Source organism: Staurois parvus, unplaced genomic scaffold (assembly GCF_062004578.1).
Source record: "Staurois parvus isolate SC_StPar_1 unplaced genomic scaffold, SC_StPar_1.0 ptg000205l, whole genome shotgun sequence".
Taxonomy (NCBI): Eukaryota; Metazoa; Chordata; class Amphibia; order Anura; family Ranidae; genus Staurois; species Staurois parvus.
In genome coordinates, this window is record NW_028318001.1 from 7,244,575 (window position 1) to 7,316,663 (window position 72,089).

The following is a 72,089-nucleotide window of genomic DNA, read 5'->3' on the forward strand; positions in this document are numbered from 1 at the left end:
TATTCCCGAGTGTATCTCAGGGTAAAATTTCAGTACCAAGAATGGTAACCCCGAGCTACACTCGGGCTTACCATACGGCGTTGCTCAGGGAGTCCCTGCAGCACTTACCTTGTCCTTCACTCCCGCGATGTGTCCCCTGCAGCGTCCCCGGCCATCTCCTCCGGCCGATGCCGGCATCCGGCTTCCGTGTTCTGGTCCCTGTGACGTCGGGACGTACGGGCGCCGGAACCGGCTGCAAATTTGAAATTTTTAAAAAATGTCATTTTTTAAGAAATGATTATTATATAGTAAAACATTGCTGTTTCAATGCATTTCACATATATTTTGTCCCTACTGCTTTGTCCTGTGCCCTGCCTGCATTTTGACTGTTCTTTCTGCCTGGAAACTTAGAGAATTTCATGACGTCCAAAAAGCATCCCTTTATGTCAAAAGCGGTTTTAGACCAGCTAGAGAACAGCGATAGTAAATCAGAACTACTTGCAGAATTGAGTGATAATGATTTGTGGGGAAATTCGTCATCAGACACTGAAAACGATTTTGCGACTTTGCTCAGCGATGTGCGAATTTGCCTCTGTATTTCAAATTTCAGTGTTTTTGGTTTGATTATATTATTGAATTAAATATATTATTATTATATTATTATTTTTTATGATTATTTATTAAATTATAATTTATGATTTCGTGTTTCAAGTTTTATCATATCCGGAATGTTTACTAGACTCTTGTTCGGACAGATTTCAGTGAGTTATTCCTAATAATTACAGCCTACAATAAAAAACTACATATTTCCATGCAAAAAAATGGTACCGCTTTCAGCACAAAAAATCGGAAATAATCATACCGCCAAGGAGGTTAATAGTTGATAACATGAGAATTATGCTGACTGTTATTTACATCAATTATTTAGGTAAATGAGAAAAATATCATTTGCATAATAATTTGGAACACGGTGTATGGATTAACCCTTTAATTTAACATGGATTTGGGTGTCTTCATATGACTCACAAATCAAAAGCATTACAATACTCAAATAATTATATGAACGCTCTCAGAGAGTTGTTCATTGAACTGGCTGCTTGACCTACAGTCCCTATTCCATCACATAAAATAATCAAAATGATGCTTCGTAGGGTAGAAAAACTCATCATAAAGGAAACCTGGAGACTGTTATATATAATGTCTCCCTCTGAAAATGTTATTTACCTGGGTGTCACGCTAGTTATTTTCCACAATATCTTAACCATATGCTTGCAATCAGCATGCAAATAATACTTTTTTCTGAATTTTTTCTATTTTACGGTCAGTGGGGTCAAAATTACAGTCGGCAACCAGCATTTTTAGAAAGAGGTAAGCAGTTGCAGCCCCTGTATTTCACTGCTATTTCCTTTATTATACCCTTTATCATATCATATAGACCACTATAGTTAAAAAAGATGAATTCTTGCAACTACAATACATGTAAGGACACTATACAATATACAGTATAAATCCAGTTTTATTTCCCATGTTTTTATTTATTTTTCTCAGTGTTTATATGCTGACAAAGCTATCCAGCAAAAATAACTGTTTCAGGGGTTGTGAAAACTATAAAACACTGCTGGGGTGTTTACCATGGTCAGCTTTTATTCATACGATTTAAATCTTTTTTTCAAAAGAAAATAAGAAAATAAAAAGTAATGATATGACTGCCTAAAGCATAGCAACTAGAGTTAGGCTTTAATTTTTTGTGCTGCTTATTTAAAGACCATTTAAAATTATATGTCTGTTTAGGTCTACTGTGTTCACAGTGTGACAACACAGCTGTAATTTCATTGCAGAACAAACATTGTTGTCATCCTGTTAAAGGAAGTTGAAAAATAATGGAACTACTGGCAGGATCAACAGGTAATAAAACTATATTATAGGAGGACAGGAAAACAAATATTTCCATGTTAATAAAAAAAACAGACTGCATTCATTTGGGGTTATGTACTATTTATTTCTTTCAGGTACTTATATAGTGCCGTCAATTTACGCAACGCTTTACATATATATATTGTACATTCACATCAGTCCCTAACCCTCAAGGGGCGTACAAACCTGGAGAATGCAAATCACCCCCCATATGTCATATTTATTTTACCCATAGGTCAAGTTGCAACAGTTTATTTATAAAATGGTAAAAAAAGGTTGCAGGATCTTTGTTGTCAGATGAAGAGAAGGGTTTCAGTAAGGTGAGTCAGTAGAATTTACAATATTATTGTACACAGCAATATTAATAGAGATACAAGCTTCTTAATACCTGTTATCATGTAAAGAATGTATTGTGTGAAAGGTCTGTCATGTTTGTCACATTATGCCTTATTTAAACATTGTTTCTTACTAAACTGACAAAAAGTGATTCTAAAGGCTTAAAAAAAAACAACCCAAAAATATGTTTATACTTACCTGCTGTGTGCAGTGGTTTTGCACAGTGCAGCCCAGATCCTCCCCCGACGGTGCTCCTGGCTCCTTCTTCTTGTTAGGTGCCCCCACAGCAAGCAGCTTGCTATGGGGGTACCCGCTGCTCCATGTGTTCATTCACACATGGAGCGGTGGCTGGACCTCGCCCCATCTCTCTTCTCATTGGCTCACTGGCTGAGATTGACAGCAGTGGGAGCCAATGGCTCCCACTTCTGTCTAAGCCAGTGAGGAGAGAGAGTCCTTGGATAGCCAAGACTCCTGAGCACATCGCTGAATCGAGAAGGGACTTAGGTGAGTTTTAGGGGGGCTGGGGGGCGATGCTGCACAGAGACGTGTTTTCACCTTCATACATAGAATGCAGAAAGGTAAAAAAACATTGAGCCTTTAGAACCACTTTATCTATCTAAGAAGGAAACAGCATGCTGATACTAACACAACTTATTGTTTTTATAGTGGCTGCAGAACATCAATAGGCTGCATCCATACAATGTTCAGAAAATATTAAATAATATGTACTGAAGCCTCTAAAGGGTTTTATTGGAATCCACCTATCAAACCTGTATAGAAATGTAGCAGGGTCTACCCCACCTGCTTTATGAGGATCCAAAAAAATCTGTTTCTACTGTTTTGAAGTAGCGTAAACTTTTTTTTTAAGCATTTGTCGCAAACACTTGATCAGTTTGGTTCCTGTTAAATCTAAAACAGTTTGGTCAGTCCCTAAAACTGTTAATGGGAATGAACTGAGATTTTGCAATTACTTTCTTTATTGATTTATTATGATCAGGACTAAAGAAATAAAATATTAGCAATATTATGTAGTCTTCTATCCAGTCAATAGGTGGTGCTCTAGTCTACTTTTCACATGTTGGTAAAATCACTTATACTTTATTCTGACATCGTTCTGTTAAAAGATCATTATACAATGTACCCGCAGACAATGTCCCACAGCCCACCATATTGAAAGGAGCAAAGCCAGTGATGAAGCATAATGTAACCACCAGGAAGATCCTATGGGGGGTGAGAGACATTCAGCCGCTGGAAGAATGGCCCAACATGTTTCGCGACAACAATTGCTTCTTCAGGGGCTTTGTAGTATTGTCTAAAAAAGATATGTGTATTTGAATATACACAGAAACACATCATGCAAATATGAAAAAGGTTCCTATAGCAATATACTAAGATTTACATACAATGGTATCATGCTCCATGCAGCGGTAGACCCCCTAGTCACAGAGGGCAGGCCTCCTCTATGTTCTAATGGGGCAAGGGGCTGTCCAGGGGGCCAGATATGGGGGCGCAGTAGTAGCCAATGATCCAGAACCCTTAGAGGCCTAAAACAGCTATCAAAAAAGGGAAGGAAAAGGAAACTACTGAAAGACTCAAACACAAAAACATATATAAAGTTATATAGACTACAGATGTCCTCCTCCGTTATGCCATACCAGTGATATAAATACTGGTTAGCTATGTGTTACCTTAAAGAGATGTTATTGTAGCAAGACTCATTGCTGATAAACGGCCAGATGGGAGCGCTGCCAATGGGGGTGGATGTTTCTAAACGTCCCCTCGCATCCATTGTCTGTGCACGCTCCCTGGGAGCGCGTGGCACCGCAATCAGTGCCCGCTGTGTCATATCACTGTAGGGACCTCTGTGTGAGGTCCTGATTCCTGATTCATGTAATCACTGATTGGCCAATCAGTGATCACATGAATAGTAGTAAACAAGATGTCACTTCCTGACATGATTGCTTACTACTTGTGAATTCTGTAAATGATAACAGAGGTCACATGGTACACGGCTATTCAAAACAGCCTTGTACCATGTGACAAGCTATGACCAATCACAGCTCACACAGTTTTTCTCAATGGCTGCAGGAATGCAGCCAGAGAGGAGAAATGATTGCTTTTACAGCCTTTATGGGTGTAAAAGCAATCTGTATAAAAAAAGAAAAAAAAATCTTCATCACCCCACACAAGTAGTACAGTGTCACTATGGGTGAGAGTATGTAAAAAAACAAAACATAAATAATAATATAAGAATGTAAAAAAAATTTTTGAAAAATTATAATTTTTGGTTATAAACTAATTTGTTTTTTTTTTCTAAAAAGATAGATGAATACATTTTGGCCAAGATTTATAAAGAAAGATTATTTATTTGCAAAATTCTATAAGAAAAACACTTTTTTTCAAAATGTTTGAACTTTTTTATTTATATAGCAAAAAATAAAAATCCCAGTGGTGAATAAATACCACCAAAAGAAAGCTCTATCTGTCTAAAAAAAAATGCTAAAAAATTCATATGGGTACAGTGTTGCATGACCGCACAATTGTCATTCAAAGTGTGATAGCGCTGAAAGCTGAAAATTGGCCTGGACAGGAAGGGGTTAAAAGTGTCCAGACCTGAAGTGGTTAAACACAAAAATGACTGGAGCTCCACTTTAACACAAAAATGGTTAGTGCACTGCAAAATAAACAATCGATGTTTGAAAGGTCTGGAAACCCTGGTTTTCATATTTACAACTTCCGTCTTCAAACAGTAGATGTTTGAGGATAGCAGAAGTGGCCCTGAGGACAGGCTCTTGTCCTCCCTCTCTCTCTTTTTCATTTCTTTGACTCCTCTTTTTCATATACCGTCTTCTCTTCCTCATCTTATTAACCTTGTTATCCTTTTGCAGATGAGTCTTGACTTACACTCATATCTTAATGGGCGGCAGATATGCTATTTCTGCTTAAATAGCCATTTATGTCCATTATGTCCCTTTCAAAAGTGAATTTTCTCATGGTTTGCACAGTGATATTTGGGTATAATATTGATTATAATTAAATGAGTTTACCTCTTTTTTGGAGGATACCTTGTGATAACTATTGCAAAAAATGCTGCCTAGAATCCATTAACGTCCATTGACTGCTGCTCTTCCATTTAATACATGTATACTAATGTATTTATGAGCACATTCTCAGGTACCTTTTCCTCTTTTGTATTTTGAACCACTAGTGCAATTTTTTTGTGACATCAATAAACATTATTGAAATTGAAATGTTAAATATAGTTTTAAAATCCATGAAAACTTAAATAGATTCTGTCACATGAAATGCTTCTAAGAAAATGCAAACCTGAAAGAATACATACAGGTACATCTCTTGTAGGTTTTCACTGGTCTAGTGGCCTGTGTATTTCTATTGAGTTTTCTAACAACAATATAATAATTAAGTCTTAAGTGGATCTATGGGGAAAAAATGTCATCCAGTAATTGACACCGTCTGTTACTAGCATTAACACAGCAGTAACTTCTGTAACATAGTTTTTATCTATTGAATTATTATCTATTGATCCTGCCTGTAAGTCTGTTATTTTTCAACTTCCTTTATTGGAACAAGCTGTTCAGGAAAAGAGGCAGTTATAGCATTGAAGCAAATTATTTAAGCAGCTCCCGCCCGCCATATAGTAATATGACGGACGTAAGCTGGTTCTCTTGTTCTGGGAGGACGTCATATGATGTCCTCCCATTCTAACTGCAAATGCTGGGCTCCCGGAGTGCGCAGCGCGGCGATTGGCGGTGCGCGGTGTCCCTCGGACACAGCGTATCACCGATCCACGGAAAGAGCCGAAGATGTCGGTTCAGTTCAATCACAGCTGATCACATGTAAACAGGGAAATGCCGGTTATCGGCATTTCTCTCCTCTCGAGCTGTCACGCTGACAGCTCGAGAGGAGAGGAGAGCCGGTAATCGGCATTCCGCGGAGTGGACATCTACACTGATCATCAGAGCACTGATGATCAGTGTGCCCTGATGATCAGTGTAGCCCCAGCAGTGCCACCTGGCAGTGTACATCAGTGCCAGCTGTCAGTGCTCATCAGTGCCACGTGCCAGTGCCCATCTGTGCCACATCAATGCCACATATCAGTGCCTACCAGTGCACATCAATGCCACATATTAGTGCCCATCTGAGCTTCCTTTCAGTGTCACCCATCAGTGCCATTCAGTGCCACCTATCAGTGCCAGTCAGTGCTGCCTAACAGTGCCAGTCAGTTTGATTAAATACCACCAAAATAAAGCTCTTTCTGTCACAAAACAAAGATAAAAATGTCATATCGGTACAGTGTTGCATGACCGCGCAATTGTCATTCAAAGTGCAACAGCGCTGAAAGCTGGAAATTAGCCTGGGCAGGAAGGGGTATAAGTGCCCTGTAGGCTTGTGGTTAAAGTATATGTGAACTTTGTAAAATAACCCATTTAGTTTAAAATGGAAATGAAAGGCAAAAAGTTTGTGTATGTATATAAAACAGTATAAATCCCTTTTATTCCCTTTTCTTTATATAAGTGATCACATACTCTCTGTTCTCAGCTGTATAAGAGGCTTTGAGAAGTGGGAGTGGAGAAACAGAAGAACACTGATCTTCCCAGTGAATGCCTGTGCAGAGGGGAAGGCTGTAAGCAGAAGTCTAACCATTGGAGGACAGGAAACTGACCAGGCTGAGATGGATGAGCTCTAGTGTGGTCAGCTTGAAGTAGGAAAGCAGAGGGACTAGCAGGATCACCAGATATTTTACATAAAGGAAGCAATACAAAGAGATACAAAGAGAACAGAGTGCTTTTTAACACAAGTGCATGGTACAACAAATACATATCAGGAATATGAAATGTTGCTTTTAAAACCATTACCCCAAAAGGAAATAACATGTTTCTGTAGTTACCCTAAGACTGGAAGTGAGTTACTGACTGGATCAACAGGTGAAAATAAATGACAAAAATCTTAAAATATATATATAAATTAATGTAACCTTCACATCTAAGGATCAGTAATTTGCAATATATTACATTATTATTTGGGTTTAGATAGGCTATAAGAACTATCATCATGTTCTGTAACAGCAACACCTTTGTTATATAAACATCCTGACTGGAGATTCGATGTGATGTGACCTTAAAGATTTTAATCATTAATTTTGTCCACAGCCTTCTATTGATTGCACACATATGAAGTGTAACACTATGAAAGCCATTGCAAAAATACAGGTAGCTTTGATTCTGAGTGGATCAATAAATTTACATTTCCAGTCCAGGTTTTTAGAGGTATGTTGCCACTAGTTAGTGGGACGAGTTTACATATTTCTTTAAAAAAAAAAAAAAAAAAAATATATATATATATATAACATTTTAAGAAATATTTAAGATCATTTACAATAAAATACTGCCATAAAACTGTTCCTTATTCCTTCCAATGCCCCATCTATGAAGTCAGCAGGAAAGGCTTTCCCATGTACGATCCAAATGGTTGCTGTTGTGAATTTAATTGCCTTATTTTCTCTGCTAAACCTAGGCTTTGGCCAACCAATATACAGTAGGTATATTGGCAGCTGTGCAGGCTCAGTTTGCATTGTATGTAGTTTCTCTCAGGATATTTTAAGCTATTAAGGAAAAAAGCTTTATTAGGAGTTCTTAAAGCAGTTCTTCTATAAATGTTAGTAAACTCAAATCAAGTATCTTCAAAGCCCTTCTAGAGTCCTCCAAAGTATAATTTCTTCAAGGGAATATAGAGTGTGATAAATCCTCCATGCATCCTCAAAAACATTGCTTTGTGTTCAAGCAACCAATTGCCAAGCTTAAACAGTTTCAGAATTGAAGGAAAGGGGGAAGAAGAGACAAATCTATGCAAATGTCACTTTTAGAAGTCTGTATTAGTATAGGATCTTCTAGAGCAGTGTTTCTTAAACTGTGTATAGGGACTCAAGTTGGGTCACCATTGTGTTTGTGACGATTTGACACTGAACTATGTTGTCTAGTGTGTCCAAGTGCAATTTCAATGGATCAGTGGCGAATGATATGGCATACTGATTATGACCAACTGAACAGACACATATGGGGCACTAGTGCATGTTCAAAGCTTACTATACAGATTTGCAGAGATCCACTTAAATACATTTAACTTTTGTTTGCTAAAAAGATTTGTAATCACTTTGTTATTAACGTCTGCAAGTTCATTGTAAATCCTACAATTTTTCTGTTGTTCCCAGGTCCTAGGTGGGCTGTTCACAAACTGTAGCCCATCCCTGCTTGGGCAAAAGCATTGTGCCATTCAATAAACCAATACTAGAACTTCAGCTGCATATAGAATCTGTGGTATAGGATTATTTAAAATTAACAATTCAAACAAAAGATTAACCCAAAACCACTCTAATTTGCAGGTGAAATGTTCACGTTATATATAATATATATATAAATATATTTGATCACCAAATTAATTAAAATGATCAGGGTACTGCAAGGAAATCTGTTGTAACACTAGAATGGCTTTCACATTTTTTTTATTTGAAGACATTGATTAGTTTAACAGACTTTGATGACTTAAAATGATTTAAAACTCCACCGAAAACTAGCATAATGGAGCGTTAGAGCCTCCTACAGCTAGAGCAGGAAAACGTGGAGGGTGGTAAAAAAATCTAGAAAATCTAGTGAGAAGAATTTTACAGTTGCCACTAAAAGAGATGTCCTCAGAGAGATTTTCTTTCTTCCCCTGTAACAAAATAAAGATTTATTCTTATTTTCTGCCCCAGTGACACTGGTTACCGGGACTATAAACGTGAGTGAGTCTCCCTAGTGGGGACAAAAAGAACAGACAGAGGTTGTAATCCTTCCTCACTGTGTCCAAACCTAGAAAATCCATTTTAGCTGGAGTAATGCTTTTATTCACCCTACATCTATAATTAATAATTCAGAATTAAACAACAGATTATAATTCAAAAAGGTGACCAACTACTTGAGCTACAGTAGGGCTTAACTTGATATCCCTGATTAATTGTTCATTTTATTATATTATGGAGGAATTTAACATGAAGAACTGATACATGCAAAGGTGGAATGATACATCTAAAATTTCCAGGGCAACAGATCTCAATGTTGCAAATACAGTACCAACCTTATAAGAAGCCAGGGACCAGCTTTGCCAACCAGGTTTCACAGATAAGTAAAATATTATATTTTGGTGAATCAAACTTTAGATGTTTGTTGATCTTAAATTACCTTGATTATAGAAACCAGGTAATGTACTCTCATATTTAGTTTTACAAGACAAATTCAGCGTAAACCACTTTATTTAGTATCTCTATACCAGGGCTTAAAATTTCAAGTCCTGAGCTACTAGCCAGGCCTTAAGAGTTACTCGCCACCAACAAACACACAAATAGAGACACCTGTACACACACACAGACATGTACATACACACATAGAAACATGTACACACATGCACAGTGACACATGTACACACACACACATACAGACACATACAGCTCCCAGTGCCAATGACAGATCCGGCCTGAGCTCCAAGCCTGCTCAGCAAGACGGCCCTGGGGAAAACACTCACCCCCACCATAATTTCCACTCGCCATTGACGAGCAGGCAAGTGGAAATTTCAAAGCCTGTCTATACCACTGATCAGCATGTGAAGCTGTAAGGAGGTATTGAATTAAATAGCTTAGGCATATTTATTATTCTTATCAGTAGACTTGAATCTGTCCACCTCCATCCCACACCATGAGATGTGCTACCAAAAAAACACTCACAGACCAGCAATTAGTGCTGTTGTGTGAGAGATAGAGCAGCATCTCTAGTGAAGATTTTATGTTTCTAAAATTCAGTGAAGAAGCCATATTGTTCAGATTAAAAAGGTACTATCATTGGGGTTAAGTTGGCCAAACTGCAGAAGTTTTGAACTGCTGACAGCTAGCGATATTCAATATATAAAGCTCAAACACTTACAGGTAGTGTCAGAGCTGGTGCTAAACCCTGCCTCTATGCGTTCCTATTGGCCCATCACTATGAAAGGCTGCCTCATTGTCCATTAGGAATTACAAAAGGTAAAACATGGCAGGCAAGCTTCAAGAAGTGTTGCAGATTTGCTTGTCAGAATGGCCTAAGCTTCAGCCTTGACAGGAAGGATTGTGCAGCTGCTGAAGGTGTGTGTAGGTATCTCCATATATTTGTACTTTATACCCTTTCCCCTTAGTGAAAAATATGCTTTAACCACTAGCCCCAGTACTTTTACTGTGGGCGGGGGGCACAACCACGCTAGGCAATATAACAATAAGTTGCCTAGCCAATGCATACTAGCGCACCCCCTGTGGTAAACATCAGCATGATCCCATGATCATTGTGTCCAGTGGACACAGTGGATAATGCCACATGGTACTCAGCTGCTGTGAGTGGCCAGGGCATCATATGATCGCTATGACCAATCATAGTGATCACATGATGTTTACAGTATGTAAGCAAACTGTCATGAATGGCTATCATTCATGAACAGCTTGCTTACTGTTGTGATGCTGTTATTGGCCCACAGCTATCACACTGTACCTGGCACCCTGTACCATGTGATTAGCTGTAGTCAATCACAGCATGAAGAGAAAGCCATTTATGACAGTTAACTATTGCTTATAACAGTGATCATCTCTGATACAATACATAACAGTGTAAAAAAATCCCTGTTCACCCTCCCAATGATGAGAAAATAGAAAAGAATAGCAAGAAAAGAATAGTAAAAACAAAGTGTTAAAAATTGAATTAACTAAATATTATCAGGCGAGCCAGATCGCCCCCTATCTATGTTGCATGCTTCCTCAGACATACCTCTCTGGGTCCTGCTGGAATTACCTAATTGTGCCCCTATTGCGATTTCGAAGCTTCTATGGCTTCCCCCTGCCCTGCGCCCCACGGCACTGAGTCCGATTTTGCTCCATGGCTTACAAGTGTGGGATTCGGTACGTTACTCTAGTGGTCTAATGTCACCTTTCTTGCCTTTGCTCCCAATTACTAACAACCCCCTCTTTCCACTGGGTTTAAATGAACCAAGGGCATTTTCTTGGTGGGTGGCCAACGGTTTTTCACAAGTACGACACTTTTTGACCTCTCGGTCCTTCCCCACCTGGAATTCTCCTTGGGAGTCATGGGATGTCCCTCCGGCAGAATTTTTTCATTACCTTCAATTGCAGCATTGGCTTCTCTCATTGCGGGGCACTTCTGTTTTCCCATACCAGAAATCTGCCTTTGAACTGCTTTGCCAACAGCGTCCGGGTACCCTGGGCCCTATCTCCCTTCTTTATAAAGCCTTGAATAGACGCTCGTCTCATACTTCTCTTTCATATGTTGTTCAGTGGGAGCGCGACCTGGGAGTGGTTGTGGATCCGGGGACTGGAATAGGGCCTGGTCGCTTGTAGCTAAATGCTCTTTTAATACGACCACGCAGGAGGTGGCCTACAAGGTGTTGTTTCATTGGTATTGGGTTCCGGCTCGTTTAGCACAGGCGAACCCTGCCTGCAGTGATCGATGCTTTCGGGGTTGTGGCCATCGTGGTGATGTATTGCATATCTGGTGGTCATGCCCGAGGCTGCTTCTTTTTTGGTCTCGTGTGTTTGGCCTCCTTTTAACTTTGTTCCATCTTTCTATACGACAGGATGCTCGGTATGCTTTGCTTCATTGTCCCATACCATGCCTCTTGGCTCACCAGCAGAAGTTGGCTTCCTATTTGTTTTTGTCGGCCTCTAGAACAATTGCTCAGGCCTGGAAGAGCCCGTTTGTCCCTCTTCAGGGGGTGCGGGACCGTACGACCACTATGATGCTCAATGAACAGATGTCGAGTATCTGCAACGACTCCCAATGTAAATTCTTGAAAATATGGGAGCCGTGGTTGCAATATACCTTTCCCACACTCCCCCCGGCTAGCCTGGGGATGTGATGTTGTTTGGCTTTGGCGTTCTTGGATCCCTGCTCTTGGTTTGGCTATCCTTTTTTTCTTTTGTACTTCTCCTTCCTTTCCCCCCTTTTTTTTCTCTGTTTGCTTTGGTGTGCAGTGGATAGCTGCCTTTAGTCTGAGTTATTATCAGTGTTATATTTATGTTTTGTTATTTAAGTGCCATTGATGGCCCCTGCATGGGTGTATCTTTTTGCCCTGTTGGTGTTAGAGCACTGATTTCTCTAATTTCTAGTTCCTCTATGTGCAATTGATAGCCCCTGTGTGGGCGTGATTTGTTGCTCCTGTGTTAATTGTTATAAATTAATAAAAACCATTGAAATACAAAAATTGAATTAAAAATAATTTTTCTTTTTTTTTACATACTGTAACCAGTCAGTATCCTTGATCACCACCACACCAGTCATTTGATGATGTTGTGTTGTATTGCACTGGTGACAATATGTAAAAAAATGTATTTCATTTCTTTATTTTCCCAAAACTGTGACAAAAAAATTACAGGTTCCAAAAACTCACCATTCCTTCTACTAAATACCTTGGGCTGTCTACTTTCCAAAAAGGGGTAATTTGGGGAGTATATGTACTGTCTCGGCATTTTAGAGTCTCAATTGAGATAGGCCATCTGTATATCAGAACTGATCAATTTTCAAATATAAATATACATACCATAGTTTGCAGACTGTATAACTTTCACACAGACTAAATTACACTGATTTAGGTTATATTTTAGCAAAAAATGTAGCAGAATGCATTTTGGCTCAAATTTATAAACAAAGATTATTTGCTTGCTTTGCTTGTATAACAGAAACTCAGAAAAACGTGTTTATTTTTCATAATTTTTAGTATTTTTTCATGTATATAGCAAAAAGTAAAAAACCCAGTTGTGATCAATAACCACCAAAATAAAACTCTATTTATGTGGAAAAAATTATATAAATTTCATTTGGGTACAGTGTTGCATGATCGAGCAATAGCCAGTTAAAGTAGCGTAGTACTTAATAGTGAAAAATCGCCTGGTCATGAAGGGGGTAAAACCTTCTGGAGGTCAAGTGGCTAATGTGCCCACTCATGCTGGAAATGTAAACACTGGAGGGGAATGGAAATTGTGCAGAACAATTTGTCTTTACAGTATCTCTAAATGATCTAGCGGATGAAGTGGACCTCTAGATACAGTAGGTACCCTTTAATTAAAGTCATTAAATTAACTAAAGCATTTGAACTCTACCATGTCAATTCTAGTCTTGACAATATTAACATTTATATTTAGACTGAATTTTTTTTAATCAGTATAATGTTAAAGGTTTTAACGTTTTAGTGATTGTATATTTTTAAATGTTAGCGTTGTGTCTGGACTCTTTTTGCAGCAGTGTGACAGCATTATCTTATTGTGGCTAGCATTATGATGCTGACCTTTGAAATAAGTTGATGGGGCCAATCTTGATTTTATCTTTCCCTTTGCAGCTGCCTGGGTTTTTTTTTCTGCTGTACAAGGCGGGGAACCAGCGTTATTTCAATATCAGTCCTGCACAAGTGTTGTTATTTTTCCTGTCATGTTTGTTGCGGCGCTGATCTAGTTTATTTTTCTTACAAAAAGGCAGGAAGGCAAATTTGGGAAAAAAAATCAGTGTGCATGTCATCAGCAATTACTTGGCCGTGGTGCTTGGCATTGGCTTGCTGACAGTTAGTTGGTAGGGAGTGGGTGAGGCGTTGCTGCAATCGTCAGTGTAAGAGCAGAGGAAAAAAAAAGATCTTAATCTTTTCCAATCTTCAGCTTGCTTCCCACCTCCCCTTGTTCCTTGGTATTCCTCCAGGGAGTAGTGGATAATGCTTCACACAATCAACTGTGTTTCACCCGCTATTCTCCGAGTGCCATTCTATTCTATGGGCCCTGCTGCATTCTGTCCACCTTCTTCCTCTCACAGTGTATGTGGAGGAAACCACCCAGCCTTAACAGCCTCAATCTCCCAGCTGAATACAATTCCCTTCCCGTTGTGTAGAATAGGTACAGTGTGCCCACACCATGTTCTGCACACGGCCGAGATTGTTTTGCTGTTATCATACATATCTTAAAGTCTAATGGTGTTATTTATTAGCTCCGCACGTACGCTCTCCCTTAACAACATTTTTATAAACATAAGATAGTTATTGTACAATTATGTTTATTTCATGCTACCGTGTGTACATTATTGTTTTGCTTTACAAAAACAAATCAGCTGAAGAAAGACTTATTTTATGGAAGATGTTTCCAGCCTTTGACAGCTTGAGAAATGGCTCTGAACTAATAAGGAAACAAAACTTCACTTTTAAACTCTCTAAAATAAAAAGGGGAAATATTAAAAAGATATGCATTTGGCAACATAACAAAATAATGGTTATGAGCATTCATATTTAAGCAGTTATCCTGAATAAAAGGAGCCAAGCATCTACGGGAGTGAGGCTTGAGAAAGGGGGTGTGGACCCTGAAACATGTTGCTGCCAACTGCCCTTCCCTGTGACGTCCTTCTTGGTGTGTCAGGTGGTCGAGTTGTGGACGTAGATGCCGCCTGGTGTCACTCTATGGAGCTGGTCCATTGCTGCAGTAAATGAGACTTACTGATGATCTATGCCTTTATGCTGTTGCTGTATTTCCATACCTGCACCCTAGGCTGGAAACAAGTATTTTACATGTGAGTGATGATATTTTTATAAATAAATGTACTGAACTTTTTACTAATCCTTGCGCCCTTGCTGTTTCTGTCTTTATAAATGCTGGATTGGTCCCAGGATCTGTTAAGAGGAGCTGCAGGATTCCCCCTATTCCACTTGATGACACTGATGAACTTTTTCTGTTTCAGTTTTAAAAGGGTAGTGTGTCTATGAGTGCAGATGTTCATATATACTTAATCCTTTGTATTTATATATTATTCTTTTTATAGTATGAGAACAGTGACCCAGAAATAGGGAATTATTGAATAAACCTGTCTAAATTTACTCTTCTAGTAATCCACCATGTGTTTCACCATCTACATTATATTGCCAAAGGTTTTGAGACACCCCTGCAAATCATTGGCCACAGGTGTATAAAATCAAGCACCTAGACATGCAGACTGCTTCTACAAACATTTGTGAAAGAATGGGTCGCTCTCAGGAGTGCAGTGAATTCAAGCATGGTACCGTGATAGGTTGTCACCTGTGCAATAAGTCCATCCATGAAATTTCCTTGCTACTAAATATGGTCAACTGTTATTTTAATATAACAAAGTGGCTGTTAACAACAGCAACTCAGCCACGAAGAGGTAGGCTATGTAAAATATGTAAAAAGTATTTGCCTTAGGGTAGTGAAAAAAAATATAAATCCTTAATATGAATGAACTTGTGAGTGCAGCAACCAAAGAAAGTTAGAATACCAAACTTATAGAAATATGCTGTCCATATCACATAAATACAACAACAAATCAATTGAATATGAGTGTATGAGTCCCAAAATCCAAATATTATCGGTGCAGTTGAGTAGGTTAAATGATAGACCTGCTCAGTCCATATGTCATCCAACGGTGATCACAAAAACACACTTAGGGTGAACCATCATGCTTCCACCATCAGACAAATACTTAGCCTCTAACCAAAACATTGATCTCATTAACAGGAGATCAGTCTACATCTGTGTACCCTTTGCTCGGCACTGACTGTACTGTCAGCCAAATATACTCTCATCCTCACCAAATGCTCACAAATGGATAAAGGCATCCATCAAAGCAGGTACAACGTCACTCCATGAAAGGATTATAGATGACCCTCAAAAGTGTTATACTGTACAAAATATTTGTTTAAAATTTGGACATATACTCACATATAAAAAGATTGGTTTTTGGGACTCATACATTCATATTCAATTGATTTGTTGTTGTATTTATGCGATAATTGAGTAGCACACCAGGTGGACAGCATATACCTATAAGGCCACGTAAAATGACAGAGCAGGGTCAATGCATGCTGAAGTGCACAGTGAGCAGAAGTCGCCAACTGTCTGCAGAGTCAATAGCTAAAGACCTCCAATCTTTGTGTGGTCTTCAGATTAGCACAACAGTGCGTAGAGAGCTTCATGGAATGGGTTTCCATGTCTGAGCAGCTGCATCCAAGCCTTACATCACTAAGTGCAATGCAAAGTATCAGATGCAGCGGTGTAAAGCATGCTGCAACTGGAATCTAGAGCAATGGAGATGTGTTCTCTAGAGTGATGAATCACACTTCTCTGTGTGGCAATCTGATGGATGTGTCTGGGTTTAGTGGTTACCAGGAGAGTGGTACTTGCCTGACTGCATTGTGCCAAGTGTAAAGTTTAGCAGAGAGGGGATTGTGGTGTGGGTTTGTTTTTCAGGGGGTTTGGCTTGGCCCTTTAGTTCCAGTGAAGGGAACTCTTCATTTTAGACAATTTCATGCTCCCAACTTTGTGGGAACAGTTTGGGGATAACCCCTTCTTGTTCCAACATGACTGCACACCAGTGCACAAAGCAAGGTCCATAAAGACATGGATAAGTGAGTTTGGGGTGAAGGAACTTGACTGGCCTGCACAGAGTCCTGACCTCAGCCCAATAGAACACAATTTTGGGATAAATTAGAGTGGAGATGGCGAGCCAGGCCTTCTTGTCTGATATCAGTGCCTGACCTCACAAATGCGCTTCTGGAAGAAGACACTGGACACACTCCTAAACCTTGTGGACAGCCTTCCCAGAAGAGTTGAAGCTGTTATAGCTGCAAAGGGTGGGCCAATGCAATATTGAACCCTACGGACTAAGACTGGGATGTCATTAAAATTCCTGTGTGTGTAAAGGCACATGAACTTTTAAATACTTTTGGCAATATTGTGTATATTGTACATATTAGCCAGATGTTTATGTACCTATTCACATTTTTATTGTAGCCTCTTTCAACATGGAAGTAAATCATTAAAGGTTAACAAGACACAAGTACACTTCAAAGGATCAGTTATCCCCTGGGCAGATTAGCCCAGTCCTGTTCAAATATCTTTTAGATAGTGAGCTCTAATGAGCAGGACACTCTGATTCCTCTTGTATTGTATTGTATTGAATTGTATTGTAACTGTACTGTCTCCCTCCATTTTGTGAAGCACTGTGCAAACAGTTGGGGCTATATAAATCCTGTATTATTGTAATAACACTGGTTTAGGCTCATCTATTCATCACAGAGTCTTTATCCTGCACCTCTCTCCATTCATATAATTGATTTAAAACTGAATTCTGGGATAAACAAATATTTTTCTACAAATCCTAAGTTATTTGTATTCTTCTTGTATCATGGTGTGCTTTGTGTATTTCTTCCAGATCAGTGCAGTAATCCAGTCTGAAACTTTTCATCTATGTAGGAACTTCCTGTAATACAGACCAGTCACTGCTGCTCTGTCTTCTTGTGCTGATAGCCTGTAGTGGGTGGAGCCTACTGGGCACCTCCCACAGCTCTGCTCTCTGCACAGGCTATGTACAGCACAAGGATGATGTCACTGCTACTGTATTTTACAAGGTAATATATGGGTTTGTAAGGACACTTGGAATATATTTAGTTGAACGTTTTTGTATCTGGAGTTCAGCTTTAAACTTGGCCAAACTGAGATTACACAGTCTGCAGTTTGGTTCATAGCCAACCAACCTCTAAAATGCATGGTCAGCTTTAGATAGATGATGAATATACAGTGGGACAAACAACCCAGGCAACAGTTTGTTCCTTTAAAATGGGTACTGAAAGTGCCTGCTTAGGTCTACGGCCTCCACAAACATCCGGTTGCTGTTTACTCCTTGTCCCAGAGTTAGAAGATTTCTCTGTCATTACAACCATCTACACAATGATGACATAACTGCATCATTCACAGTGATATTGGTATTAGAACCCCTGAAACTCTGTGATATCTCTGTTCTTATAGGCAAAGATAGTACAGTTTTTATCAACATAACTGTTACTGTTATAACCCCTGTATTCCTGTCAAATAATGCACCAGTTTGCCCAGAAATTGTTGCAATTGCAAATTTTTGGGCAATCTCATATTTATTTCTTTTGTTTGTATAGGTATGACACAAAAAAGTGGAGAAACGAAAAGCCAAATCTGACACATTCCACACATAACCCCAAAAATGGACTGGAGAAAATTATTGGCACTTTCACAAAATTGCATTCCAAGTTTGTGATGCTCCTGTAATTTGTAATCAAACTCACCTGTATCATTTAACAGATCTTAATGTTCCTGAGTCCACTGAGTGCAACATTGTCAAACAGTTTACAACAATGGCACCGTAGCTAACCTCCCTGGATATGGACGAAAGAGAAAAACTTGATCAAGGCTTGCAATGAAGGATTGTTCAAATGGTGGATAAAGAACCTCGATCAACTTACAGATATATTCAAGCTGACCTTCAGGCACAGGGTACAACTCTGTCAGCTAGCATTATATGTCGCAATCTGAATGAAAAGGGATGCTATGGTAGGAGGCCCATGAGGACCCCACTGCTGACACAGGAACATAGAAAAGCCAGATTGGAGTTTGCCAAAACGTATCTAAGGAAGCCAAAATCCTTTTGGGACTATGTGTTGTGGACAGACAAAGAAAAATTACAGCTTTTTGGTAAAGCCTATCATTCTACTTTTTTCAGAAAAAGACATGAGGCCTTTAAAGAAAAGAATACAGTCCCTACGGTCAAACATGGTTCAAACATGGTGGAGGTTTGCTGATGTTTTGGGATTGCTTTGCAGGTTCAGGCACTGGATATCTTGACTGTGTACATTGCATTTTGAAATCTAAAAACTACCAAAGAATTCTGGAGTAAAATCTAGGGCCCAATGTCAGAAAGCTTGGTCTCCATCAGAGGTCATGGGTCTTACAGCAAGACAATGACCCAAAGCACACATCAAAAAGCACCCAGAAATGGTTTAAGACAAAGCAGTGGAGAGTACTGAGCTGGCCAGCAATGAGTCCAAATCTCAATCCCATAGAGCACCTGTGGAGAGATCTCAAAATAGCAGATGGGAAAAGGAACCATTCCAGTTTGAGAGACCTGAAGCACTTGGAGAAAGAAGAGCGGTCCAAAATTCCACTGGTGTAAGAAACTCATTGATGGTTACAGGATTATTTTTTCCAAGGGGTGAGCTACCAAATATTAAATTGAGGTTGCCAATAATTTTGTCCAGTCAATTTCTGGGGTTTTGCATGGAATGTGTCAGATTTGGCCTTTTGCGTCTCCACTGTTTTGTGTTATACCAATACAAGCAAAAAATAAATAAACATGATAATGCCTAAACATTTGCAATTGCAACAGTTTTCTGGGCAAAGTGGTGCATTATTTGAGAGAAATGCAGGGGTGCCAATATTTGTGGCTATGTCTGTATCTTTATTTTAGTCTAATCTCTTTCATCTCTGTTCATTTCATTACTTTCCTCTTGGCTGGGAAAAACAAAAATTAGATGAAAAACCTGAGCACCCTGTGGAATACTCTGCTCTGCAATTTCCTTTCATCTCTTGGGGTCTACATTACTAACACTACCGTAAGAAAACAAATAAAGATGAAATTAATCAACTCTGTGAGAAGACTTCTGCATTTCCAAAAAAAAGTGATGCTAATATATTGCAGCCAGGCATAGTTAGAAAATATATGTTGTGCAACTAGCATCCTCATAGTGCCTTTCAATGTGCAGTTCCCTTGTATCTCTCTACAAAGCCTGTATTTTGTCTGCTCCAAAAATTCCAGCCTGTTGTTTAGGCAGGATGGAAGACATGGTCATTTGATGATTGCATTTTTATGTGTATGAAGCTTTTGAATGACCAATTATATTGTACCCACAGATGGCTGATACCTACATGAGCCACCCATATCTGCATCATCTGACCATCAGAGAGGAAGGCTACATCTGATGCAGATTGGCTGCCTCATGTATAGCAAGTTCAATAGCACAACAGTCAGGCCCTCCTCACCAGGGCTTTTTTCTCGGAGAAAAGGTGCAGGAACTCCCCCCTTCTGAGTCCCCCTTGTCTCTGCCCCCTACCCACTTACGAGCATCCTTTAGTTCCACCGCCTACCCACCTACCATTACCACCCTTTTTAGTGAATACAGAACCAAGTATTATTTTACGGTGTTAAGTAATTTATATGGAATTTGCTAATAATAACATAAAAAGCAGTAAAATAGATCCCCTCCTGGCAGCAACAAAAGCACCCACAGTAACAATGGACCCCTGAAGGCAACAATAGATCTTCCAGCAGCCAGCAACAACAGACCCCTCCTCAATAGTAGATCCCTCCCAGCAACAATTGACCCTTTAGCGAAAATAAACCCCTCCCTCATGAAGAGATTCCCCCTCCCACCCAGCAACAATAGATCCCCCAGCAGCCAGCATTAATAGACCCCCACAGCACCCCTTGCTATTTTATACATTCAGAGTTGAAGGTGCCGGAACTGGTCTTGAAATGTATTGTAATTGTTACTGCTTTCATTTTTGTAATATTGGACAAATATAAAATTAATTTTAGCATACACTAGTTTTATTGTCTCTCAACTAAAAGCTATTCATATATCTTTTCTGTAGACCTAACTTTAGGATAAGGCCAGCCATAGACTTAACATTATTCTGCTGGAAAATCTTACATCCTAGAGATCTTTCCATAAACACAGATGATATTTTCAGGTGAATGTGCATGGTTACGCATTAAGCATATGCCCCTGATGTCCTACGGGAAATGATCGTGACTGTTCAAGAAACTTTATTTTGAACAACATTATTTGACCAGGATATCTGTTAAGGATCCAGTAGGGTTGATTTACTGAAGGCAAATAGACTGTAAATTTTGCAATGGAAGTTGCATTTTGCAAGGGATTTTTCCCAACAGCCCAGTGAATAACGTGAAGTTTTGCTGACTTCCATCTTCCAATCATGCGCAAACAAAAATTCAATTTTTAAAATTTTCCATGAATTTGATTGAGCATTCCTTACTAATTGAAATTAAACCACCTTCACTAAGCTCATAGACATTCCATTCCATTGCGATTTAATCAATATTGTATAGACTGATATCAGTTATGTAATGTCTATGAAAAATGTTAGATATAAATGATACAAAAAATTATAGCGTGCAAAAAAAATTAGTCTTTCCAAAGCAAATATTTTAATTCTTTATTTCATTTTTATGGCACAGCTGTCAATGTGTTCATGGCTTATGCAAAAAAAGAATGGGGGTGGAAGAGGCGCCACTGAGTGTAGACTGTATAAAATTTATTTAAGAACAATATAAAATACAGTCACATGCAATCAGTATGAACTAGGCACATCTTTATTCTAGTATGATCCGGGGCCAAACTTTTGCCTGTGCTGTGGGTTAAAAGCTGTCCTTATCCAAAGTCCACGGACGCCCAGGAGATGTGGAGGGACTGGATCAGGGTCTGAGGCGCAAGTGGATGCAGTGCTCAGCGTGTCCGATGTCACCGGATGTGATGCAATGGCATTTCGGAGCATGCGCACCATGGGAGTGGGCGCACTCCTTTGTCAAGTTCAGTGGCACCTCTTAAGCCTCCCTTTCGTTTTTTGCATATGCCTTGGAGATTGCTTCCACTCTACTTTAGCAGGCTTGCCTTTGATGTGACATCTGTATGGTATCCCAGCAAAACCTCCATCCAATACACCAGAGGACTCCTCTTGGACCCTATAGGGATTGCTCATTCTTCACCATTCTTCGCCAACCTATCTCCATGAATGTGTTCATGGCTGTCTGCCCCTTAAACAATGGGCCTGATACATGATGATGCAAAAAACATGACAATGTCAGTCAAAGCAGTATGTGCTATAGAATGAAAGTACTAAAGAAAAACCTCATTGATATCTGCAGTTCTAACTTGTTCAGAAAACAAATGCATAGTGTCTGTGCAAATGCAACATATGTGGAATGTAGACTTTCATAGAGTATACAAAATGTAGAAAGCAGCAGACCCTGGTAGCTATGTGCATGCCCTGTAGATGTACTTTTAATTATCCAAAACAGTGCAGACAAAGAATGGAAAAACAGTAAAGCCCTGGAAATGCATACATAATGGACTGGACCATTGCCTTCTACAGGGTATAGAAACTTAATACTGTAGGTGTGTTTTATTTTTATGAATGTTTGTCTTAGTCAAGCAATATTTAAGTTAGAGGACAGTTGTGGCAATTGTATGATGATCACATACAATGATACATGTGGTCATCATATGTCTGGATTTAGCAATTTCATATCTGAATGAATACAGACTGAAGATAGTATTCACTTCAAACCATTAATATCCTAGTAATCTACAGGTTATGCCTGGTCTGCCATTAAACTTGCCTGGGTTGAGCACAGGTACTATAAGTATTTAAAATTATTTGAAGGAGAACGTCAGAAATGATCATTCTTGATTTGCAGTAGTTTAACTTACTTGTGTATGCTCTGAAAAGAGCTTTTCAAGTAGTTTTTTTCCATAGGGCAATACATATAACATCAGCATAACACATCCTAATCAACAAAAGGGGTAGGGAGGGTACTGGCACATACTGGCTGCTGATGTAGTTTGTAGCTATCATTGTACAGATACCTTGTTCACAGAAATTTGTGGAAGTAGCATTCAATTGCACATAACTTGTAATGCTCAACAATGCTTTTTGGTGGTGAGCCCACCTTAATCAACGTATAGCAAATACACAAAACAATTCAACCTGTCCAATTAATATTTGGCTCTTATATAAAGTTTAAATTTTCCATACATGGTTACAATTTGCAGAAAGGCAAGTGGTCAGCTCATTTAGCAGTTAGACTTTTTCTTAGCACAATATTCAACTGTACAGTTCCAAAAATGAGAACCCTGCACACAACAATAATATGCACCTAGTCCTGATGCCCAATATACAACATATGGTGTAATTTATTAAGATGTATGCATTATTTTCATTTGCCTTTAATACATTCCATATTTTGTAATCCTCAGATTTTTTTCTAATGCAAGCTGTATAGGTAAACACGCAGACACACACTAAACTGGATGTTGTCTGATGTGGCAGACTGCATTATACATGGCTCCCCTGGGCAGGATCCCACTTAGGAAAGAGGTAAAGGGCATGGCAATGATCAATATTAACTTAGACTGTAGGCTCATCTGCCATGGTTTACTGAGATACTACACTTCAAGCAGGATGGTAAACTAAATGTTTATTCTACATACAAAGTGCTGCAGGATGTACCCTGGACTCTACCTGCCATTGAATGTAAAATGTCCAAAGATAATAACTGTGAATTAGCAAATTAGAAGCTTTCAGTATTGTGTCATATCACAACTGTAGCAGCAGGGTATCCCCAATGATTTTGAGCTGTTTCCAGACATACAATGAAGCTTTGTTTGGATTCTACTAACATGTTGACAAAGCAGCTCACTAAACACCTCATAGGCTGGTTAACATTACAGTAGAATGGGAATGTCACTTCACACAATACAGGTTCGCATAATTTGCTTGTAAGGTTGTGCTGGTGACGTTTTTTACTAATCAAGGATAATAAACAATAATTAAACAGAGAAAGCTTGTATTAAATTAATTCTCCTTTCATCTAAACAGACTGTTTACTTAAACAGGAGCTTAATAAGGAAGCACAAGGAACATTTTTTGAAGCAGCCATGATATGTCATTTGTATTTCTCAGGATTGGTTTCACTCTTGTTATCAGAGATACACAAACCAGTATCACTCAATCAGCTTCAACACCATCATTAACACACAACTTCACTTTAATAAAAGATAGAACCATTAATGTAGCAGATGAGTCATTGTTAAACCTTACCAAAACAGACAGGCTTTAAAACTATTTTATGGCCAGCATTTGAAATTTAATTTATAAAAGTCCTTGGATGATTTTAAAGGTACCTGCTGACATAGCATGATTGTCTACTCACCTAATTGCTGATGATGAAAACAAGGAATGACTAAATGTTTACAGGCTACTCTCGTACCTTCCAACTTTCTGAAACGATAAAGTGGGACATCTTTTTGCAGCCCCAGTTACATGGATCACAAAGATCTAATATGCAGAAGATGATTGGCTAAACCACATAAGTTTTTTTTATTTCTATTTTTCTATATTGGCCTTTCAAAATAACAAATTTAGTAATATATAGCTTGGTCAAAAAGTTTAGTGCAGCATAACACTTTCATTAGTAAAAGTACATTTTGTATAGAGATGTACACATCAGACCAAAAAAAGGGATTACTGAAGCTGCATGAGGGACAGAGGAATTTGGTCTCAAAAGAGGGACAGTCCCTCCAAATGAGGAGCAGTTGGGAACTATGGCTAGTCCTGACCTATGGGGTATATCTAGACTTAATGAGCTGAAGGGAAGGTCATCTGTTCCAATGTCTACACAGGTCAGCTGTTTGCCCGGGTGGCATAACTGAATATTTATTCCACAGTCATTGAGTAGAACAGTTGTGTAGTTCTCATATCTTTTATTTCAATAATTTTTTATTGATTTTTTATAAAGTATACATATTTGAAGTGCTACAAGTAGCAAGCAGAGAAAAAGGAAATCAGGAAGTAACAGTATGAATTATACTGTTAGCCTGAGATTTCATAAAGTAAAACAGGTACAAGCAGAAGGGCACCTGAAGTTCAAGTAACAACAATGGTGCCAATGAAATAGCAGAGATAATGTACAACTAGAGGAAAGCTATCATTTACTTATTCAGGTAGTCCAAGGTTTACATCTCAGCTCATACATCTCAAAAGCATGTGCTTTTCCATTTAACAAAGCCAACATCCTTTCATAAAGGTAGTGTGTTCTAATTAAATCTACAGTTTTTGACAGATTTGGTACAAGGTGTTGCTTCTATTTCCTTGTTTTATTAATTGTGGTCACTAGTAGAGTATGCGCAACAATCATACAAAAGTCAGTTGGAATTTCCAAATTCAATTATTCTAGAGATGTTATAGGAGACAGCAGAATCCCATTCACCTTTAAAATAATCTGAATTTCTCAGATCTTTTGACCGCAGTCCCATGTTACATATTTAGGTTGAATACAGATGTGTATCAATGGATTCAAAAGAGAGAGAGGAGCGAGACAAAGTAACACTAGGACCGACAGTGCCCCATCCCAAACCAACAATTGACTACAACAAAGTAAAAACCAGGGACTTTCTAAGATGGCACCCAGGGCTGTAAATTTAAAACAAAAGCATAAAGATATTTCCAAATGTATTTGTCACATCATACAAAGGTTTAAAATAATCACATATAAAACTCAATACACTGTTTCTTTTTTTTTTTTGACCAACTACAAGAATCACTTATATACTTGCACTATACTAGTGGCATCATATGATTACATCAATCTGAATCTACACATCCCCACAGGGAAATAGCTTGTAGTACTCCTGTATGGGACTAAGAGGCAGAGGTGTCCAGGATTCAATATTGTCCTGGCCTAACGTGGTAATATTGGAAGAGACCTCCTCCCTTCCTGATCCACAGAGTAGAAATAAGCCCAAAGCTCTTCCAATATTACCACCGTGTTGAGCATCATATGTGATTTTCTTCTGAACTGTATGATATGACTAATACATTTGGAAATATTTTTATATACCTTTGTTTTGAATTTGTATAAAGAAAATCCCCGGTTTTACTTTATTGTATACTTTGTTGTAGTCGTGCCTATCATGTTCATCCAAAAAACATAAATTAAACTAAAAACCTTGCATCCTTAGAACCTTTGACCTGCAGTTGCTCCAGATAACTATCTTTAAGGCTGCTATATGTTTTGGTTATGGTAGTAAGCATCTCACCCTGACACCCATGTTTTTTCTCCATATAGATAGTCCTTAGTTTTAATAAGCAGTCTTAAGCTGCTCATATAACAAAAGTACATTTATTGTATTTTTCCAGGCCACATTTTTACTACAAGGAAGAAATGTGGTATATTGTTTCAGTTCCCTCATTTTAATGAGCTTAATAGCTACTTGTTCCTCACACACACAAATCCCCCTTCAGACGTACGCTTGGCAACTTGGCAAAGAAATCGATTTGCTTACTATATCAAATGACAGCAGTGATTCACTGTGTTTCCTTTATTTCTGTGGTGTAACTCATTGACTGCCATATTAAACAGTAAAAGGCTGTACTTAGTAAGAGAAAAGAGTGAGCGAAACCAGTGATAAAACAAAGCTCTAGTTGGAGTTTATTTGCTGAATTTAAAGACGGTCAATGGTGGTTTATTGCTTTGCTTATAGCAGCAGCATATTAGATGATTAGTATATCTTCTATGATGAAAAATCCAGCAAGTGACCCAGAGTTCTTGGTGCCACATTTTGTAGGACATTAATTAACCCATTCACTGGATAAATAATTATCACTGGTCTGGAAAAGACATTCCAACTACCTGTATATATGTGAAGTTGAAGGTAATGTTCAAACTATAGAAAGAGGAGGGCTGAGGCCTGGGTGGTTTTGCTGGGCAGCATTCCATTGATGCCACCAATGTGGCTCAAGAAACTGAACTAGAATTCCTGGCAGAGTTACAGTTGCGACCTTCCACCATGTTGTGCAAGTTTCTCTAATCTGGTGAGTTCTAGTTGCTACTAGCTTTTAAAGAAAGACAGGAAAAAACCCTTTACGAAAAATGAAATCACCCAATGCCTCCATCCACCTCGTTTGTGTGGCTGGAAGAATCTGTTAGTTTTTTTAATTTCAGCCCACTAGCTGAATGAATAAAAAAAAACTAACAGTGTATAGCCAGCTTATATGTGAAAATTGTACACTACTACTTCCTTGTTATACACACTGTAGCAGTAATTATGTTTTTTGGGGGGTTTTTGTATGTAAACATCACATAATATCACTTTTGGGTCACACTTCTTTATTTAGCCACAACCAGTTATTGCCGAAACACATCCTTATCACCCTATTTAGTGTTCTTTTAGGTTGACATCCCTGACCCTGAAAGCTGTCCTCCATAAAGCCAGGCAGAGAAAAAGGACTAGTCCTCAGTTTTGCCTATGGGCTTTCTGCAGTTGAGTTTTCCCCATTACTGACTTGCTATGCCTTGCTCTGCACTGTGTCTCTGGGTGGAGGTTACCATTTGGGTAGAGGCAGGGTTTTGCTTCCTCATGTCAGTGCCTTCAGCAAGAACAGTGATCACATCACCAAATCTCATTCAAAATCTGGTGAGGCTAGCGGTCAGAAGTAGCATTGCCTTAGATCTCATACTGAAGATATACAGACATACATGCCTAGGCTCCCTCAATACCAGGCTATGCACTGTTTTTTTTCAGGAGGGATTCATGACAAAACGTATTGTGTTATAAGATGACTCCTGCTCTTTTCCCCTCTTACTAAACGGGGCTGCCTTAGAGAACTATAATTCATCTCTGTTCAACTTCTTTATGTATTACTGGACTCTTTAATCATCTCTGTTCATCTACCAATGATTTAAAGTAAAAGAAAATGACGGAAAGTAATGGAAAATAAAGAATTTACAAATGTCATGAAAACAACAGGGATGGATACATTTTCTAATTGAGGCACCTCTTCTGGTGGCAGTTGTCTGAGGAGGAAATTTCTCTTCTCTAACATTGTAAAGATATCCTTTCCCTTCCTGTTGTGCCCCCAGTACAGGAAGTAAAGGAAAATCCTACCAACGGGACAACTAAAAGTAAACTGACAGCGGTCTTAACCCTTGCCTACTGTATCTGGAACAAAAAAATAGCTACACATACATTTTCAATTATGTGCTACAAGCAAGAGTCCCACAAACACATAAAAAGTGCAGCATGATCATTTCAAAAAAGTGAAATTCTTACTATTATAAGAGCTTTTTTTAACACATAAAATATAGACACAGAATATCAACAGAGGGCTGACACCTTGTCTCAGCCTACCTTAAAGAAGAACATTAAATTATTCGGGGACTACATAGCAATCACCAATTGCCAAGAAATCTAGTGCTTTGATCAGGAGTATGTTAATACAAAATAACAAATATAGTATAAGGGTCAGGAGAATGTAATCTACAACATAGTGTTTGTAATTCAGGAGACAGGAATATGTAATATTGAGAACAAACGGTGAGAATAATATCAGGAGTGGAGGGGTCACAAGTAGGTTTCAACCTCTGAACTCTGTATGCTGTGGTGTACATTGCACACTCCTGACTGGTGCAATGTAGTGCAGTTGTCAGGAGTACCTAACACAAAGCATGTCAAAAATACTCTCTTCCCAGTAAGCAAAAATCTCTCTAGCAAAACACCTCTTCCCCCAACAAAAATCTCCTCTGCTCCCACCCAATCCCCCCCAGCAAAATCCCCCCTTCCTCAAGCAAAACTCCCTCACAGCAAATAAACCCCCTTTCTACAAGGTGAAAACCCTTATATTTTTGTGTAATTCCCTGCCCAATAATAATCACCCCACAAGAAAAAAATCACTCCCTGGCAACTATTCCCCCCAAAAAACAAACCCCGCTTCCTTTAGGCAACTCTCCCAGTGAAAACCTCTACCCAGGGGTGGACTGACCATTTGGAAACTCGGGCACTGCCCGAGGGCCTGGGGTCAGTAGGGGGCCCCATGAGATGTCCCTGGTACCTTTTTCATAGGCTTTTTTGAGTTTGGGCAAAGACACAGGGGCCCCATGATCCCCTATTGCCCAGGGGTCCCATGAGTTTTCAGTCCTCCCCTGTCTCTACCAACAAATAACTCACTCATGCAAACCTTCCCATCCAAAGCAAAGATGCCCCAAAAGAAAAAATGACCCCAAAAGCAAATTACTGTTAGCATAAATCCCCTCATAGGCAAGTCCCCTAGCAGACATCCCATTCCATTATTAGAAAAAGTGAAACAGACCTCAGATGCACCATGGCAGAGAGCCCACTGAAGAGTGATTTCTTCTTCGGGCAGGGCTAGTGACGTGTGTTATCAGTGACAACCTGGAAGCAGATTCATCCTACACAGTAGGGCACTTAGGGCAGCCTTGCGTATAAGTCACATGGCAGGCTGAAGGATGGGAGGGGATAGGAGAATACAAACTGTCACCATACTTTCAAACTGTGAAAAAATGGCATTGGGACCTGGGGCATCCAGAAAGAAGGATACCATTGAAGACCCAAATACAAGCACACACTGGAGGTCTTCTCTTGCCTTGAGCGAGTTTAGGCATCCAGTGTGTTACCTTCAGGTAAGCCTTGTTGCAATGCCTTATTACTATATACAGTATATCCCAAATCAGACAGTCTAGCAGAACAACACTTCATGGAGGTGTCTTGATGCAGCAGTTTGGCTTTAAGCCCTGAATAAAATAGAAACTGTCCGGCATTCGGCCCTTGTGTACACCAGGCTGTCTGACAGAAGCCAGCCGAATGTCTGTCTTTTGTTGAACGGCAAGCTGAAAAACCATCATCCAATCGGCCAATGGCTTCCAGCATTGACTGATGTGTTCGGGGGGGAGGGGGTCAGGGGCAGTCCCCCAGTCAGAACACAATAGCTCATCTGGGAGATTGCTATACTAATAATTGATAATAAGTACATCAAGCTCCTCCCGAGCGTTTTTCTTTTTTTTTTTCGTTTAGCCTGCTGCATTGAATGGAAAAAAAAAAAAGATGGTGTGTACCCAACATTACTTTTTTTTTCAAAGGTATAAAACAAAATCTTCTGTTTTTAAACCTGAATTTCTCAACTTAATTAGGTCTTTAGTACTGACCAGCTGGAATGAACGCTGCAGAATTTAGTATGTTCTATTTTTGTTTTAGAAAGCTTTGCTTTGCCCCAGAACATCCACCCTTCACTCATTTGGGGCTCGTCTGACTATAATTAGAAGTCTTCATTATATAGTAATTGCTCTAAGAGGTCATTGGAAGCCCATCCTATCTGAGCGGCAGGGAACTCACTCTGGTGCCACTCTCTCTCCGGAGGTGCTGGCTGCCACCCTACTCCAGCCACTCAAACAAAACAAGGATAAACACATTACCCTCTCTTTACTTTGGACTCTTCCCTGCAAAGTGGTTTCACTAGTTTTCCTCACGTAGCAAACATTAACATGTCTTTGATCTCTTCCTGCTATGTACGTGGTTGTAGTTATGGGCGCTACTTGATATCTTTTGTTCTCTTTGCTATATATTTTCAGGGGTGATAGATTATTGTTTATAATCTACATAAATGTCTCTTTTGCTGCCAACAGTCAACTACTGCTTTTTCCTGTTAACATTCTCAGTAGAAAAAAAGTCTCATCATACAGCTAGTGAGTGGTGAAAATGCTGAATCTATTGGGAGGGTTCTAAACTGACAGAAAATGCCTTGATAAAAATCATTGTATACTAGAAATGTCTAGTACAAAGTATTCAGGTACTAAATCTTTATTGTAGGACCTTTCTTTGAGCCATTGTACACTTTTAAATTGGCCTTTTGGTAAAATTGCCCCCCCCAACACTCCTCGCCCCCCCCACACACATACTCACTACAAATCACCTACTGTTAGTAAGTGTACAGTGTATCTGTTAAAAATTTAATCACCACTTACCTTCAGGGGCATTGCTAGGTTTGTAAAAGAACTGGGGTACTTTTGCTTGGGTGCCCCAAGGAGAGTAATAATGTGGTGTGCAATCCTCTCCTCCTAAATCTCCTCTCCCAGTCAAATCATCTTCCCCCAAATTACCCCTCCTAGCATAAATCCTTTTCCCCCAATTTCACCTTCCCAGCACAAATCCTCCAGTCCCCCAGCATTAATCCTATCTTCAATCCCCCCTCTTAGCACAAATCCTCCCTCCCCTCCATAATCCCCTTCACAAAATAAATCTTCCCCTCCAGCACAATTCCTCTCTTCCCTCAACCACCTCAAACAATAATTGTGACTGAACATCCCCCCTCCCAGCACTAATCATCTCTCCACAAAATCCACATCTTAGCAGAGCTCCTCTCCCACCTCTCCCAAATCCTCCTTCCTCAGCACAAACGCTCCCCTTCCCCAAACTCCCCCCCCCCACACGCACATACTCACACAATAATCCTCTCCTGCAAATCCTCTACCCATCACAAATCTTCTACCACTCAAATCCCCCTCCTCAGCACAATCCCACTCCCAGAACTCATCCTCTCCTCCCTCAAATTCCCCCAGCACAAAACTTTCCCTGCACTTCACTAGTTCAATCCAGAGCATTGCCTAGCAAATTATGCAGCCATATTAAAATGGTCATGGCTCAAAGCAAATTGTGCCCAGTTTTTTGGGGGATCAGTGGGAGGAACTCCTGAGCACAGCGGGGGACCAGGAGATTGACACTATAAAGAATTTCTGATTACTTTAGAGATAGATTTTTTTTTCCACAAGCAACATTTAATGGTATGAACAGGTAAGGGAGAGGTAAGTATTCTTTCTCTACTTTTGCAAAAGGAGTATTGTGTCCAGTTTTTTTCACCAGACAGAATTGCATTAAAATGGACACTTGCACCGTTAACTACGATTAATTAAAGGTGTAAAGCAGAAAGTTCTGGATGCCACTATCAAATCACCCTACACTGATTAGTTAAATAAACATTCATTGGTTTTACTTACAATTTTCATGTTTCCAAATCCTGGTTGAGTGAAGACCTGGTGATGTACTCAGTTGCTTCCTGGGAAGTTCTCGGCACATGTTACAGGAGGGAGAGCCAGCATTCTAGGACATAAAGGGAAAACTGAGAGAAAGGGTACCCTTCAGAAACATGAAGGGGAAAAGAAAAATAAGGTATGCTGTAATTGTTGAGAATGCAACAGCATGTACTATAATGTACTATATATAGTATTTCTGTGTTAATATCACTTGACCAGTAGATGGCACTGTACGCTAAAGGTTACTAGTTGTGTATGTGTAAAACTTGCTGATACTTTCCTCCTCTCTATCATCTCTTCAGGAAGTAATGTGTCTGTAATATGTCTGCTGTTATACAGTCTGCTGAAATGTGCTCTGTATGTTTGTAACTTAAGCCACACAAGTAAAGTCATAGTTCTGCCTCATCACTACCAGTGTCTTCTATAACACATAACCAACAGCAATTACCTATACGTATCTGTTTGTTGATTGCCATTACTAGACTTTTCTAAAGTTTCCTTTGTTGTATGAAGTCCCTCTTTAGGTTCCTGTACAGTACTGTCTAAACGTTATAGACTGTATAATGCCAGTGTGGGCCATCATTTATAGAACTCTCTAGAGCTTGGAACTATCTTGTGTCCTTCTCTCTACCAGAGGGAAACCAGTACTGCAGTGCACTGGTTTGAATGGTAATAGGGATGTATAGAATGTAGTAAGTCTTCACAACCAGGAATATTTTAGCTTACTGACGTAAACTAACAAATGATTTCTGATTGCTATCTCACCATTGCTCAAAGTTGAATAACTTCTCATCTCTTAATTTTAGGAAGGATAACCACATGCCTCTACAAATTACGAGCACATACTGTATGTCTAGTCTTGCAAACACCCAAGACTCCCTAAGAAGGACTGTGAGGTCACCCTCTCCAAGCTGCCATGGGCAGTAAAGTATTTTTTTAAGGGTAAAAAGTGACAATTTTGCAAAGAATGGGGTGGTCCACTATTAAATAAGCAGATCTTGGATTTTAGTGCTAGGTGGCCTTGGGCATTAGAAAGGATACACATGCATGCCTAACCCAACCACTGGACATTTTCTTTGTACCTAAAAAAGTATACTAGGATTTCCCTAGATATACATCCTTATACCTTATTAAGGAAGGAAAGGCTGACTAGCCACTTCCAGTGCTAACATCTCTTAGGGAAAGACAATGTTGATCTACTAAAACTATCTAATAACGTCTATCACAATTTCCACAGGATTGGATGGTTGTGAGTGTCTACTGCAGTTGTTGATGTCCACAAGGAGCCTTTCTTAGATCAGCTGGATTGGTCATTGATCATTTTTGGCCTATGGTCCTTTAGTATGGGCAGACTGGGTCATTTCATATTACAGGTTATCTGCTGTGAGAAGAGGGTTTTTCCATACACAGTGATGATATTCACTGAACATGTGCACTTTGTAGGCTCTAAATGAAAAACTGTATGAGACCTAAATACAGAGATACCTAAAGAAAAGAGGCATTTCTGTGAAGCAGAACCTGCAACGCAAAGCTGAATCAGGTATGTGATAAGAATAACAAAGTCAATTACGAAGGATGGTTTAGTCACCATCTTTCATGTCACCTGAGATCTGAAGAAGCAGATTAATGATGAACATATTCTCTGGGGTGTCACAGAAGTTACAGACAACATTGCCAACATGAAAGATAATTTCACAAAGAATAAAGAGAAGCTGACTTTTAGATTAACATCTATTGATCAGTAGCAAGAGGCATTCCAAATGCACTCATCATTTTCACCATCACCAATGTAAACAACATCTAACAACTCACGTTGTGTTCGTGCATGAGGATTAGTTCATGGAAGATCAATAAGGAAGGAAAACAGGACTCAGATCTCTTGCAACTTCAGTTGAGGATTTTTAAGATTTGAAGTGGCTGTTCTGTATTATTTGTTGGTGCACAGGGCAAACCCAGAGCAAAGTGAAGTATGTCATTGCAACCAATCATATTTCAATCCAATATTTTAAACTGTCATCAGAATAGGAATTGTCTTTCAATAGGTACAACTGTCAAAGGGAGGTTTTTCCTGTTACTTCCTGTTATGTCTATGGAACAGGAAGTGAAGGGAAATCTCCCCAATGGGACACATACAGTATGGCAACAACAAACCTGACATTAGATTTAATCTCTCCCTATATGCAAAAGTAAAAAAAAATTCTGGCTTTTGACATGCTTTAAAAAAAGGCCCTAACATGTTCATTTCACCAGTAATGACCTGGAACGGATTGTGGGTACTGTGACAAATGACCATGAAGTATATTGTTAAATGGGTCATAGGCACCTATGCCAGGCAGCTAATTCCAAAATGATGCAACTGTTTATAGCTCTCTTATTTCCTTGTAACGTAAGTCACATTTGCTGTTATTTTTAGAATACCAAAGGACATTTGTGGCTCAGTAGCAGTGATTGTGCAGCATATAAGGGCCAGCTCTGTTAGTCTCAGGAATCCACTAACAGGCTTGTCATTTTTTAAGCTTCAGTTTAATGTTTGGAGACTTTACATACACAATAGAATACGTCAATATTCTGGTGACTTTTTGACAGAGAGAATACGTGGTTGGTTAAAGCTGAAGTATAGCCACAAAAACTTTAATTTCAATATATTTTGATGAAGCACCCTCCTAAAATAGGTATAGGTTGTTAGAGTGGTTCAGGTAAATATAGTTCATTGGCGAATCTGTAATCATTGGAGCGTTGTGTGATTATTTTCAGCTGTTCTGGGTCTCACTCTCTGCAGACTTAACTACTTCCCCCTGCATTCTAGTGGATTCTGGAATGTAGTGGATTAGAAGAGGCAGACCCTTGGCCTCAATATTTATGTGGTCTCAGCCAATTCCTGGTTGATAGAATGCCCAGTAGGTGGTTGAGGAGTGCATAAATAGTCTGGGGCCTGGAGCATCAGGGTTCTTGTCCAGGAGGAAAAGACCCCAGCCTGAACATCTGCTGTCCTTCTAGGCAGTGTAGCTAAAGTCTGCAGAAGGTCACTGAGGTCCCAGCTAACGGAGAGCTGGCGGGTCTATTGTAAATAACTGGCACCAAATCAAGATAATTCACTGAGGATCTCGCCTGGAGATTCACAGGAGAAGTGTCTGGCCAATATTGGACAGAGGCATCCAAGTATACGGGGACATTGTGAGTATAAGACTGAGAATCCTAGTGACTGTTTGCTACTCTAACCCTTTGAGCATCTGCTCAGTGCTAATGAATTGGGACCTCTCCTTTGCTTGTAGTCCCAGTGTTGCTCCTATTGTCTGCCAAGAGGGGAATTATACTAAAGAGTGCAGACAAGACAAAGAGGGGTTTATTTACTAAAGCTGGAGAGTCCAAAATCAGACTCACTTCTGCATAGAAACCAATCAGCTTCCAGGTTTCATTGCCAAAGCTTCATTGAACAAGCTGAGGTTAGAAGCTGATTGGTTTCTATGCAGAAGGGAGTCTGATTTTGGACTCTCCAGTTTTAGTAAATAAACCCCAGAGTGTCCTTTGGTATCTTTGCACACTAGGTTTGGAGTATCTCAAAGCCCACCCTATACTCCAACCAAGTTCAACAAGCATTAAAGCATAAAAAGACATTCCTTGCCGGTCACTGAGTTGTGAGACTGTCTGAGTTGTATGCCTGGCTGCTTATACACCCATTTGAATAGAGAACTTGGGGCAAATCAGTGGGGTCTCATCAGAGGCCTGTGCTACACCTATAATTATATTTCTTTCAGAAGGATATAAATCCACTTTGTGTATACCAAAAGCCTTTGTGAACCCAAATATTTCCTTGTAAAAGTAGCAGTGACTTCACCATTGTGCTAAATATAGACTGTGCTATAGATAAGAACTGTGGGAGGGAACCAGCAGCCCCCCACCCACTACAGGCTCCCTGCTAAAAACTACAGGAGGGGGCAGATACAAGACCAGCCACCTGCACAAGAATAGAGAGCAGCAGTGACCTTTGTCTTTGTTACAGGAAGTTCTGCACAGAGGCAAAGTTTGACAATCGATTACTACACAGATCTGGAAGAAATGAACAAAGCACACCAATACTCAAGTAATCAAGGCACATATCTTTTGGATTTAGACAATATTTGCTTGTCCTAGAGTTCATCGATAAGACATGTTCTTAGTAAAAAGTCTGTAAAGTGTCAGTCTAAGTAAAATACATCACAAGGTGCTTGCATGTACCTTTTGTTATTTTCACAAGCATCCTGGGAACTTTAAAACTAAGGGTGTGCTAGTGTTTATAAATCAACTTTTGCCAAGAAAGCCAAAGGTTCCCCTCTCTCTTTCATTCCCCTAACTCCCAATTGGCCTTTTAATGTAATTGGTGCCCTCAGTATCAAACAGGAAGGTGCAGGAACACATCAGTCCATAACTTCTTCTGCCAATTAGAATGTCCCATGTTTCAGGGACAACTGAAAGTGTCTGGATTGATTCAGTTTTTTTAGGGGACCTAAAGTAGCAATATAGCCAAACTCTATTATGGTTTTAAAGAAAATTCTAACATTTTCTGTTGGCATCCCAACATCTTTAGCCACCATCCACAGTAGAAAGGATTGCAATCTATGTTCCTTTGCCTGGCTATTCCTTAGCCTTTGATAGGTGAGCAGGACTGAACCAAAAATTGGCCTCCCTTGCTGAAATAAGAGCTTTACCTAATATCTTTGTGAGCAGTACTGTCAATCAGGGAAAAGAGGGAAATGTATCATTTTTATAGTATTAAAGTGTATGCACACCCTAACGTAGAACTTCTCTTAGATGCTCCCTTTTGGTCTGTTAAATGTACTGGTTTAAGTATTTTGTTATTTGTGTTTGATAAGTGCAAAAATCCCTGTTAAATTTGCCAGAGATTTTGTGAGTTGATAACTATCTGTGTTGTTTGCCTGTGTACAGGGAGGGGTTATTGAGATGGGGAGGGGCCTTTGTTCTTTGTAATCCATCAGAAAAGAAGTAGGCAGAGCTGACACTATGTGCTTAGAAATTTAGAGCTCTGTTGTCATGTCAAAGATGGAGGTAGGAGCTAGACATATAAATGGTGAAAATTTTTGTTTCATTTTGTTTCAGATACCTTCATTTATTGAAGAATTTCATTTCATCATATTCATTATGTTGAACTGATTCATTTTCAGGATTTTTTGTATCTTCATTGGTCTTGGTGAATTCAAGACATTTAGCAGTTTACTACTGTATACAGTGAAGAAAATAAGTATTTGATCCTCTGCTGATTTTGAATGTTTGCCCACTCACAAAGAAATGATCAGTCTAAAAATCAAATGGTAGGTGTATTGTAACACTGAGAGACAGAATAGCAAGTCATGTTTTGTGAAGGGGAACAAATACTTATTTCCCTCATGAACATGCAAATCAGTGCATAATTTGTTAGACATGCATTTCTTTTGAATTTTTTGTTGCTATTCTGTATTTCAGTGTTACAATACACCTACCATTCGATATTTAGACTGATACTTTCTTTGTGAGTGGGCAAACATTTAAAATCAGCAGGGTATCAAATACTTATTTCCTTCACTGTATGTTCGAAGCGGACAGATTTGAATCGGAAAGGCTTCAATATTTTCAGATTTTAGTCCAACTCACCAAGAGAAATGGCATGAGCTGTTTGGACAATATCAACTGGCATCATGTGCATCCGAATTAACGAATGGACCAGAATTCAGATCCATTTGTCACCCGATTACGAATGATCTAACAAATTTGAGCATTTAATTCATTTCCCCATGGACCCAAACTACTATCATGTTATGTGACATCATCTGAATGAAACAAATGCATTCATTAATTTCATTATAACAATTTGAATTCGTCCATTCGGAGATTCATATAGATCCAAAGCTTCGAAATATTACATTTTTGTCTGAAAAACGAATTGTAACAAAAGGAAACACACATGCCTAGTAGGAGCATACTATACTTCTGCCACATTTCTATACTTGAAGCATATACATATACGATGATATTCTAAAAGTTTTTTTTGCCTTGAGATATGCTTTAAGTTATACAATGATGATAATATATAGCTCAATATTTTCATACAACAAATATCCTCCTTTTTAACCAAAGCAGTCTTCTTCTTTACCAAGTCCTGCCTTCTTATGACACATGTACCTAAATTTAAAGTTGAACTTGGTAAATAGACAGGATAGTATATCTTAGTTGTTTTAAACTTTTTTTAACATTTCTCTAGTTACTTCCTGGTTTCCATGTCTAGACAAATTATGTTATACATCCCTGGAGTCTTTGGGGGGGAGGAGAGGTTTTCTCAGCTAAGCACACCCTCCTGCCTGAATGCGTGAGCTAAGGGCAGATGAATTCCAGGAAGTAAATGCTACATGAATCATCTGCCCTTATGAAGATGGCCGTGGCCAGAAATCCTAGGGGAATGTTTTTCTAAGTAATTTCTCAGCAAAAAAAGTATGGAGACATGGATGGATGGATTACTTTGAATATTAAAAATGAATTAAATAGCGCTTTTGGTTTGGGGTGCTCAGATGCAGTGCAGTTCTACTTTAATTTGTTTCTGTTTTTACTTTGTAAATATAACAGGGAAAGGAACAAAGACCAATCATGTTCTAGGTATTCCTATTTAATATTGCCATCCACTATTCTATCACCATTTTAGGAAACAGGTGACATTTGGAGATGGGCCATTATTAGCTAAGTCAAGTCCATGTCAGATGGAACATAATGGATCACATTTAGTATGTAGAGTTATTTCCTCTGAACTGTGCAGGGTCAAATTGAATTGCCGCATACAATCTGATGTTCACCGTGAGCACTCAAGCTCTTAGAAACACTGAAAAATAATGAGGAAATTGCACAAATCATCTCTTATTTTGATAAAGCCGAAGTGAGCTCTAGGTTTAAAGAGTAAATGGCTGGGTTTGTTTAGTTTTAAAATGCAACTGGCTTTTTTTGTAAGAGAATGAACACAGGGGACCTGACTGCTCTTACGACTCTGGCCCCATAGTACTTCCTTCCTGACCTCTCACAACTTCCTGCTTGTAGTCTTATCACTACAGAAAATGTGACAATGTACTGGCTGGGACATGGGCAGTGCACTGGAATCCCTTACATGGAAATTGACATCTCTTTTGCAGTTGTATAGTACAGGAATACCTCTCTATAATGTTCCTTGGTGTGGAATATGCAGAACTACTCTTTAGAATTCACTAAAATTGCAGTTTGCACTATATGATAAACTGAATCCCCTTAACAAATTATATGTAAATCCAACTATTATATAATTTAGGCTTTACCATGTTAAAGTGTACAGTATGTATAGCTAAAACATTTTTTTAGTTTTAGATAGAGTAAGCAAGATATTCCTGAACAGAAAAATATCATAAAAGAAAACTGGGATGCCTCACAAAAATAAATTCCCAAAGAAAGAGAAATCTCAAATATTTTAAATAATAATAATTTTGCCAATTCACCAAGTCCAGCAGTGGTGTCCTCAGAACCGTAAAGCATACAGTAATAGGAAAAAATCAGGGAAAATAAAACCCACTGCCGTAGAGGTCCTAATGAGAACAAACAGCGGCTAGAGATATTCCTGCAAGATTTTTTTTTTGCCTGTGCGCCAGTGGCCGCTGTCATTGGATCAGGGTTCCCCTTTGAGATTTCCTCTCACTTCAGGTGACAACTGTAAGTTTTTCCATTTCCAGTTGCCTTCTGTCTCGGTGACAATGGTCACCAGGACAAAAAAAAGGGTCAATCTACATAGCAGGAACACAGACCATGGCTGTCAAATTGGGATGAGCGGCTGTGTCCACGCAGCTACGACACCTCAATAGAAATTATTATGCTGCCTGCCCGAAGAAGTTTTTTCTGTTTGTTATCTACAGTATTTACTCGATGCAAAAACATCTTTTATATTTTACCCAAAAAATTGGGTATTGTATTGTGTTTGTGCACTAAAATCCATTTAAGCGTAATTTCTCCTGACAATTTGTACTTGTACTTGCAACAGCTACCATTTTATTCTCCAGGGCCTCTGCGTTCAGAAAATAGATAATGTGTGGGGGTTCTAAGCAATGTTCTAGCAAAAAAATGCTGATTTAACATGTGTGTGAAATTTTTCAAAATTGCCCCAGACAGCTAGTTTTTAAAGAGAAAATTAACTCTGGAAGCTGTGCCCAAAAAAAAGCAGATAAAAGGCAAAGAACTATTTATCGGCACTGCCTGTGGTCTTCCTGCAGCTGAACTTTCCCCCCACGACTGACTTAGCAAGCTTTGTTCTTCACTGTTGAACACCTCGGTAGAGATGATTCTTCATGTCAGAGCTTCCAGCAAGAACAGTGAGCAACACCACCTAATCTCCTGAGACCAACATTCAAAGGCAGCATTTTTTTTAAACTGCTTGTGACCCGCCCACAGTACATTTACTGCGGTCAGGGCAGCACAACCAGGCTGGATCATGTACATGTACATCCAGCTTCTTCTGGGTTCAGGTTGCACACATGCGTGCCCCCTGCAATACCTCACTTTCACTGGCTACAGAGCTATTTTGTCAGCAGGTCCAGGCCAATGATTTTGGCTGTAGCCAATCACAGCACAGAGTCCCGAGTTTACAAACACACAGGGCTCTGTACACAGATCAGGGACCTGGCTGTTTCTTCTCCCTGCAAAGCAGGGAGGAAAAACAGTCAGATCTCTTAGTAAAAGCAGCACATTTTACACACATTACACTTGTTAGGCACAGAGTTAACTCCTTGATTTCCCCTTGATTTTAACCCCTTCCCAGCCAGTGTGATTAGTACAATGACCATGTATAGTATTATATCTAATCACTGTATTAGTGTCACTAGTGGTGTCAGTGTCAGTTAGCCAGTTAGTGTACCTCACAACGAGGGTCTTTTAGTGCCAAATTGCCAGCCACACTATCACAGTCCTACTATAAGTAGCTGATCATCACCATTACCAGTATAGCGCCATAGCTGCATAAATTCCTGTATATATACCATAGTTTGTAGATGCTATAACTTTCACACAAACCAATTAATATACACTTATTGGAATTGTTTTTACCAAAGACATGTGGCAGAATACATTTTGGCCCAAATTTATGACGATTTTTTTTATTGGATATGTTTTATAACAGAATGTAGAATATATTGTTTGTTTGTTTTTTCAAAATGTTCTGTCTTTTTCACTTTATATAATAAAAAATAAAAACCCAGTAGTGATCAAATACCACCAAAAGAAAGCTCTATTTGTGTGATAAAAATGATCTAAATTTAATTTGGGTATGGTGTTGCATGACTGCGCAATTGCCATATAAATAGCATAGTGCTGAATAGCAAAATAATACCCTGGTCATGAAGGGGGTAAAACCTTCCGGAGGTAAATTGGTTAAGCTGTCTACACACTATACAAATTTCAGCCGGTTCCTGAGGAACCATCCAAACTTTGCTATGCTTTGCTTCCTCTCACCTAGCATTCTTTGAGTGAAAAATCAAAACAGATGGGCATAAAACTGTCAGCTGAGCTATGGCTGTATCCACTCCACTGTTTGGGTGCTTTGACAGGCTGCAGCTGTAGCTGTAAATTGTATTCGCAGCCATTGGAAAAAGTTAATTCTGACCGTAAAGGGCAAACTGCTGGGTGCTCTCACAAAACATTGGTCAAAATTGGTGACATTTAAGCAAATTTCCATTTTAGAGTAGATCTAAACCATAAACTAGGTGACATTTGGTTTGATAAAGTGTATCAGAAACTGCCATTTTTTTTCATAAATTTCTGTTTTTAGTCTCTACCTGAAGTTTGTATAAGAGAATGACAATGCAAGTCAAAGCATATATTGCTAGCACACCGTGGATCTTCAAAATAACATCCAAGGAGGTGGATTTAGGCATATAGACTGCACACTTTTCAAGTGCAGTTGCGTCAGAGAGTAGTAAATGAGATGAAGCTTCACGTTGCCAAGAATACCTAGTCACATGCAAGGAAAATGTAAAAACATCATTTTTGCTTGCATATGATTGGTTGAACAGAGCTTCCCCTCATTTACTAAGCACTGAACACCTATATAATTTTTAAAAATGCATAAAGAATAAATACTAAAGTGTATGATATAAGAAACATCAGCTTTTTTAAAAAAAATCACGTTTGTTTCCCTCATGTCCACAGTCTTGATCTGAGTTAAGGGACGGCTCAAGAGTGGCACCAGCAGAAGAATGTCTAATATGTAAATAAGGAAAAGAACATATAAACATTGTGACAGTTCAATATGAACTTCGGACAACTTAAAAATGACAGAATTCATAACGAGATTGTATTACACACCACAAAATCTATGACCATCTTTTCACTGTATGCCACAATAACACACATACAGTATGCTGTATATATATACTTTATAGTCAAAAGATTGTGAATGCCTGACCAATGTGTCTATAAAAGCTCCAAAAAACAGCCTCTAATCTTCCAAAAATCTTCCCATAATATATTTGTGTCACTTCAGCCAAAAGTGCACTATTGAGGTTAGGCACTGCAGTTGGACAAAAAGACCTGAATTTCAATTGAGATTCCAATTTATACCAAAAGCCTTAAAGTGGAAGTAAAGCCACTTTGGTAACTTTTACCTACAGGAAAGCCTTTAATAAGGCTTATCTGTAGGTACTGTAAATATCTCCTAAATGTGCACAGTTTAGGAAATGATTACTGTAGAAGTGCTGGTGATTTCACTGGTGCATTCGCACTGTGCTCTCATTGGACAGCGTGCCGTCCATTGAGAGAGCTGTGCTGCAGCCGAAACTCCCTTCACGCATGAGCGGGAGTGACGACATTGCGGCTCAGACAATCATATGGCCACAGCCTGCGAACCAGAAAGAAAGACTTGGTGAAGATGGAAGCCTTGGGGAGCCGTGACAGTGCTCTGCTGGAGGGCTTTGTTTTAAGGTAAGTCTTTCATAATGTGCTAGTATGTGATGAATGCTAGCACATTATGCTCTTAACTTGCAGGGAGAAGATTTTTTCAGAATTTTTTAGGGCAGTTTACTACCGCTTAATTGGGGTTTAGGTTGGTGCTCTGTGCAGGCCACTTGGGTTCCTCCAAAACAAAGTCCACAAAGCATGTCTTTTTGGAGCTGGCTTTGTGCACAGGGGGACAGTCATGCAGGAACAAGGACTTTCCCCAAGCTATTCAAAAATTGTTCAAAAAGTGCACATTGGTCCAAAAAACTTTCTGTGCTGTAGCATTGACAGAATCTTCATTGGAACACCTGAACCCAATCATTTTGAGTTATATACAAAGACTTTGGCAGCAAGGTGGAGATATGATTGTTAGATGTCTTTTGGTCAAACAGTATAAATATATATAGTATATATTTATGAGAACATAACTTTAGAAAGAGGAGCTTCTTGCTAACCTACATTTTTTGTACAATTCATTTAATTAGAAATATGTCCATCAATGTACAAAGCAGACAAACCTCAAATAATCACTAGTAGCCCTCTGGACCTCAGCCTTCTTTTTTTGGTAGACCTATATAAGCTACATAGCCTTAATTTAATGCACACCTTCTACATGAAATTCAATTCTCTGTTCTTTTAGAGTCTCTCCTGTCAATTGCAGATGATGTCAACCCTCTCTGTCCTTCTTCTGTAGTGACTGATATAATTGATTAAATTATGGGAAAAAAATCTCCTCCAAATAATTAGATGCTTTTGGAGCCCCTTTCATTATATAGCAAGGAATAGTTTCTACTGCATTTCTGGCTCTACTGGACAACCTGAATAACACCTCACATTCCATCCTACAACACAACGATCACTTTGTACTTCAAGACAGATAACTTTGTCTGCTGGATAAATTAAAGAGTAACCCTTGTTTCTACATGGATCCAGTAAATTGTATTTAGAACACTAAACTGTTCGAACCACAGTTCTAGCTCCAGATTTGGGATGGTTAGAGATAGAGGAGATAATGTGAGCTTTGAGTTTTTTGTGACTGGATGTATTACTTGCCGGAAAAATTACATGGGTTGGGATTATTACATCTGGAGCTGTTGGTATAGAAGTGACATTTTTTTTCCAGCTAAGTTCATTTTCTGCAAGTACAAAAAAATACTTGTGGATCTTTCCAGGAATCCAGTGTTATTGTAAGTCATTGGTAATCTGTAAGCTCGAAGGAAAAATCAGACATTCTTATTAGCCTTCCCAGCTATCTTCTGTGAACTACAAAGAAATACCACTCTATGTAATGGAGATGAGGAGAGGGGGAGGTGTTCTTTAGTCGTGCCTTAGGGTGATAACTTTTTTCCTTCTTAAATACAGTACAGGGATTGAGCGTTGTCACCCAAGTGCGTCACTGGTAGGATCACTGGATGAAAATTAGAGTGGAAATAAACCTTCGCCTGAAAAATAAAACAAAGGTCCCCAAGAGGTTTATGCCATAATGTACTAATATGCACAGCATATTAGCACATTATAGCAGACTTATCTGCCAAGTGTTCCCTTCCAACGCTGCAGTGTTATCACTCTTGGCTGTCATAGGGGCTTCCATCTTCTCCTGGTCTTCCTTCTGAGTTCAGACTCTTTGGTTGCTTGATTGGCCAGGCTACAATGACATTATACCCTTGCATGCACACAGAGTGCAGCTCAGTGTATATAATCGCTGATAGGCAAGGAGAAGGGTTTTATGTCAGAAGAAACTAATAGGGTCTCTTTCATCATAAACATTCTACCTGTCAACATTTTTAAATTCTTTAGGTTTCATTCTGCTTTAAGGAATTTATCCTGAAAAAAGGCTGGTAAACTTCAATACATATTTTTTTTGTTTTGTGTTTAGATAAGCTTTAATCTCTTGGACACAGGAATATATAATGATATTCCTAACTAGAGAAGAGTGAATTGACCCACCAGAATTGTTTTCTCTTTTTTAAAACATTTTTAAACACAGGTATTAAAAAGACATGTAACACTAAACCAAATCTGATGAGTACCAAACTCTTCTGCACCACCAGTGCAGTCCAGGAGGTGGTCTAAGTGTTTGATTTCTCCTACATCATATACAATAAATCTTAACACAAGAAATTAAACCATCTCATTACAAATATATAATCACTTTTTATTACATTAAGTACAGAATATTTTCTGTATTACTATATATACCCTTGCTCCACTTCAGATTCACTATGCAAATTATGGATGTCAAAGGTGAAAATTCTAAAAATAACATCACAGCCTCCAGCACAAAGACATCTTCATGTTTTCTGATGCTAAGTGGTGGAATGCAATCTGTAAATTGTTTAAGTTGTGAAAAGGGAAGACAAGAGATGTTACTCGAAAGGCATTTGCTGCATATCCTGACACCATGTCCCTCTAGACAAGACATAAATAAGTCGAAGAGGCAGTCTACAGCCTCTTGGTGAAGTACGGTGCACTGTAACAAAGCAGGGAAGTACACAAGCATTTATTTACAGTGACTACGTGACAGTCCTGACAGTGATAAAACATTATTGCTCCTTTTGTGTTGAGAACTGAGAAGATCACTTAATAGCAATGAGAGGGTGGGATGGACTGACCTGAGGACTGAATTTAAAACTGAACTGTGGGATTGTCTAATACAACAGCCCTGTTTATTCTTATTTGAATCTTGGTGCCAGCATAAAATGTTGCCTTTGTGCAGGAATTTACCTGTAATAAAGGCTAGTCACTGATGCTCAGCCTTCTTATGCAGGGTGACTGGTCTTGTATACTCTTCAAGATGTAAGCAGGTAAGTCTGTAGCATGTACACCTCCTGGGCTCCTCCCACAGCTCTGTTCTCTACACAAGTACAACACAGTGATGATTTCACTGCTTCTTTTACAAAGTAATAGTTGGGTTTGCAAAAACACTTTTTAATCAGAGTATAGCATCAAGTCAGTTAAACTCCTGGGATATTGATCTGGTCAGTTAAGTATCAGAGGGGGTTGTTAATTAGTTTCAGCTGCTTTGGTGTTAATGAAATTAACAACAGGTGCACTAGATGGGCAACAATGAGACGACCCCCAAAACAGGAATGGTTTTACAGGTGGAGGCCACAGACATTTTTTTCCTTACTCATCTTTTCTGTTTTTCACTAGTTTTGCATTTGGCTACGGTCAGTGTCACTACTGGTAGCATGAGGCGATACATGGACCCTATAGAAGTTGCACAGGCAGTCCAACTCCTCCAGAATGGCACATCAATATGTGCCATTGCCAGAAGGTTTGCTGTGTCTCCCAGCACAGTCTGAAGAGCACGGAGGAGATTCCAGGAGATAGGCAGTTACTCTAGGAGAGCTTGACTGGGCTGCATAAGGCCCTTAACCCATCAGCAGGACCGGTATCTGCTCCTTTGTGCACGGAGGAACAGGATGAGCACTGCCAGAGCCCTACAAAATGACCTCCAACAGGCCACCGGTGTGAATATCTCTGACAAAACAATCAGAAACAGACTTCATGAGGGTGGCCTGAGGGCCCGATGTTCTCTAGTGGGCCCTGTGCTCACTGCTTGGCACCATAGAGCTCGATTGACATTCAACACTGAACACCAGAATTGGCAGGTCTACTACTGACACCCTGTGCTTTTCACAGATGAGAGCAGGTTCGGCCTGAGCACATATGACAGATGTGAAAGGGTCTGAGGAAGCTGTGGAGAGCATTATGCTGCCTGTAACATCGTTCAGCATGACCGATTGATGGTCTGGGGAGGCATATCCATGGTGGAACACACAGACCTCTTACAGGCTAGACAATGGCACCCTGACTGCCATTAGGTATTGTGATGAAATCCTTAGTTAGTCCCTACGCTGGTGCAGTGGATCCTGGGTTCCTCCTGGTGCACGACAATGCCCGGCCTCATGTGGCGAGAGTGTGCAGGCAATTCTTGAAGGATGAAGGAATTGACACCATTGAATGGCCCCCACACTCGCCTGACCTAAATCCAATAGAACACCTCTGGGATATCAGGTTTTGGTCCATCCAACGCCACCAAATTGCACCACAGACTGTCCAGGAGCTCAATGATGCCCTGGTCCAGGTCTGGGAGGAAATACCCCTGGACACCATTTGTCATCTCATTAGGAGCATGCCCCTATGTTATCAAGCATGCATACAAGCACATGGGGGCCATACAAACTACTGAGTAACATTTTGAGTTGCTACAATTACATTTCACCAAAATGGACTAGCCTGCTGCATACTTTTTTCACTTTGATTTTCGGAGTGTCTTTGAATTCAGTCCTCTGTAGGTTGATAATTTTCATTTCCATCAAACTATGGGGCATCCTTACATTCCTAACAAATTACCCAGTCCATATCAGTATAGATATCCAGCATGATATTTTTCCCCATTGAGATCTGATGTGTTTTCAAAGTGTTCCTTTCATTTTTTTGAGTAGTGCATTTAATTAAAATTTTTGTGCCTTGTATTCAGCTTGTATTCAGCTTTAAAGCAGCATTCTAGATTTTTGTTTGAAGAAAAAATTCTCCTTTAGGCAACTTTATGCATTGCATGGTTTTATAGTATATATAGAAACAAAAAGAGGTCGCACGGGCCTAGTGCATTACCTTTAAAAATGAGATTTATTGATAAAAAGTAGAATACTCATAAAGGAATAAAATCAAATGAAGGGCATGTCACAAGAAATGCAGCGTGGTCCAATCACCCTGAAGGATGTCCGGTGGGGGACTGCAGACATCTAGGTGGCTGTTGCCCTTCATTTGATTTTATTCCTTTGTATTTTACTTTTTGTCAATAAATCTAGTTTTTAAAGCTAATGCACTAGGCTCGTGTGCCCTCTTTTTGTTTCTTCATATACACTTCTGTTTGGATTTCCCTGGTCCATTGAGGGAAGCAAAGCTTGCATTCCTTCCATACTCCATGTGGGAATACAGACAGTGTGGAGTCCACTGTCAAGCGCAGGAATTCAGGCATTCAGTTGCTTTTTTTCTTCATTGCATGGTTTTAGGTAAGCCTTATTACAGTTGTTCACCTTTATCTGATCTGAAAAAAAGACTCATGCAATCCTTACCATGCTCTTCTCACACTGACTTCTTAGTAGGAGGATCTGTTTTCATTATCATCACCAGGATATTTCTATTGCTGCATTAAGATACAGTATATTTTCAGCCACTGCATCTCTGTGGTGTTAGAACCAGGGGCGGACTGACAACTCATGGGGCCCCCGGGCAATAGGGGATCAAGGGGCTCCTGTGTCCTTGCCCAAACTCAAAAAATCCTATGAAAAAGGTACCAGGGGCATCTCATGAGGCCCCCTACTGATCCCGGGCCCTCAATAGGGGATCATGGGGCCCCTGTGTCCTTGCCCAAACTCAAAAAAGCCTATGAAAAAGGTACCAGGGGCATCTCATGGGGCCCCCAACTGACCCCGGGCCCTCAGGCAGTGCCCGAGTTTCCAAATGGTCAGTCCACCCCTGGTTAGAACTTTTTTAAAGTAGCCCACCAAAAATGAAATTCCAGTTGCAAGGGATGACAGAAATTTTGCCTCAAACTCTTTGAAGCAGTAAGCCAATTGCATGGTCTTGAAATGAGGGTATTTTGTACATGAAGATGAAAATAATGTGACTGCGCCAAGGAGAATATTAAATAAAGTGTCAAAAACCCCTTCCTAATTATGTCGCTTTCATGAAATATATGTCAAGGTGCAACTTCTGGTCACATCACTTAAGGTCCATGAACATCCTGTAGTTGGAGCACATGCCGGGTCCAGAGTTTAATTGGAGTGGCAGCGTTTCCAACCAACACACAGGCAGGTTATCCTTGTGCCAGTTTTGTGGTACTTTACAATGTGAGTAGTTTTAACTTGTCATTTATAAAGTCATGTTCAATAAATACTATGCTATATAGTATTATTTCTTGGTTTCCTTGGTGGTATGGAGGAGTGGAGGAGGTAACATCAGATACAAGCACCTTATCCTAGTGGGGGCTGCAAAGGACCTTAAAGTAAAAGCACATACTGACCTTTTTTGCATAAAGAGGTCATATTGGTCTGGTGTATGTTATATTTATAAGAGCACATTGGGTGTGAAAACGTTTTCATGGTGAAGGTGCACCAGTGGATAAACACTGAAGATTGGTGAACATTGGAGTAATTGCAGAGACACTTGTATAAGGACAGAATGGACTGTATATAAAGATACTTATAATTACATGATTAGTTAGAAGTTTTTTTCTTGTAATTGCTTTATATATTATTTATTGTGTAGTACTCATACACAGTATAATTGAAATTTGGTAAGATTCAGTATAGTGCCCCTTTCCTTCTTGCCTTTGTACATGAAGATGGTTTCAAGGAAGGAATATTTTATTTATTTGAAACGGAAAGGTAGATTTTAACAACCTTAAACTACAAAATGCTTAGTCCTTGCAGATAAAGAAGAGAACATGTTCATATTTATTGATGTACTCTACAAATAAGCTTCACGTATGAGTGAAAACTGTTAGGGTTGTAGGTGCCAGGCAGTGCTGTGGATACTTCAATAAATATGAACTTGGGCTTTTAAAAAGGTTAGTGGCTTGCCCTTCTTGATATGAAAGAATGGAACTGCTGTGCTGTGTATTTGGAACAGTATGGAACTGTTGGGAGCCTGCACCTGATGCCAGAGGTTTATAGGGATGGTTTGCCTGGAACGTATCACCAAACTCTGAATATCTGGATATACAAAATGGCTTGTTTAGCAAAAAAAAAAAAAAATATATATATATATATATATATATATATATATCACCATCATCAGTGCACTGTTGGCTTAATTAAAGAGCTATGATAAACAGCAATGATGTACAAAGCATTGTTAATAGCTAACACTTAAAGCTCAAAGTTTCAGTCACACCACTGGAGGAGGCATTCTGATTAGTTGGTATGCATCAGGATATTTTGTACATTAGATTAGCCCAAGACAATGGTGTTGATTCACTAAAAACAAACAGGCTGTGCATTTTAAAAGTGCAGTTTCTACAGATCTTAGTAAATGAGGGGACACTCTGCTGACTTCCATCGTCTAATCATGTGCTAGCAAAAAATGCAGTTTTTTTTATTTTCCTTGAATATAATTGGGTATTTTTTGCAAAGTGAAGCTTTACTTCATTTACTAAGCTCTGGAGCTATTGCACTTGTAAAGTGCACAGTCTATTTGCCTTTAGTAAATCAACCCCTTCTTCACTCCTCCTAATTTTCTTAGATGGGATAGACACATTATAGCATATTAGGAACAATTTGGATCTCTACCTTTGAGCTTTGCTCCTTCCATGTACCAGTTTTCACTATCTTGTTAGATGTACAAATGGCTATGTTGAGCTTTTAAAAGTTTTCATTAGCCATAAATGTGAACCATAATGTGTTTAATGCTTCTTTGTCACTGGAGACCCTTAGCATCTGAGTTAAAATATGATCATGAAACTATGGAAAAAAATGCAATTACAAATGTGAAAATTGTGTCAAGAAACACTGTACATGCTAATAGTATTACTAATAACACAAAATAAAAATACAGAAAAATATTTAAAAAACAAATTTTATTTGGACATCAGAACTGTGGTATTGACCATCCTGCAGTCTGACGCGCATGTTTTGTTGAATGTTTTAAATGTTTTAAACAAACACAAGAAATCTCTTGCATCTCCAACTGTAAATAACACTGAACCCAACCCCAAGCTGTCTATGCAAATTGCGCATGTGATAAATGAAGGTCTTGGTGACCTGGCAAAATAATGTATATGTAGCTGGATGATTGATATATCCTTTGTTGGAAAGCCTGTAATTCAATTAATTTCACTGACGGTAATTACAACAAGCAAAATTTATGAAGGCCACAAAGTGAGTTCAGTGAACCGCATGCAAATGTCAGCATGCCCACCATAGAATAAACTGTCCTAGACTTTTCATACTTGCCTTGGCAACTCTTCTGAAAAAAAGTCTTGTCATTCCAAACACAGAACACCTTGAAAGATGTCAGTACAAAATATGAAACTAGGTACGGATGCCCCACCTTCATAGAAGTCTTTGTTATGAAGATGACATGAGCTAGGCCATAGTTTATTGCTTGAGGAACATGCTACAGGTGGCCATTCATAGGCAGTTTATTACAGCAAATTAGACCATTTTACATTACACTGGCCTATTGTCATGGAGGCAAAAATGATGATAAGCCTTTTGGACATCAAATAATGGGATGTGAAATCCCATAATATTATGGTGACCAATGTCTTCTTATAAATGCTTCTTTTGTCACTTCTTAAGCTGGATTTAACCGAGAAGTACAAAGTCTGATATTGATTAGTTTACATATGCATGTGTAGCCAAATCTGAATGTATTTATTTTGAGTATTTTATTTTTTAATGTGTAATTTATTTTGAAAAAAGTAAATACATTTAGCCCATATTCATACTTGACCTTTTTTTCTATTAATTTTCCCATGCTTAACTATGCCTGATTATGCAGAATTGCATTCTTTCTACGTTCTGTTCAGGTGTGAAGGCTTATGGTTTTCACCAAATACAACTGTTTTCTTTGAAGTATATCGAAGTATATATAAAACAGACAGATGTTAACAAACTTGGTAATAAGTTCTTAACTTTTTCTATTCTATCCTATGGAAAGGTCTGGTTCATTATAAGTACCTGGTGCACTTTCAGTGGTCTAATGAGGAAAGATGCTGTGTCTGCATCCCTTTAGAATTAAGTGACCCTTAGTATCCCACCAAAAATGAAATTCCTCTTCCCTAAAATGTTACTTGTATCTTAGAAAAGACATCTGAGGAAATCAGTGAGCCAGTCACACAAGCAGGAAATTACATTTTCAGGTCATTTAGTACATTAACTGTATATAAAACGCCTCCAGATCACCATATCGTATTGGATTTTTTGACAGTGGTAAAAAAAATTACAGTGGCTTCAGACTAAAATAAAAATGGTCTATGTAATAAGGGATGTGGCCGGGGTGTGACCTTGTCCTACATAGTTTGTTCTAAAAGATGTTCCTCTTTCTCCTCTCACAAAGTTGGTAGGTATGCTAAAATATTGTATGCAATACTGTAGGCACTGAGAGTGAGCATACAGAGAATTAAATAACTTCATAACAAGAACTTCGGTGTATAAAAAGGAAAAACAGATTCTGGCAATTGACTAAATGGTGATCAAACAAGTTGATTTGTTTAGCATATGCTCTATTACTTTTTGTTATGCACAATTAAAATCAGACATGTTGTGTATACTATCATTAAAGTGGAACTACACTGCAAATGAGCACCACAAACCAAAAATGCTATTTGATTCATTTTTAATATTCAGAGCAAACTCACCCTTCCATCCATGTCTCCATAGTTTATTTTGCTAAGAAATCACTTTAAATACATGCCCTACAATTCTGGTCATGGCCATGTTGAGTAAAGGCAGATGATTCATGTAGCATTTACTTCCTGGAATCCATCTGCCCTTAGCTATGAAAACCCCTCATTCCTTCCTGAAAACTTCTGGGATGTATGACGTAATGGGGTTTATTTACTAAAGCTGGAGAGTCCAAAATCAGACTCCCTTCTGCATAGAAACCAATCAGCTTCTAACCTCAGCTTGTTCAATGAAGCTTTGGCAATGAAACCTGGAAGCTGATTGGTTTCTATGCAGAAGTGAGTCTGATTTTGGACTCTCCAGCTTTAGTTAATAAACCCCAATGTGTCTAAGCCTGGAAACAAGGAAGTACCTGAAAACGTTTAAAACAAGTAAATATGATAGACTTTTCTATCTATTTACTAATGGTAGCAGCATAAGGAATAAAAATAGTCAATGTTGATTGAGAAAGTGAAATTCCACTTTAAATATTCATTGAACAGTGTTTGTACATTTTGGGGGGAAACAACTTATTTAGGGAATTATCAGAATGCTTAATATATAAGAACATCTGAGTGGAATAAATGTTACAGAAACATATGTAAACCTAAGTTACCTTTGATTTGCAGGATAGAATTTTCCATTGATCAGTGCTCACTGATGATGTCAAAATTTCAGCGTCCCGTCATACATGATCAGAGAATGGGCATGCAAAAGGTTAAACATGAAAGGAAAAAGAAAATTATCATTGGTAATCTTACCTGCACAGGGCAAAAGGCTTCTGTTTGCTCTTGTCCTTGAAGTTGCAAACAAAAGAAGCCTTTCATTGACGTCTGCCCCTTCTTTTAAGTCAGCAAGTGCTGCTTACCCTCTGTCACCTTTCAGCAGATATTACTTAGTCAATATTCGGGTGAATTTACTGTCATAAAATTAACTTTTTGGAAACTTGAGTACACAAGGTGAGATTCTGCCAATGTCTTCAGGATTTCACAGAATGACTTCATTATTGGGTCTGTGATATTTTCCATGCACTGTCTGTTGTTATGCCTAGCTATTGTGATGTGATGACGTTTATTCCATTGACAGCATATGGGTGTATAGATATGAAATTCCAGAAATATACAAGATATTTGTCGAGCCCCTGCAGGTCTCTACCAACATTTGCGTAGATTTAGTATTTTGAGGTATACTTACCGACATAGGTGTCCGTTTGTGAACCAGCGGTAATAGATCGCTGCTCAGTTCTCTGGCATTCTCGGAGAACACAGTTCTCCTGTGAATGCAGTTTATGAAGCAGTTCTCCGAACGAAGGGAGAACGGTCTCCAAACGCTGGAGAACGGTCTACAAACTCTGAAAAACGGCTCATTTTACTATAATCTCTCGAGATTATAGTAAAAGATCAGTTTACTAAACAGAGGTAAACTATCTCTGCTTAGTTTTCGGTCCCTCTGATTCTCCAGCTCTGGGCTGGAGAATCTGGAGGGAGAACACAAATCTCCAGAAAAGGGCTGACATGATCTCCTGAGTGTCATAAACTGTGAATGACCAGAGAATAGCTGAGATCTGTTGAATCGCAGCTATTCTGTGTGTCATAAACGGACACCTATTTTGGAACTGTAGACTTTTTCCAGTTTTCAGCTGAGAGATAGATTTCAGTTTTGTGTCCCCTAACCCCACCTATGACCACAGTGTGAGAATACATTTTTGTGCTCCATATACAAAATAAATAATTCAGTTCTACATATAATGTAAAGTTACTGACAAACGTAGTTTTCTAAAGAAAAATCCAAGTTATCTGAGAATATCCAAGCCAGCCAATAGTTTTGTGCTTGAGAATGTTTCACCGCAGCAGTAGTAGAGTCATATACTGTGTTAGTCAATGCCTGTGGGAGAAACCTACGAAATGTCCTGAAATTTTGTATTTTTTATTAACTTAATGTGGTTTTACAGTCAAAAGGTTTTTTTTTTTTACCCCAATGCATTCTATGCTGAGGAGCATGCCCACATCTGTGCCACCACAGGAAGCGGCTTCCTATGGGGGCATGCAGAGCTAGTGGGGGACCCCAGAAGTGGAGGTAAGGGACCTCTCTGTGCAATACCATTTAGAAAAAAAAACTGACTTTGCAACTGCTTTAAGGTAACCTGTAAATGTCGATACTTAAAGTATATGCCAACCGTCACCTTGTAAAACAACCTATTAATTTTAAAATGGAAATGAAATGCAAAACATGTATGCATAAATATAAAAAAAATTATAAATACCTTTTTTTATAAGTAATCACATACGCTCTAAGCTCCTTATGCAGGTGAGAACAGAGCTGGGGAAGAAGAAACAGCAGCACACTGAACTTCCCAATGAAAGCCTATACGGTGGGGGGGGGGGGGGGTAGTGTCAGGGCAAGTCTGATCACTGGAGTTGAGCAAACTGAGTTCCCAGCACAGCTAGAGAACTGACCACACTTTGCTCTCATGCTTACTATGGTCAGTTTTTACTAGGAAAGCAGTAAGACTTGTAGAAACACCAGGACTTTTATACAAAGGAAGCAATACAAAGAGAACAGGATAATGTTTCACGCGGGTATATAGTACAGCAGGCACATATCAGGAATATGAAATGCTGGGTTTACATACTCTTTAAATTCCAAGCATTTTGCCCATAGGAATAGAAATATAAAATTGTGCCAGACTGGCAAAATGGTCTATACATCCATGTAATTAAGTGCACTCCATATAGCAATGGATCAGAACATGAGTGGGTACATTGGTGAAATGACAGGTGGTGCCATCAAATACATAGTATAAACAGTAGATTATCACCAGCACACCAAAAGTGATAGTTAAGGACAAGATTGTCTATTTTTCACCAAAAACAGCGATGTTTCTTGGCCACTGAGCACCTCTTCACTGTTTCCAGTGACAAATAAAATGTCCTGTCTTAAACTCTCACTTTTGGTCTGCCGTGTTAGTCTCTTGTTTAAACTTCCTTTGAGGAGTTTCCACAAAATGAGGAATATATTTAGCTCTGCTGCTCGTTGGTTTTAAATGCAGCAGGTGAGTGCCCAATGCCAGGAGAAGAAGTGACATCTCCAGGCTTAGTTCCTTAAAGAGGAATAGAAGTCACGGTGCCTATCTAAAACCTCACATCAGCTCCGGTAAGAACTATTCTGCTCATCCCCAACAGTTAGCCTTCTTTTTCACTTGCCTACTTGCAGAGACTGTTTTCTGATTCATGATGTTAACTGCATATCTGTTGTATCCAGATATATATGCATGGAGAAAGTGCAAGTGACTAGAACTTGTTTCTTTCTTTGATGATTGTCATCACAATACCAGATCTGTTGAACTACAAGGGGTGTTCACGTAAAACCAGGACTTTTAATTTTACAGGTATAAAAAGAGATGCTAGCGTGGAGGTACTACACACAGTAGTAATTGGCAAGTGTGTCCTATCACTGATAGGCGGCGCACATGTTGCAGACCAGTTCGGAGACTATTAATCAAGATGGCAGACAACAGTGTTAGTGAGTGCATGCAACAGCGTGTGGTGATGAAGTTTCTTGTTAACGAAGGCGCAAAGCCCATGGATATCTACAGAAGACTTCAAGCACAGTACGGTGAATCAGCCACAATAAGACATTTGAATGGTGTAAACGTTTCAAAGATGGCCGTCCTTCCGTCAGTAGCGATCCTGGCCATGGTGGTTTCCAGCCCACAGCAGTCATTCCTGTGAACATTCAGTGTGTGGAATACCTAATCCTGGATAATTGATGCATAACTTGTCGTCAAATTGCACAAGAGACAAATCTTTCTGTGGGAATGATAAACACGATGACGAAGTGAAGCAGGCTCTCTAAGGATGGTTCATGCATACTGACAAATCTTTCTATGCTGAAGCTTTCCATGCATTAGTTAAAGGCTGGGATAAGTGTATAAATGTAGCAGGAAGTATGCTGAAAAATAAATGCAGTTTCCACTCCTTAAAATTTGTTCTTTTATTATATAAACTCAAAAGTCCCAGTTTGACTTGAACGTCCCTCCTATATGAATATTACCAAATAAATAGAATTTTTTATTAGTCTGTTAGATCAAGAATCATAATTGGACTTACTGTATTTCTCATAGCTGTTGACCCAGTTATCTCTGCGACAGATGTTCCTTTACTCAATGGAATAATCACATATAACCTTATTCAATGAAGAGTTTTTATTCATTTTACACCTGAGAAAGGAATCTAAAACATTTTAAAAGCTTCCATCTTTAATAATCTAAGTTGGCCATTAAAGAATATCCCTTAACCTTCAAACTTGCAACAATAGATGATGGCTAGCAGTGGTTACTACTTATTCTTACAGTATAACTAAAGCAAAACTCTTTTTTTTAGTTTTGGACAGAGTGGAAAAGGGATTAGAATACGATTCACCCCTCCTGTTCTGCTTACCATTATCACCAAAAGTGAAAGTAAAAGAAAATCCAAAATTTTGGGTTGACATCGGAATACTAATAGAAGTGACATTTTCCAATGGGGACACTAGTTCTGGTGACCTTGGTGACACACCAGGATTCCCTCACTTTGGAGAGATTTCCTCTCAGTTCCTGTGTTGGCTTTGGGACAGAAAGTGAAGGGAAATCTCCATGAAAGGACACAGATGGTAAAAAATTGACAGTAGTTATACCCTCCACTATACCCTCCAGTTTTGTCTTTCTGTGTTAGGTGCTAATTTCTAAGTTCAGTAACTTACAATATAACAACCAATGAAACCCCATCTTGCATTTGGCTGATTTCAACAAAGTATATCCTGATGGATTGCTGTGAGCTACTGCACACACAATCAGTGCTATCTTAATAGCATCACGGGCTCCTGGGCAAAGTAATGCACTGGGGCCGCTATCAAGAGGATTGTGACCTGCTTTGCACGTAGCGTGCTGCAACAAATGGTGGGCAGGGCATTTTTGTCTGATTAGAAATTTTAGTCTGACTTTGTAAAATGTTGTAATTATTTTTTTTCTTTTTTAAAATAATTTTTTAAAAATTTTTTCAAAACAATGTTGGGGGGGGGTGTCTTTGGTGAGATATCAGGGGTCTAAAAAGACCCCTGAAGTCCCACTTTTGAGACAGAGAAAGGGACTGAGGAAATACATTCCCCAGTTCCTTTCTGCAGCCTTTCTGGCAGAGGCTCCAGTTCATTCATAAACTTAAGTATCCTAAACACAGCTTACTATGCTTCAGTTTTGAGTGATTACAGTGAGTGATAGGTACGGATCACTCACTGTGTTCATTTACAAATGGAAGGGGCCAGTAAATTACATAGTTACTGATCTCTTACCCTGCTCTCTATCCTGAACAGCCCCCTGTGGGAGAGTAAAGGAGGGAAGCCAGCAGCACTGTAGGGGAGTGGGGTTGGGGGCACACAGAGAGGACTGGGTATTGGAAGAGAATCTGATAGCGGGCAGGAGGGGTGATCAGTGTGGCAGGTGGGAGAAATTACTGTAACTGATCTTTTGTGGCTCTCTCTTCAGCTGCTACAGAAGATCAGTTTCAGTTATTTCCCTCACTGTCACACTGATCACCCGCTCAGGGGAGCCCAGGGGCGGACTGACCATTTGGAAACTCGGGCACTGCACGAGGGCCCGGGGTCAGTAGGGGGCCCCATGAGATGCCGCTGGTACCATTTTCATAGGCTTTTTTGAGTTTGGGCAAGGACACAGGGGCCTCATGATCCCCTATTGCCCAGGGGCCCCATGAGTTGTCAGTCTGCCCCTGGGGGTGCCTGTGCTATAAGATGGCCCTGCATACAATGCAATAAGGAATATAAAAAAAATCTTTATTGTTAAAAGCAAATAGTGTGTTTTAGGTAGATGTGGCTTTCATGCCAACTAATTAAGTTATATTGTGTGATTTATTTGAGTATAAAGATGAGATGCTGTTGGATCCTGTTTCATATTCTAGACCATGCCATTGACCACCACACTTTCATTCACCTTGACAGAAATATTGCACGGACATTGTTGAAATTCCCATCCTGCTTTACTTTTCACCTTGCTTAGATATTTCCAATATCAATCTAGCTTTGCAGATTCACACTCTGTATTGGATAATTCCATTTCCTGTATTTCCATTTTTCCATATTTTCCATTTCTATATCAGAATGAACATAACAGCCAATCAAATTCTATCTACTATACTTGTGCAGATAAGAAAATGAAAACATGTTTCTCTAAGCACTGTTTTTTGTTAATTCATTGCTTTGTCACCATCCCATACATCATCACAGTTGTATAATATTTATTGCTCCATATACTAAAAAAGTATCAGTTCCATTTCTTAATATTTGGCATCAAACAAAACAATTACATGTGTTAGACATAGGATGTGATTCATTCTTTATAACCTACACCTGATTTTCCTTTTGTTAAGCATTATAAAATGTATACTGTGACATTTGTCTAGCTGCCTTGTGTTTACACAAAGGGTTTTCAGAGATGACCACATGATGGCATTAGTTTTCTTTTTAAACAAGATTCCATGTTGTGTTTTTTTTCTTGTTATATGGCAGGCTGCATACTGCACATACATAAATCAGTACTCTCTACATTTCCTGACCAAGGGCTACTTATGTATAAATAGGTACTGTTTTTCGCCAATACTACTCTGTTCTAGCAAGCTTTTCCCTTTGATCTCATGCCATTTTAGCTTGTTCCTGAGATGCTCCGTAAATTTCATAACAGTAACATAAAAAACTTGGAACTTTAATTTTTTTTATTCAGTGTCTTTTTTATGAAGTTTGCAGAAAATTTAGGTTGGCAGTTTAAGTGCACCTGCTAAGCAAGGAAAACTTGCAAGAAGCGAAGCAGGGACATTGAACATCATTGCTGACAAAGTAGGTGGTCAGATCATTTCCATCTTCCATTATTCCAATACATGGAAGCAGGCAACATTTTTTTAATTCCCAAAAACTTGTGTTAGTAGAGTGCCGCAGTACTGTACAGCATGAAAACATTCCTAGTCTACTAACCCCAAAATTACCAATTCAATAAATGGCACAATGAGTCTTAAAAAGCTATCAAGTTTACCTTGAACATTCGTATAATCCAACTTTCTTCACATTTGGTAAGGTATATAATCTTAACTTATCTAACATTTCCCCATCAATTAAACAATATATTTTTTAGAAAATATATTGTCTTTTATTATTTAATTGTAGTAGTAGTAGAAGTTTTTTAATGTTTTTGAGCCACATGCAACACCACACTATCCTGATCAGTCCCAACAATGATCCACACAAATTCTGTGGATCAGTGTTCAGCTTAATTACCAATGCAGAGATCAATGTGCAAAGCGTAAATAACAACAGTCAGTCAAACAAGTGAACATCATCATTTCTTTTTGCGTCAGCCATGATTCCCCAAACTTGACATAATTATGCTTGTGAAATGTAAAGTTTCAATATTGCTCGAAATAATCTCATTGAAGGTAGAGTGATTACATTGGTCATAGGCAGGCAGATGTCTTCCCAAAAAATAATGCAGATCACCGCAGTAATGTGCATCCAGTTACCACCTTACTTCCCTCTTCTCCTTTAGAAGACTGAAGCTTCTTCTAGTCATATAGAGATTTTTTTTAACTATGTTGTACATGGAAAGACTTTGGATGCAATGCCCCATTCTGAAAGTTTATATTACTGCATCCTAGGAGTACCACTACATTCTGCATTGGGCTATCATATCGGGATGTCCATGACTATCTAATATTTTTAGCTTTTGATAGAGTAGGGAATTGTCATTTCCTGGCTGGACAAATAGGGAGAAAGAATAAATCTCTCAAAATAAGAGGAAATCTGCTCTTAGAAAGTTGTCCCCAGAACTGGTGTCACCAGTGGAAAATGGTGTTTTTTTCCTATCATTTTCCATCCTGGTGACAATGGTCACCAGAGCAAATAGAAAAAAGTGACCCTCCCCAGAGGGCTAAGTATATAGATATCAGCATTGAAAATCAAACCGGCATACATCCAAGTGTAGGATGCTGAAGGAACTAGTGGATGATGCCATACCAGTCAGACAAAGAAAAGTGGTTGCCATCACACCTCAGTCTCCTTCAATCAAAACCACTTTTATAGATGTTCATTCATTATGTCTTACAGGAAAGTGCAAGATTTTGGAACCACCAAGGGTCACTTTTTTCAGGCAAAGTGACATGACATTTTACATGATGAAGGAACTCCTGGTGGTTCTGAAATGTTGCACTGTATGACCCACTGAATGAATGGTAACAAAGGTGATTTTGATTGCAGAAGACTGAGAGGAGGGACACAAGCAGTATTAAAAATAAAAAATTAGGTGTAAACACTTCCACGCTCTATGCAAAACAAAACAAAAATAGTTTGGGCTTTAGATATCAAATTTTTTAATATGATGGAAACTTATCTGACATTCTACTGCCCTACGATTATTTCAGATCTCATTCATAAACACTAACATCAGGAATTTCAGTTTAATCATCGCAGTTGTCATATGTAACACAGAGAAGTATAGTCACCTGTGAGGTCTGCTCATCCATGGCCAATAAGCCTGTATTGTGTGCATACTGATTCAGCAAACACACTCCTTTTTGACCAGCAATTCTCTGATGTCATTACAGCCAAGACTGGGTTAAATGCCTGCTGACAGAGCTCTGGTGATTTCATAGCACTTTTTCATTGTTTGAAAGTGAATAGGGCTCCAGCTTCTTGCACAGGGCAGTGCATCAGGATCTCCCATCACTTATTATATTATATGTCATTATGAGCAGGTCCCAGGGAGACCTGTGAGAATGTCATCAGATGAAAGTAGGGGGAAAATAAACTGGACTTGTAAAGAAGAAGTCATAAAGTCTGGAACTGTAGCCAAATTTCCTCTGCAAGGTGAGGTGTGGCTGTGCTGTGCATGGAACTGCTAAAGAGGGGACACACGCCCTCCCCCTGGACTGGAGAACCTAAGACTGGCAACGTTCCAAGAAGCCAGACGCCAGGCTCTGAGCTCTCAGCACAGGGAGAGGCTGCTCAGCTTGGTTATACAATGGTATTATCTCAGGCCATCCACCGCTGCAGAAACTTTCAGTGCTTCCTGTCCTCATGGTAGCTGAACAAACTGTCCAATATGCAGTCAGCAGCTGAGACACTCACCAGCACTTGGTCGCCAGACTCCCTGTATAAATGTCTAAACTCCCTCTTGGGAGTCAGAGGCATCATATGTAATAGGCCATTGTGCTTTATCCCCAAGGTCAAAAGCAGAAAAAAAGCCTCTGGAGAAAAAAAGATACACTTTCCTTTACAAAGAGTCAGCTTGACCTAAAAAAGGCTGAACAAGGCTGAGGAAGAATAAAATAAAGTAGTTATTACATTGTAATACTGCAAGTGATTTTCCTATAATTGTTTTAAACACATCTGGGAAACAGACTTGTAGTGAAATCAATTAATCCAGGTTACATATACTTTCTTCTGTTGGTTAAAAAAAAAAAGTTAAAATGTTACAAAAGAACATCAAAATATATTTAGCATTAGGCCCCATGCACAGATGGTGATTGGCAGAAAAAATGCTGGGTATAAAATTCCAGGTGTTTTCCGGCACCCAGTGAGCCACAGGAGCCACGTTCAGCCTGCCATACAGGTGAACAGCTGTACGTGGCCATATAAAAACGCATTAGTCTCTGCATCAGCATTTACCTGTGCATGCATATAGTACATTTTTCAGGAATGCAGAAGTTTTGTGCCATACGTGCACGCATGGGTAAACTCCAATGCAGAGAAAAATCTGCATTTACGAGTAAGACCACATACAGCCATTTACTTGTATGGCAGGCTGTAGGCAGCACTGGTGGCTTCCCTGGGAAGAACACTTTGTATTTCAGTGACTGTAAGTAACTGCAGCATTAAAGCTGACCATAGATGGATCAAATTTCTGCTGGCACAGCAAGAGCCAGACCAATTTCAATCCATATGTGGCCATCCCTATTCAACAGAACTCAATCATTAGATTGAATTATGTCTAATGTGAATGTTGGAAAACCGTTGTCAATCAGCAGCTGCAGGCAAATAGCTACAGATGTTGATCGGTGTATTCTGAAAGACGACAGTCCCGCTGTCACAATACAATGGGGGGACTTACTAAAACTGGAGAGTGCAAAACCTGGTTCAGCTCTGCATAGAAACCAACCAACTTCCAGGTTTTATTGTCAATTATTGCTTAATTGAATAAGCTGAAGTTAGAAATTGATTGGCTACTATGCACAGCTGCACCAGATTCTGAATACTCCAGTTTTAGTAAATGTCTCAGACTCGGCTTAACAAAACAAATGGCCCATCTATAGCCAGGTTTACTGAAAGTGTTTTGGTTTAATGTTGTACAAGTTTTTGTTAACGTTTTATATTGGTTATAGAATTTCATGTTCATATTTTCAAATATTCCCTCTGGTAATCAGCAGGGAGAGATAACACAGCCTCACTTGATGATTGTTGAGACGCAGCCCCACTTGATAATCCTTATAGAGATGATGCTCTTTTAAGCTGGGTCCGATCTGTCCCATAGACAATCATTGTGTAGCACTACTAAGCAGAAAGCAGAAGCAGAGCCTATTTACAAAGCAGAAAGCAGAAACATTAGAGTTGATTTATAAAAGACATATATTTGACTGTGCAATTGCAGCTACAGTTGGAAAAGTACAGTTGCACTAATTTTCCATAGTAAATGTAATATGGTTAAGCTTCACTTTGTAGAGAATACCTAATCAAGTGTGAGGAAAAGTAAAAAAAAAATTCTTGCACATGATTGGATGATGGTAATCAGCAGAGCTTTATCACATTTACTAAGCTTGGGGAAAACAAGTGCAACTTCACTTGCAAAGTGCACAGTCTATTTCCCTTTAGTAATTCAACCCCAATTCTTTGAAATCTTTAGCATTTAAAGGATACGTTCACTTAAAAAATAATATAATAAATGCCCATTTTTTTTAAGGTAAAAAAATGTGCATTTACTATTTGTTTTTTTAGGAGCCTGGAAAGCATTGCACCCATGATCAGCAGGACTTGTACAGACTGTCAGTGCAAGCTGTCTGCCCGTACCTTGTACGGGTGGGCAGTTTTACACTGACAGGGAGAATCAATGAACTGCCAGAGCGCTCAACAACATGATAGTTCATTAGGAACTACAAGCTGACAGCCGCAAACGTTGTCGGTACTTGTAGTTTCCCATTCACAGAACTCTTTTAAAAACTGTGACTGTAAGCGGGGAGAATAGATCCCCGATTGCTGTCACAACAGGGGATCAGTGGGGTTCTGGGTGCTGGTGCTACAGTAAGCTGTTACATGTTACACCCTGAATATTGGTGTAACATGTAACATGTTATGAAAGATGAACTTATCATTTAATTTGATTTTATGTTCCTGCATATCTAATAGAGAGATGCAGGAAAAGGAAACAGTGCAGACCCAGGTGCCAACTATGAGAACTGCATTCTTTTAATCTTAACAAATGCTTGGTAATAAAAAAATAAAAGTTGGATTTCAGTTTCAAGTTATTTATTATTATTATTATTACACAGTATTTATTTAGCGCCAACAGCTCGCTCAGCGTTGTACATTACAATGGGAGACAGTACACGAGACAGTACAATAACAATACAATGCGATACACGAGGGGTTCGAGGGCCCTGCTCCTTGGAGCTTACAATCTAGGAGGGAGGGGATAGTGGTACGGGAGGGATAGCTGTGGGGGATGGAGTGGTAGGAAGAGTGGAGGAGATCGGCAATTAGCTGAGGGCGGGGTAGGCTTCCCTGAAGAGATGGGTTGTCAGGGTGCGCCTAAAGAAGCGGAGAGTAGGTGAAAGTCTGATGAATTGGGGTAGGGAGTTCCAGAGGATGGGGGAAGCCCTGGAGAAGTCCTGGAGGTGGGCATGGGAGGAGGAGACCAGGGAACTAGAGAGAAGGAGGTCTTGTGAGGAGCTGAGAGTACGTTTTGGGTGGTATTTGGATATCAGGTTGGTGATGCAGTTAAAAGACTTAATTTTCCACCAGTCAATGAAAAGGCTGGAAGACAGAAGAAGATGCCGGTACCAGCAAAGGACCAATGGACAGGTAAATAATCACCCTCTAGTTACGCTTTAGGAGTATATTGGGAGTTTCTGTCTCCAATATGCATGAGTGGAGTGCAAATAAGGCATTAGGGGTTTGATTCCCTTATAAAGAGCACTTGTCACACCCCATGTACTATCACATGGGGGGCTCTTTGCCCCCTTGTGAAAGTAATATGGTCCATAAAACATAAATAAAAATGCGCTTTTTAAAAAATGTTTAGAATGATATGACAAAATAAATACAAAAATGCACACATGTGTATAGGCACACAAACATATGTGTCGGAAGCACACATGCTTGAAAAAGGACATTGTTTATTGCCATAGATGCTAGGGTAGGTGGAATAATTCTACAGTCATCATTGACAATTAGATCTAATTTGAAGAGCTAAAAAGGTTTCTAAACATCAACTATGAACAATTTTTGATATCGTACTTTGCTTATCGTAGTTTGCTTAATATGTTTGGTATCGTGCTTGAAACAGTCTTGTCGTTTATATTTAACAGGCTATCTAAAGATTATATTTTGTTTGTGTGCACTAAAATTAATTGTATTTTTTTTATTTAATGAACAGCAGCCAAAATAACATGCAAACTTTTTATTCCATAGGTCTTCTGCTTTAAGAAATATATTATTATAAGGTTTTTAAAGTATAGCTAAAGGCTCCTGTATGATCAACAAAGACCATCAAGTACCAATATAATTTCTATGTGATGTAAAAGCTTCATAAACTAAAAACTTCCTTTGCCCTCCTTGACTGAGCTAAATCCTTCTTGTTTGTGTCTCACATGCTTCCCTTCCAGACACTGCAGCTCATGGTGGAAGGGTTTTACCAGCAGAGGCCATTCTGCCATTCCAGAAAGCAGTGGGCAGGATTGGGTGTGGCCAGGTACTAACTGACAAGCTACAGGCTTGTGAATCAGCAGTGGCAATGCAGATAGCAACACTCCCCCCCTGCAACATTTTTCATCCCATTGTAGTGCAAACAGAAAAAGCATACTTGAGCGTTGCAATCATGCTCTGAATTCAGGAGCAGTGCAGCATTGTTGCCACACAGAAAGTGCAAATGCATATATGTATAGTGAATTGTTGCATTACATTTTAATGGGAAGCTATTGTTCTACTTTAAGTATGTTTTCATGCAAAAAACAGTGCATTTTACAATGTGTGTAAAAAAAATAAAAATGAGTCTGGTAGTGGAAAGGTTATGAAAAATAATGCATTCTTAAAACCTAGACACATTGACATCAAAACAGGATTATTGGCAGCTGTTAGGAGTGCTTGTCAACTCTCCTCTGGTATCAAGGGCATAAGGGCTTGGGCATTCCATTCTAAGCACTGTCATGTGGAAAACATATAGATAGATACACCAGACAGTAGTTACATGTGGACTTCATGCCTACTAAACCTAAGAAATGATGAAGGATCATGTGCTAACAACTTTCTTGATGTTCATCTCTGTATTATATACTTTATTTTGGTTTGAGGTTTTATTTGTACTTTTAAGTGACCCAGAGTGACTATATTATTAAGAAGTGGAGCAAATAACCTATGGTAAAAGTGTAGCTGTTGGCCACAGACACCAAGGGTTAAGTTACTAAAGGCAAATAGACTGTGCACTTTGCAAGTTGCTCCAGAGCTTAGTAAATGACCAAAAGCTCTGCTGACTTCCATCATCCAATCATGTACAAGCAAAAATGCTGCTTTTTTATTTTCCTTGCATGTGATTGGGTATTCCTTGCAAAGTCAAGCTTTACCTCATATACTAAGCTCTGGAGCAACTGCACTTTCAGAGTGCACAGTCTATTTTTCTTTGTTAAATCAATCCCTAATTCTGTTTCCTGTATTGTTGTCATTTGACACAATCAAATTGGAGTTTTAGGGTCTTTTTCACATGATCACCAAGCTAGTTGTAGCTTGCAAAAACTCTGTTAATCAAAGAGCTGAAGCTCAGATTAAACAAACAGATGAATGAGTCCGAGTTAAAAATTACCCTACTTTTTCTCACTTATATGGTCCTATACAAAGCTTTATTTAAAAAGTGTACAAAAAAGAAGGTATCCCTGTGCCTTCCCTTTATGAAACCCAAATCAGTGTCATGAGTGCAGCCCCATGTAAATATTTATATATAAAATATAAATCTTCTAACAAAAATGTTAGCTAAATCAGTAGCTTTAACCGTAACAAAAAAACAACAAATAATTATATATATATATATTAATATATATATATATATATATATATATATATAATTTATTTATTTTTTAATATGCAAACCTCATCAATGTGAATTTACAACCAAGTCAGCACTTGTCTGGGTCATGTGAAAGGTCAGCATGGATCATACCTCATTATTTAAATATTTCTGTCTCCGTCTGAAAAAAAAACGGAAGGGTTGACCTGTTTAATTTTTGCTTGTCCATTATTCAAAAAATGCTAAAAACTGACTTTAACTGACCTCTGCATTTACCATTTCTATCTTTATTTCTCGAAAATGTTAGTCATCTGCATCAAAAATGTTTTTCCTCAGCCAATTGTTAAGTGCTTGCTTGACAACAGATGGGAAATACAGGAAGAGGAAAGAGATAAAACATTGTATCAGCTACTTGAAAGTACTACAAGATGATTTAAAATAAATTACCATTCAAAAGATAATTGATTTTCTTAAGGCAAACAGATTGTGCACTTTGAAAAGTGCAGTTGCAATCTGCAAGTGAAGTTGCTCCAGAGTCTAGTAAATGAGGAGGAGCTCTGCTGACATCCAGCATCCAATCATGTACAAGAAAAAATGCAGTTTTTTTATGATGTTCCTTGCACGGGATTGGGTATTCTTTGCAAAGTGAAGCTTCACTTCATTTACTAAGCTCTGGAGTAATTGAACTTGCAGAGTGCAACTGCACTTTGAAAAGTTCCTTTAGTAAAATAAACCCAAAATGATGAATAAAGTGTGTTTTGGCTGGCATGATAACATTCCAAGCAGCCATTTTTACTACTGAGAAAACTATGAGGTCACATGTCTTAAACTGGGCATACACTAGTAAAATTTGGTACAACATTTTTTGTTGTAAGCAAGTTGTAAGAATGTTTGTTAATTTTTTAAATAATTATTGGGGTCAAATTGATGTTTGTTTTTTCAACCACAATGATGAAAAAATTCAGGAACAGGATAGAAATGTTTTCGTTCAGTAAAGTCCATTAATTCCAAATATCGAATGTTAAAAGCACCAAAATCTTGAACTTATTTCAAACAATATTTGAATGTACTGAGAATTTTCATACAAATGTTTTGCTCGTAGCGGCCGCTGGAAGATGACGGTCCCCATAGGTTGCTCTTGCAAGCCTTCCGACACCTCTGACACCCTGGGTTCAGCACAACACAAACACCCTGGGTTCAGACATGGTTCAACTACACCAAATTGTAATAAGGCAATTGAATATTTACTAGAAACTTTCAATTCAACAGACAAAAGCAAAAGATTGTTAATGCAGATGTCAGGGAACAAGAAGATCGCCGCAGCACATGAATCTGCGCATGTGCAGGATCCTGACAAGACATACAGGCAGGCGGGCACTAGGACCCAGGCGCGCCTGTCACTAATGATGGCACCAGCAGGCACTAGGACCCAGGCACGCCTGTCGGCGCTGGGCAGGATATTTAAAGAGCACCTCGGTGCTCATTCAGTGCTGACTGGTCTGCAGCCCCCCCCCCGTGTCCTGCTTGCTTCCTGTGCAATTTCCTTTGGTTCTGACCCGGCTTGTTCCTGACCCGACTGTTATGACCCTGGCTATCCTACGACTCCGTTCCAGTCCTGTGTGCTGGCTACATACCTGGCTCTGCTGTGCTTTGGGCAATCCACTGTACCTGCCTGGTCTATCTCCACAGTACCCAAATCAGAGGATATCCTGCTTATCAAGGTCATCATCTGCAAGAGCCGCAAGCGAAACCCTGATGCTTTTGTCCCCCTGGTCCTTAGACGCCCTCTGTTCCAACCTCAGCGGGCTCAGGATTAGTGACACAAGTGAGGCCGACCTTGTCAATTCAGTCTCCCATCAGGTACGTGACAGTACCAGTAAGCCAATGATGGAGTCTGAAAGGGAGGCCTCACAACTGGGGGACATTCATCAAACTGTGACTTCCTTGCCCAACGTCATACAGGACCTGCAGAGGAACTTCCAATATCTGGAGAGCAAACTGCGAACCGATCCTAATGTCCTCTCAGACACAGTAACCTGTGGTACAGCCACCCAAACCGAGATCAGTATGTTCTTTGAAACCTCGGTTCTACCGGAACCCTGGGTACCTATGCCTGAGTTCTTTACAGCAGATCGCCGGACGTTCAGGACTTTTCGTAACTCCTGTGAGTTATATTTCTCTCTGCTTCCCAGGACCTTCTCCTCACCAAGTACTAAAGTAGGGTTTGTCATCACCCTTCTTAGAAATGAACCCCAGTCCTGGACATACCATCTCCGTGAACAGCATCATCCGGCCCTAACCTCTGTGGATTCATTTTTTTCAGCAATGGCACAAGTTTATGCAGACCCCTTCCAGCGCTAAACTGCGGAGTCTATGATCAGCAAACTACAACAAGGCCAAAGGCCTGTGGAGGATTATGTCACTGACTTCCATATCTGGAGTTCTGATACTCAGTGGAACGAGACTGCTCTCCGTCATCAGTTCCGCTTTGGTCTTTCTGACACCCTGAAGGATGAACTGGCCCGAGTGGGGATACCAACAAAGACTGGAGAGTCTGATAGACCTAACGATCCATATCGATCGTCGGATTCGGGAAAGGTTAAATGAAAGGACCAGTGGGAAACTTCTGTTATGCCCTGATGTTGGGCCAGCTATGAATATGGTCCCATCTAGAAGGAGCTTCTGGAGACCACAGTTATCCGCAGCAGAACGTCTCCGTCGGCAGAAGTCCAATCTTTGCCTCTACTGTGGTTAAGCGGGACATTTCGTGGCTATCTGCCTGATCAAAGCTCACAAAACATCTCCCAACTGCTGCTACATGATGCACCCTCAGGGTACTGACCGAACGCACCTCTCCTTCCAGCTGCAATTACAACTGGCCGAAAGGACTATCACGGTCCCGGCTATCATTGACTTAGGTGCCTGTAGCTGCTTCATGGATTCTCATTTTGCTACACCGAATCAGATTCCCCTCCACACGAAGACACAGAGGCTTGCAGTTCATCTGGCAGATGGGTCTGGTATTAGTTCTGGTCCGGTAACACGAGAAACCTTGCCAATCTTTTGTTATTCTCAGTCGGGACACCAAGAATTCTTATGTCTGGACATTATCACTTACCCAATTTTTCCAATCATCCTCAGTATGCCTTGGCTAAAAGTGCATAACCCAACCATCAATTGGGTGACCGGAGAGATCTCTTTTCCTTCTGAATATTGTCAGATTCACTGCACCCTCAAAGAGACAGGTGGGACAACCCCTCTCCTCAGCATTCATTCTGATCCTGAAACCATGAAGCTTGTCCCTACTGCTTACCACGAATACCTGGATGTGTTCAATAAAAAGAGTGCCAACACCCTTCCTCCACATAGGCCCTATGATTGTCCAATTGAGCTCTTGCCCGGCGCTGAGATTCCTTTCGGTAGGATTTACCCTCTGTCCGAAGTTGAATTAAAGGTCCTCCGGGGATATATAGCTGAAAACCTGGAAAAAGGGTTTATTCGGCCATCTACTTCACCAGCAGGAGTCAGCATATTATTCGTGGAGAAGAAGGATGGCACCTTGAGACCCTGTATAGATTATCGGGACCTGAACAAAATCACGGTCAAGAACCGTTATCCTCTTCCTCTAATCAGCGAGTTGTTCCAAAGATTGCGAGGAGCATGCTTTTTCTCAAAGTTGGATCTGAGGGGTGCTTACAATTTAGTGAGAATTCGGGAGGGAGACGAATGGAAGACAGCTTTCCGGACCAGATTCGGTACTTTGAGTATCTGGTAATGCCCTTTGGTCTCTGCAACGCACCAGAAACCTTCCAACACCTGGTAAACAATGTTTTTCAGGACTACCTGGATTTACTTCTAATCGTGTATCTGGATGATATCTTGGTTTTTTCATGTTCCATCGAAAGTCATCGTGACCATGTAAAAAAGACACTGGATAGACTGCACCAACACCATCTCTATGCAAAAGGTGAAAAATGCGAATTCGAGAAACAGTCTATCCAATTCCTTGGGCTGGTGATCACTCCTGAAGGCATCTCCATGGACCCTCAGAAGGTGTCCGCCGTCTTGGAATGGCCCCTACCTGAAGATAGGAAAGCTGCGCAGCGCTTTATAGGCTTTGCAAATTTCTATAGGAAGTTTATCAAGGACTTCTTGGGAATCCTAGCGCCAGTGACACAGCTCACTAGGCAACATGTGCCCTTCAAGTGGATTCCTGAGGCCCAAGCAGCCTTTGAACAGCTAAAAACCATGTTCACAACCGCACCCATCCTGAAACATCTTGATCCTGCCCTAGCCTTCATCTTCGAAGTTGATGCTTCAGAAAATGCGGTAGGGGCCATCCTGTCACAAAGGCAGGGGCCCAAATCCCTTCTGCATCCTGTCGCCTTCTTCTCCCGGAAATTGAAAGTTTCTGAAAGAAATTACGATGTGGGAGACAGGGAATTACTAGCCATCAAAGCAGCATTGGAAGAATTCCGCTATTTACTAGAGGGAGCAGCCCTTCCTATTCTCATCTTTACTGATCACAAAAATTTAGAGTACCTGAGAACCGCAAAACGACTTAGGCCACGACAAGCTAGGTGGGCACTATTTTTCTAACGCTTCATGTTCCACCTGACCTACCGTCCGGGTTCAAAAAATGGTAAACCCGATGCGCTCTCCCGCATGTTTCCTGACCCAGTTGTACAGTCTGAACCTGATACAATCTTACCAGCCAAGAACTTTCTACTTCTGCAAACGGATCTCGTAACGCAAATTAAAGAAGCCATGGATAATATCCCACCTCGTGCAAATATGCATCTACAATTTAAGGATGGCCTGTACTTCCACAAGGGACAGATCTTTGTGCCCGAAGGACTTCGAGCACTTATTCTCCAGAGATGTCACGACCACCCCTTAGCAGGTCACTTTGGAATTCGCAAAACATCGGAGTTAGTCTCTCGCTCCTTTTGGTGGCCTAATGCAGCAAGAGATTGCCAGGACTATGTGAAATCGTGCACAGTTTGTCTGAGGAATAAGTCGGATAAAGCCAAAACTTGGGGCCTGCTGGAATCCCTGCCTGTACCAGAAAAACTTTGGAGCATGATCTCCATGGATTTTATTGTGGAACTTCCCCCATCTGAGGAAATCACCACTATTTTAGTGGTAGTTAATCGTTTGTCCAAGATGGCCCACTTCATTCCCTTGAAAGGGACTCCTTCCGCTACAGAAACAGCTTTTGCTTTCATCAGGGAAATTGTAAGGCTTCATGGTGTTCCCTTAAATATTGTATCGGATCGAGGGGTACAATTTACATCTAAATTTTGGAAGGCTCTGTGTGAGGCATTAGAGATCGAGTTACGCTTCTCCTCTGCTTATCATCCTCAAACAAATGGACAAACGTAGAGGACAAATCACAGAAATACACATGCACACATGTACATACACACAGACACATGTACGTACATACACACAAACACACACACACGTACATACACATGCACAGACACATGTACACACACATACATGTACATACACGCAGACACATGTACAGATACACACATGTACACATACATGCACGCACACTGTTAAGTGCTCTCTCCTCTCCCCTGAAGCCACCACTGGCTGACATAGAGGATCAAGTGACCAGAGCGAGCTGAAATTAGGTAG